The sequence below is a fragment of the Camelus bactrianus genome, chromosome 33, assembly GCF_048773025.1.
Source record: "Camelus bactrianus isolate YW-2024 breed Bactrian camel chromosome 33, ASM4877302v1, whole genome shotgun sequence".
NCBI lineage: Eukaryota > Metazoa > Chordata > Mammalia > Artiodactyla > Camelidae > Camelus > Camelus bactrianus.
Window position 1 is genome coordinate 2746280 of NC_133571.1, and position 72089 is coordinate 2818368.

Here is a 72089-nt window from a genome sequence, read left to right on the forward strand (position 1 = left end):
GTACAGTTAAATGCAGCTATAATCAGGCAAAGCTGGTGTCTTTGAATGTACATTTTTAATGTTTACATTGCTGTAATTTTATCTTAATTTGTATATTAATATACAGATACACATTTATCCAAATTTCAATAATAATATGTAATAAATTATCCTAACTATATAATGATATATTGTATACATATACTGCACATTTTTGTCATGTATCAATCCACTATTTTATGCTCAATCCTCACATTCTATGTTCTAAGTATCCGCATACCTACTCTCTTCCAGTCATCAATTAAAAACTTTTTACCTATATGTGCTATTCCATTGGACTCCCCAAGGTGGAATATATTTGATCTTATCATCACCTTGACATTGTGATAAATGTTGTACACATTTTTACTTGGTAAACGAGGTAAAATAAATTTCTTTTAACAAAATGAAGGTTTCATAACAGTTACTCTTTCAAAAGTTATCAACTAGGAATATTCAAGTGTAAAAATCCCTTTACCTATCCACTGGTGTATGTCAGAAAATGTTTTCTTTAAATGGTGCCTGAAGCATTGGATAACAAATAAACTTTTAAGCAAAACAAGAAGCTTCGAAGCAAAAGCAGGGTAATGAGGTATCCACAGACAGTGTGAAAAGCTCCAGCAGCTTCCTGGGGAGCTTGTGGGATACGCAAATTCTTAGGTCTGAGCATTCACTCCAGGCTCTGCGTGTGCTTAGAATGATGTAAGAAGGGCTTATGCTCTCACCACTGGTTGACCTTAAGACTCTGCACAGGTAGGAGAGGAAGGCTAAGGCAGAGATGAGGGTATGCCTCAACGGCCACATAGAGCACCTCTGCAAGACTGTGGGTGCTTGCTGATTCCAGGCCTTTCAAGAAAGGAGAATAATTTGCAAAACTAATGGCTGAACAATTCTCAAATTTACTAAAAATTATTAGTCTACACATCCAAGAAGTTCAGTGAACTCCACATATGCCAAACTCAAATTTCTGTATGAAATAGTGAAGAAACAGTCTTGACTGAAACTAGAGAGTAGCGACTCATCATACATAAGGGATGCTCAATAAGATGAACAGGTGGTTTCTCATCAGCAGTGGTGGAGACCCAAGGCAGAGAGATAACATATTCAAAGTGCTGAAAGGAATGGGCTGCCAACGAGAAGTAATTTGCCAAATTATGTAACTTGGTAAATGGTAAGAATCAAAATACTGTCTGCATTCAGAGTTCTTTCTAAGAATCCACTTTAAAGAAACTGAAACTGGAATTTTTGGCTGATCATTTCCTTTGCAGTGCAGAAACATTGATGCAGTCCCATTTTTTAATTTTTAATTTGTTTCCCTTGCCTAAGCAAAAGAGTTCACCGCCTATGTTTACTTCTAGAAGTTGTATGGTTTCAGGTCTTACATTTCAGTTTTTGATCCATTTTTAATTTATTTTTCTTAACGGAGTGAGAAAATCCAATTTGGTTCTTTTGCATGTAGCTGTCCAGTTTTCTCAAAGTTCCCAGCACCATTGATTGAAAGGCTATTCTTTCCTCATTGTATGTTCTTGCCTACTTTGTTGTAGATTTATTGCCCACGAAAGTCTGTACCTAATTCTGGGCTTTGGGTCCTGTTCTATTGATCTCTGCATTGGTGTTTGTGCCAGTGCCATACTGTTTTGTTAACTATAGCTTTGTGATTTAGTTTGAAATCAGAGTGCATGATACCGTCATATTTTTTCTTCTTTCTCAAGACTGTTTTGGCTATTGAGGGTCTTTTGTTTCCATATAAATTTTAGAATTATTTGTTCTGAATATTGCTCTTGGTAATTTGATAGATATTACACTAAATCTGTAGGTATTCTTGCATATGATGGTCATTTAAAAATATTAATTCTTACAGTCCATGAATATGGTATATCTCTTCATCTGTTTCCATCATCTTCAGTTTCTTTAATCAGTTACTTACCGTTTTCCAAGGAGAGATTTTTCACCTCTTATTTATATTTACTAGACATTGAGAAAATAAATCCTCCCACTTGTAAGTAGTTAAACCACATTAATTTGGACTCTAAAGATGGATTCCAATTTACTAGAAATATGCGGAATACTTGTGTTAAACAATTGTTTTAACACAATTTAAGTCGTGTCTGGCAACGTCAGGTACTTAACTCTGTGTTCGTTATTTGTCAGTTCCATTAAGTCACGAACCACGTGTTTCTCCCTTGTTGACTGCTGTATCCTGACCTTGCCCTTACCCTAGAAACAATAAATATTTGGTGAACAAATAAAGTATAGTTGCTGGGCTAATTAATCTCACTTTTACATATACACTGATGTATGCGTTGTATATATGTGATACATAGTAAAATATATGCTAATTAAGTGTAGGTGTCAAAAATTGTGAAGTGTTTACCCAATTTGCAAGTGAACAGCTCAGCCTGCTACAGTGTCATGGACACTGGTAGAAAATAGGGGAATGCTGGATCAGAGAATAAAGACAGAGTATTACCGACAACAGAGTGTCTGCACATGTGCCAATTCCCGATGCCACGGTTCCATTCGAATAACAGGAACAGAGCCAGGTGACACTTAAACACACAGTGCGATACACTCTAAGAAAAGAACCCCAAATTTGGGGAACCTGAATCTTTTGAAAAGGAGGTAAACATGCCTGCCACTTTGTTTGTAGAGAGAGTCGATCTGTGTTTTCCATAGCTAATATATATGTGTGTGTGTGTGTGTGTGTGTTTGTGTGTGTGTGTGTGTGTGTATAATATATATATATGTGTTTGTGAGTGTGTATGTATTATATGTATAATATATATTTATCTATCTATCTTTATCACTTTAAAGATTTAAAGAGCTTGAGTTTTCTTATTCCATCATCTGATTTGTTTTTTTGGTAAGAATTGCGAGGCACACATTGAGTCTTTGAATCCACTCAAGTTAAAAATTAGTGTGCAACTAAATAGACATTAGATTTAATCTTCCATGTTTCCTAGTTAGCGTTCTTTACAGTGTACAGTCTACATCTGACTATTCCATACAGATGAGTAAAATACTGACTAGGAAGGGCTGAGACTAGAGCACACTTTTGAATTCGAGTTTGTATTCTCTTTAAAAGAAACCATAAATTAGAACATTTGCCCCTGCTGTAAGTGTTTTTTGACTAAGAAGTTCTTAATATTGATATATTATTTGCCTTTTTGTGAAATAGTATCTTGAAAGATATCATATTACACACCTGGATTTTCCTAAAAATTTGTAGCTCGAGAAATTTGTAAGATAACTGGGTCATATGTTAAGATTTTGAAAAACATACTCAAACATATGTCCTAATTAAAGAATGTGATACATTTACTTTTAAAGGCTAAAACAGTATTTCCCAGGACTCTTAAATTCCCATATTCTAATACCAAGGGAAAATAAAATCTGAACTTAGAGTCTTGTTTGTACTGAGAGGGTCTTCCAAACAGAAAGGCAGTCTTGATGCAATGCAGTAAGCCACAGTAACAGTGGGGCATTGCAGGAGAAAAATCTGCAGATGTAAGCCTTCACCACAATGTATTACAACTTTATGCTGGAGTATTACCTGTACAGATATACGGTTTGTTTAACTATGTTTTCCAAGAGTAGATCACATTAAAATGTTATATAATCCTGATTTCCTGTTTTTGAAAACTTGTAGATTCTCAACTGGTTCCAAAATTTTAAGTATTTTTGTTTTGGTATGATTACTAATAGTTGAATATATATAGAAGCTATTCTTTTCCTTCTTCAAAAACAACTATAAAGCAAATACCTATAAAAATAGTATTATTAGCTAAAATATTTGAAATTACATACATATCTCTATTTCATGTTATTACTTAATGTTCGATTTTTTCTTTGAATTAGACACTAAATACTGATAAATGCCATTATTAGAAGATATTTTACTTTTAATTGACTATTGAAAATCAGTTGTTCTGTATGTTCTGTATAAAGAATTTGTTTTTTCCTGTTATAATGTTAAATAACTGATTGTAATAAATTTTCTTCATGCTTAAAAGGACAGTTAAATGCAGTCACATTCAGGCAAAGCTGGTGTTTTTGAATGTACATTTTTAATGTTTACATTGCTGTAATTTTATCTTAATTTGTATATTAATATACAGATACACATTTATCCAAATTTCAATAATAATATGTAATAAGTTATCCTAACTATATAATGGTATATTGTATACATACACTTAAATTTTTGTCATGTATCAATCCACTATTTTATGCTCAATCCTCACATTCTATGTTCTAAGTATCCGCATACCTACTCTCTTCCAGTCATCAATTAAAAACTTTTTACCTATATCTTGCTTTACAATTGGATTCCCCAAGGTGGAATATATTTGATCTTATCATCACCTTGACATTGTGATAAATGTTGTACACATTTTTACTTGGTAAACGAGGTAAAATAAATTTCTTTTAACAAAATGAAGGTTTCATAACAGTTACTCTTTCAAAATTTATCAACTAGGAATATTCAAGTGTAAAAATCCCTTTACCTATCCACTGGTGTATGTCAGAAATTGTTTTCTTTAAATGGTGCCTGATGCATTGGATAACAAATAAACTTTTAAGCAAAACAAGAAGCTTCGAAGCAAAAGCAGGGTAATGAGGTATCCACAGACAGTGTGAAAAGCTCCAGCAGCTTCCTGGGGAGCTTGTGGGATACGCAAATTCTTAGGTCTGAGCATTCACTCCAGGCTCTGCGTGTGCTTAGAATGATGTAAGAAGGGCTTATGCTCTCACCACTGGTTGACCTTAAGACTCTGCACAGGTAGGAGAGGAAGGCTAAGGCAGAGATGAGGGTATGCCTCAACGGCCACATAGAGCACCTCTGCAAGACTGTGGGTGCTTGCTGATTCCAGGTCTTTAAAGAAAGGAGAATAATTTGCAAAACTAATGGCTGAACAATTCTCAAATTTACTAAAAATTATTAGTCTACACATCCAAGAAGTTCAGTGAACTCCACATATGCCAAACTCAAATTTCTGCATGAAATAGTGAAGAAACAGTCTTGACTGAAACTAGAGAGTAGCGACTCATCATACATAAGGGATGCTCAATAAGATGAACAGGTGGTTTCTCATCAGCAGTGGTGGAGACCCAAGGCAGAGAGATAACATATTCAAAGTGCTGAAAGGAATGGGCTGCCAACGAGAAGTAATTTGCCAAATTATGTAACTTGGTAAATGGTAAGAATCAAAATACTATCTGCATTCAGAGTTCTTTCTAAGAATCCACTTTAAAGAAACTGAAACTAGAATTTTTGGCTGATCATTTCCTTTGCAGTGCAGAAACATTGATGCAGTCCCATTTTTTAATTTTTAATTTGTTTCCCTTGCCTAAGCAAAAGAGTTCACCGCCTATGTTTACTTCTAGAAGTTGTATGGTTTCAGGTCTTACATTTCAGTTTTTGATCCATTTTTAATTTATTTTTCTTAACGGAGTGAGAAAATCCAATTTGGTTCTTTTGCATGTAGCTGTCCAGTTTTCTCAAAGTTCCCAGCACCATTGATTGAAGAGGCTATTCTTTCCTCATTGTATGTTCTTGCCTACTTTGTTGTAGATTTATTGCCCACGAAAGTCTGTACCTAATTCTGGGCTTTGGGTCCTGTTCTATTGATCTCTGCATTGGTGTTTGTGCCAGTGCCATACTGTTTTGTTAACTATAGCTTTGTGATTTAGTTTGAAATCAGAGTGCATGATACCGTCATATTTTTTCTTCTTTCTCAAGACTGTTTTGGCTATTGAGGGTCTTTTGTTTCCATATAAATTTTAGAATTATTTGTTCTGAATATTGCTCTTGGTAATTTGATAGATATTACACTAAATCTGTAGGTATTCTTGCATATGATGGTCATTTAAAAATATTAATTCTTACAGTCCATGAATATGGTATATCTCTTCATCTGTTTCCATCATCTTCAGTTTCTTTAATCAGTTACTTACCGTTTTCCAAGGAGAGATTTTTCACCTCTTATTTATATTTACTAGACATTGAGAAAATAAATCCTCCCACTTGTAAGTAGTTAAACCACATTAATTTGGACTCTAAAGATGGATTCCAATTTACTAGAAATATGCGGAATACTTGTGTTAAACAATTGTTTTAACACAATTTAAGTCGTGTCTGGCAACGTCAGGTACTTAACTCTGTGTTCGTTATTTGTCAGTTCCATTAAGTCACGAACCACGTGTTTCTCCCTTGTTGACTGCTGTATCCTGACCTTGCCCTTACCCTAGAAACAATAAATATTTGGTGAACAAATAAAGTATAGTTGCTGGGCTAATTAATCTCACTTTTACATATACACTGATGTATGCGTTGTATATATGTGATACATAGTAAAATATATGCTAATTAAGTGTAGGTGTCAAAAATTGTGAAGTGTTTACCCAATTTGCAAGTGAACAGCTCAGCCTGCTACAGTGTCATGGACACTGGTAGAAAATAGGGGAATGCTGGATCAGAGAATAAAGACAGAGTATTACCGACAACAGAGTGTCTGCACATGTGCCAATTCCCGATGCCACGGTTCCATTCGAATAACAGGAACAGAGCCAGGTGACACTTAAACACACAGTGCGATACACTCTAAGAAAAGAACCCCAAATTTGGGGAACCTGAATCTTTTGAAAAGGAGGTAAACATGCCTGCCACTTTGTTTGTAGAGAGAGTCGATCTGTGTTTTCCATAGCTAATATATATGTGTGTGTGTGTGTGTGTGTGTTTGTGTGTGTGTGTGTGTGTGTATAATATATATATATGTGTTTGTGAGTGTGTATGTATTATATGTATAATATATATTTATCTATCTATCTTTATCACTTTAAAGATTTAAAGAGCTTGAGTTTTCTTATTCCATCATCTGATTTGTTTTTTTGGTAAGAATTGCGAGGCACACATTGAGTCTTTGAATCCACTCAAGTTAAAAATTAGTGTGCAACTAAATAGACATTAGATTTAATCTTCCATGTTTCCTAGTTAGCGTTCTTTACAGTGTACAGTCTACATCTGACTATTCCATACAGATGAGTAAAATACTGACTAGGAAGGGCTGAGACTAGAGCACACTTTTGAATTCGAGTTTGTATTCTCTTTAAAAGAAACCATAAATTAGAACATTTGCCCCTGCTGTAAGTGTTTTTTGACTAAGAAGTTCTTAATATTGATATATTATTTGCCTTTTTGTGAAATAGTATCTTGAAAGATATCATATTACACACCTGGATTTTTCTAAAAATTTGTAGCTCGAGAAATTTGTAAGATAACTGGGTCATATGTTAAGATTTTGAAAAACATACTCAAACATATGTCCTAATTAAAGAATGTGATACATTTACTTTTAAAGGCTAAAACAGTATTTCCCAGGACTCTTAAATTCCCATATTCTAATACCAAGGGAAAATAAAATCTGAACTTAGAGTCTTGTTTGTACTGAGAGGGTCTTCCAAACAGAAAGGCAGTCTTGATGCAATGCAGTAAGCCACAGTAACAGTGGGGCATTGCAGGAGAAAAATCTGCAGATGTAAGCCTTCACCACAATGTATTACAACTTTATGCTGGAGTATTACCTGTACAGATATACGGTTTGTTTAACTATGTTTTCCAAGAGTAGATCACATTAAAATGTTATATAATCCTGATTTCCTGTTTTTGAAAACTTGTAGATTCTCAACTGGTTCCAAAATTTTAAGTATTTTTGTTTTGGTATGATTACTAATAGTTGAATATATATAGAAGCTATTCTTTTCCTTCTTCAAAAACAACTATAAAGCAAATACCTATAAAAATAGTATTATTAGCTAAAATATTTGAAATTACATACATATCTCTATTTCATGTTATTACTTAATGTTCGATTTTTTCTTTGAATTAGACACTAAATACTGATAAATGCCATTATTAGAAGATATTTTACTTTTAATTGACTATTGAAAATCAGTTGTTCTGTATGTTCTGTATAAAGAATTTGTTTTTTCCTGTTATAATGTTAAATAACTGATTGTAATAAATTTTCTTCATGCTTAAAAGGACAGTTAAATGCAGTCACATTCAGGCAAAGCTGGTGTTTTTGAATGTACATTTTTAATGTTTACATTGCTGTAATTTTATCTTAATTTGTATATTAATATACAGATACACATTTATCCAAATTTCAATAATAATATGTAATAAGTTATCCTAACTATATAATGGTATATTGTATACATACACTTAAATTTTTGTCATGTATCAATCCACTATTTTATGCTCAATCCTCACATTCTATGTTCTAAGTATCCGCATACCTACTCTCTTCCAGTCATCAATTAAAAACTTTTTACCTATATCTTGCTTTACAATTGGATTCCCCAAGGTGGAATATATTTGATCTTATCATCACCTTGACATTGTGATAAATGTTGTACACATTTTTACTTGGTAAACGAGGTAAAATAAATTTCTTTTAACAAAATGAAGGTTTCATAACAGTTACTCTTTCAAAATTTATCAACTAGGAATATTCAAGTGTAAAAATCCCTTTACCTATCCACTGGTGTATGTCAGAAATTGTTTTCTTTAAATGGTGCCTGATGCATTGGATAACAAATAAACTTTTAAGCAAAACAAGAAGCTTCGAAGCAAAAGCAGGGTAATGAGGTATCCACAGACAGTGTGAAAAGCTCCAGCAGCTTCCTGGGGAGCTTGTGGGATACGCAAATTCTTAGGTCTGAGCATTCACTCCAGGCTCTGCGTGTGCTTAGAATGATGTAAGAAGGGCTTATGCTCTCACCACTGGTTGACCTTAAGACTCTGCACAGGTAGGAGAGGAAGGCTAAGGCAGAGATGAGGGTATGCCTCAACGGCCACATAGAGCACCTCTGCAAGACTGTGGGTGCTTGCTGATTCCAGGTCTTTAAAGAAAGGAGAATAATTTGCAAAACTAATGGCTGAACAATTCTCAAATTTACTAAAAATTATTAGTCTACACATCCAAGAAGTTCAGTGAACTCCACATATGCCAAACTCAAATTTCTGCATGAAATAGTGAAGAAACAGTCTTGACTGAAACTAGAGAGTAGCGACTCATCATACATAAGGGATGCTCAATAAGATGAACAGGTGGTTTCTCATCAGCAGTGGTGGAGACCCAAGGCAGAGAGATAACATATTCAAAGTGCTGAAAGGAATGGGCTGCCAACGAGAAGTAATTTGCCAAATTATGTAACTTGGTAAATGGTAAGAATCAAAATACTATCTGCATTCAGAGTTCTTTCTAAGAATCCACTTTAAAGAAACTGAAACTAGAATTTTTGGCTGATCATTTCCTTTGCAGTGCAGAAACATTGATGCAGTCCCATTTTTTAATTTTTAATTTGTTTCCCTTGCCTAAGCAAAAGAGTTCACCGCCTATGTTTACTTCTAGAAGTTGTATGGTTTCAGGTCTTACATTTCAGTTTTTGATCCATTTTTAATTTATTTTTCTTAACGGAGTGAGAAAATCCAATTTGGTTCTTTTGCATGTAGCTGTCCAGTTTTCTCAAAGTTCCCAGCACCATTGATTGAAGAGGCTATTCTTTCCTCATTGTATGTTCTTGCCTACTTTGTTGTAGATTTATTGCCCACGAAAGTCTGTACCTAATTCTGGGCTTTGGGTCCTGTTCTATTGATCTCTGCATTGGTGTTTGTGCCAGTGCCATACTGTTTTGTTAACTATAGCTTTGTGATTTAGTTTGAAATCAGAGTGCATGATACCGTCATATTTTTTCTTCTTTCTCAAGACTGTTTTGGCTATTAAGGGTCTTTTGTTTCCATATAAATTTTAGAATTATTTGTTCTGAATATTGCTCTTGGTAATTTGATAGATATTACACTAAATCTGTAGGTATTCTTGCATATGATGGTCATTTAAAAATATTAATTCTTACAGTCCGTGAATATGGTATATCTCTTCATCTGTTTCCATCATCTTCAGTTTCTTTAATCAGTTACTTACCGTTTTCCAAGGAGAGATTTTTCACCTCTTATTTATATTTACTAGACATTGAGAAAATAAATCCTCCCACTTGTAAGTAGTTAAACCACATTAATTTGGACTCTAAAGATGGATTACAATTTACTAGAAATATGCGGAATACTTGTGTTAAACAATTGTTTTAACACAATTTAAGTCGTGTCTGGCAACGTCAGGTACCTAACTCTCTGTTCGTTATTTGTCAGTTCCATTAAGTCACGAACCACGTGTTTCTCCCTTGTTGACTGCTGTATCCTGACCTTGCCCTTACCCTAGAAACAATAAATATTTGGTGAACAAATAAAGTATAGTTGCTGGGCTAATTAATCTCACTTTTACATATACACTGATGTATGTGTTTTATATATGTGATACATAGTAAAATATATGCTAATTAAGTGTAGGTGTCAAAAATTGTGAAGTGTTTACCCAATTTGCAAGTGAACAGCTCAGCCTGCTACAGTGTCATGGACACTGGTAGAAAATAGGGGAATGCTGGATCAGAGAATAAAGACAGAGTATTACCGACAACAGAGTGTCTGCACATGTGCCAATTCCCGATGCCACGGTTCCATTCGAATAACAGGAAAAGAGCCAGGTGACACTTAAACACACAGTGCGATACACTCTAAGAAAAGAACCCCAAATTTGGGGAACCTGAATCTTTTGAAAAGGAGGTAAACATGCCTGCCACTTTGTTTGTAGAGAGAGTCGATCTGTGTTTTCCATAGCTAATATATGTGTGTGTGTGTGTGTGTGTGTGTTTGTGTGTGTGTGTGTGTGTGTATAATATATATATATGTGTTTGTGAGTGTGTATGTATTATATGTATAATATATATTTATCTATCTATCTTTATCACTTTAAAGATTTAAAGAGCTTGAGTTTTCTTATTCCATCATCTGATTTGTTTTTTTGGTAAGAAGTGTGATGCACACATTGAGTCTTTGAATCCACTCAAGTTAAAAATTAGTGTGCAACTAATTGGACATTAGATTTAAGCTTCCCTGATTCCTAGTTAGCGTTCTTTACAGTGTACAGTCTACATCTGGCTATTCCATACAGATGAGTAAAATACTGACTAGGAAGGGCTGAGACTAGAGCACACATTTGAATTCGAGTTTGTATTCTCTTTAAAAGAAACCATAAATTAGAACATTTGCCCCTGCTGTAAGTGTTTTTTGACTAAGAAGTTCTTAATATTGATATATTATTTGTCTTTTTGTGAAATAGTATCTTGAAAGATATCATATTACACACCTGGATTTTCCTGAAAATTTGTAGCTCGAGAAATTTGTAAGATAACTGGGTCATATGTTAAGATTTTGAAAAACATACTCAAACATAAATCCTAATTAAAGAATGTGATACATTTACTTTTAAAGGCCAAAACAGTATTTCCCAGGAATCTTAAATTCCCATATTCTAATACCAAGGGAAAATAAAATCTGAACTTAGAGTCTTGTTTGTACTGAGAGGGTCTTCCAAACAGAAAGGCAGTCTTGATGCAATGCAGTAAGCCACAGTAACAGTGGGGCATTGCAGGAGAAAAATCTGCAGATGTAAGCCTTCACCACAATGTATTACAACTTTATGCTGGAGTATTTCCTGTACAGATATACGGTTTGTTTAACTATGTTTTCCAAGAGTAGATCACATTAAAATGTTATATAATCCAGATTTCCTGTTTTTGAAAACTTGTAGTTTCTCAACTGGTTCCAAAATTTTAAGTATTTTTTGTTTTGGTATGATTTCTATTAGTTGTATATGTATTGAAGCTATTCTTTTCCTTCTTCAAAAACAACTAAAAAGCAAATACCTATAAAAATAGTATTATTAGCTAAAATATTTGAAATTACATACATATCTCTATTTCATGTTATTACTTAATGTTCGATTTTTTCTTTGAATTAGACACAAAATACTGATAAATGCCATTATTAGAAGATATTTTACTTTTAATTGACTATTGAAAATCAGTTGTTCTGTATGTTCTGTATAAAGAATTTGTTTTTTCCTGTTATAATGTTAAATAACTGATTGTAATAAATTTTCTTCATGCTTAAAAGGACAGTTTAATGCAGTCACATTCAGGCAAACCTGGTGTTTTTGAATGTACATTTTTAATGTTTACATTGCTGTAAGTTTATCTTAATTTGTATATAAATATACAGATTCACATTTATCCATATTTCAATACTAATATATAATAAATTATCCTAACTATATAATGGTATATTGTATACATACACTGCAAATTTTTGTCAGGTATCAATCCACTATTTTATGCTCAATCCTCACATTCTATGTTCTAAGTATTCGCATACCTACTCTCTTACAGTCATCAATTAAAAACTTTTTACCTGTATCTTGCTTTTCCATTGGATTCCCCAAGGTGGAATATATTTGATCTTAACATCACCTTGATATTGTGATAAATGTTGTACACATTTTTACTTGGTAAACGAGGTAAAATAAATTTCTTTTAACAAAATGAAGGTTTCATAACGGTTACTCTTTCAAAAGTTATCAACTAGGAATATTCAAGTGTAAAATTCCCTTTACCTATCCACTGGTGTATGTCAGAAATTGTTTTCTTTAAATGGTGCCTGAAGCATTGGATAACAAATAAACTTTTAAGCAAAACAAGAAGCTTCGAAGGAAAAGCAGGGTAATGAGGTATCCACAGACAGTGTGAAAAGCTCCAGCAGCTTCCTGGGGAGCTTGTGGTATACGCAAATTCTTAGGTCTGAGCATTCACTCCAGGCTCTGCGTGTGATTAGAATGATGTAAGAAGGGCTTATGCTCTCACCACTGGTTGACCATAAGACTCTGCACAGGTAGCAGAGGAAGGCTAAGGCAGAGATGAGGGTATGCCTCAACGGCCACATAGAGCACCTCTGCAAGACTGTGGGTGCTCACTGATTCCAGGCCTTTAAAGAAAGGAGAATAATTTGAAAAATTAATGGCTGAACAATTCTCAAATTTACTAAAAATTATTAGCCTACACTTCCAAGAAGTTCAGTGAACTCCACATATGCAAAACTCAAATTTCTGCATGAAATAGTCAAGAAACAGTCTTGACTGAAACTAGAGGGTAGCGACTCATCATACATAAGGGATGCTCAATAAGATGAACAGGTGGTTTCTCATCAGCAGTGGTGGAGACCCAAGGCAGAGAGATAACATATTCAAAGTGCTGAAAGGAATGGGCTGCCAACGAGAAGTAATTTGCCAAATTATGTAACTTGGTAAATGGTAAGAATCAAAATACTGTCTGCATTCAGAGTTCTTTCTAAGAATCCACTTTAAAGAAACTGAAACTGGAATTTTTGGCTGATCTTTTCCTTTGCAGTGCAGAAACATTGATGCAGTCCCATTTTTTAATTTTTAATTTGTTTCCCTTGCCTAAGTAAACATATCTCAAAAATATTACTAAGAACAAACTAAAAGAGCACACCGCCTATGTTTACTTCTACAAATTGTATGGTTTCAGGTCTTACATTTCAGTTTTTGATCCATTTTTAATTTATTTTTCTTAACGGAGTGAGAAAATCCAATTTGGTTCTTTTGCATGTAGCTGTCCCGTTTTCTCAAAGTTCCCAGCACCATTGATTGAAGAGGCTATTCTTTCCTCATTGTATATTCTTGCCTACTTTGTTGTAGATTTATTGCCCACGAAAGTCTGTACCTATTTCTGGGCTTTGGGTCCTGTTCTATTGATCTCTGCATTGGTGTTTGTGCCAGTGCCATACTGTTTTGTTAACTATAGCTTTGTGATTTAGTTTGAAATCAGAGTGCATGATACCGTCATATTTTTTCTTCTTTCTCAAGACTGTTTTGGCTATTGAGGGTCTTTTGTTTCCATATAAATTTTAGAATTATTTGTTCTGAATATTGCTCTTGGTAATTTGATAGATATTACACTAAATCTGCAGGTATTCTTGCATATGAAGGTTATTTAAAAATATTAATTCTTACAGTCCATGAATATGGTATAACTCTTCATCTCTTTCCATCATCTTCAGTTTCTTTAATCAGTTACTTACCGTTTTCCAAGGAGAGATTTTTCACCTCTTATTTATATTTACTAGACATTGAGAAAATAAATCCTCCCACTTGTAAGTAGTTAAACCACATTAATTTGGACTCTAAAGATGGATTCCAATTTACTAGAAATATGAGGAATAGTTGTGTTAAACAATTGTTTTAACACAATTTAAGTTGTGTCTGGCAACGTCAGGTACTTAACTCTGTGTTCGTTATTTGTCAGTTCCATTAAGTCACGAACCACGTGTTTCTCCCTTGTTGACTGCTGTCTCCTGACCTTGCCCTTACCCTAGAAACAATAAATATTTGGTGAACAAATAAAGTATAATTGCTGGGCTAATTAATCTCAGTTTTACATATACACTGATGTATGTGTTGTATATATGTGATACATAGTAAAATATATGCTAAATAAAGTGTAGGTGTCAAAAATTGTGAAGTGTTTACCCAATTTGCAAGTGAACAGCTTAGCCTGCTACAGTGTCATGGACACTGGTAGAAAATAGGGGAATGCTGGATCAGAGAAGAAAGACAGAGTATTACCGACAACAGAGTGTCTGCACATGTGCCATTTCCCCAAGCCTCGGTTCCCTTCGAGTAACAGGAACAGAGCCAGGTGATACTTAAACACACAGTGAGATACACTCTAAGAAAAGAACCCCAAATTTGGGGAATCTAAATCTTTTGAAAAGGAGGTAAACATGCCTGCCATTTGTTTGTAGAGAGAGTCGATCTGTGTTTTCCATAGCTAATATATCTGTGTGTGTGTGTGTGTGTGTGTGTGTGATATAATATATAAATATGTGTTTGTGAGTGTGTACGTATTATATGTATAATATATATATATATATATATATATATATATATATATATATATCTTTATCACTTTAAAGTTTTAAAGAGCTTGAGTTTTCTTATTCCATCATGTGATTTGTTTTTTTGGTAAGAAGAGTGAGGCACACATTGAGTCTTTGAATCCACTCAAGTTAAAAATTAGTGTGCAAATAATTGGACATTAGATTTAAGCTTCCCTGATTCCTAGTTAGCGTTTTTACAGTGTACAGTCTACACCTGACTATTCCATACAGATGAGTAAAATACTGACTAGGAAGGGCTGAGACTAGAGCACACTTTTGAATTCGAGTTTCTATTCTCTTTAAAAGAAACCATAAATTAGACCATTTGCCCCTGCTGTAAGTGTTTTTTGACTAAGAAGTTCTTAATATTGATATATTATTTGTCTTTTTGTGAAATAGTATCTTGAAAGACATCATATTACACACCTGGATTTTCCTGAAAATTTGTAGCTCGAGAAATTTGTAAGATAACTGGGTCATATGTTAAGATTTTGAAAAACATACTCAAACATAGATCCTAATTAAAGAATGTGATACATTTACTTTTAAAGGCTAAAACAGTATTTCCCAGGACTCTTAAATTCCCATATTCTTATACCAAGGGAAATAAAATCTGAACTTAGAGTCTTGTATGTACTGAGAGTGTCTTCCAAACAGAAAGGCAGTCTTGATGCAATGCAGTAAGCCACAGTAACAGTGGGGCATTGCAGGAGAAAAATCTGCAGATGTAAGCCTTCACCACAATGTATTACAACTTTATGCTGGAGTATTTCCTGTACAGATATACGGTTTGTTTAACTATGTTTTCCAAGAGTAGATCACATTAAAATGTTATATAATCCTGATTTCCTGTTTTTGAAAACTTGTAGTTTCTCAACTGGTTCCAAAATTTTAAGTATTTTTTTGTTTTGGTATGATTTCTATTAGTTGAATATGTATAGAAGCTATTCTTTTCCTTCTTCAAAAACAACTAAAAAGCAAATACCTGTAAAAATAGTATTATTAGCTAAAATATTTGAAATTACATACATAACTCTATTTCATGTTGTTACTTAATGTTCGATTTTTTCTTTGAATTAGACACAATATACTGATAAATGCCATTATTAGAAGATATTTTACTTTTAATTGACTATTGAAAATCAGTTGTTCTGTATGTTCTGTATAAAGAATTTGTTTTTTCCTGTTATAATGTTAAATAACTGATTGTAATAAATTTTCTTCACGCTTAAAAGGACAGTTAAATGCAGTCACATTCAGGCAAAGCTAGTGTTTTTGAATGTACATTTTTAATGTTTACATTGCTGTAATTTTATCTTAATTTGTATATTAATATACAGATACACATTTATCCAAATTTCTATAATAATATGTAATAAATTATCCTAACTATATAATGATATATTGTATACATACACTGCACATTTTTGTCATGTATCAATCCACTATTTTATGCTCAATCCTCACATTCTATGTTCTAAGTATTCGCATACCTACTCTCTTACAGTCATCAATTAAAAACTTTTTACCTATATCTTGCTTTTCCATTGGATTCCCCAAGGTGGAATATATTTGATCTTATCATCACCTTGACATTGTGATAAATGTTGTACACATTTTTACTTGGTAAACGAGGTAAAATAAATTACTTTTAACAAAATGAAGGTTTCATAACGGTTACTCTTTCAAAAGTTATCAACTAGGAATATTCAAGTGTAAAATTCCCGTTACCTATCCACTGGTGTATGTCAGAAATTGTTTTCTTTAAATGGTGCCTGAAGCATTGGATAACAAATAAACTTTTAAGCAAAACAAGAAGCTTCGAAGGAAAAGCAGGGTAATGAAGTATCCACAGACAGTGTGAAAAGCTCCAGCAGCTTCCTGGGGAGCTTGTGGTATACGCAAATTCTTAGGTCTGAGCATTCACTCCAGGCTCTGCGTGTGATTAGAATGATGTAAGAAGGGCTTATGCTCTCACCACTGGTTGACCGTAAGACTCTGCACAGGTAGCAGAGGAAGGCTAAGGCAGAGATGAGGGTATGCCTCAACGGCAACATAGAGCACCTCTGCAAGACTGTGGGTGCTCACTGATTCCAGGCCTTTAAAGAAAGGAGAATAATTTGAAAAACTAATGGCTGAACAATTCTCAAATTTACTAAAAATTATTAGTCTAAACTTCCAACAAGTTCAGTGAACTCCACATAAGCCAAACTCAAATTTCTGCATGAAATAGTCAAGAAACAGTCTTGACTGAAACTAGAGGGTAGCGACTCATCATACATAAGGGATGGTCAATAAGATGAACAGGTGGTTTCTCATCAGCAGTGGTGGAGACCCAAGGCAGAGAGATAACATATTCAAAGTGCTGAAAGGAATGGGCTGCCAACGAGAAGTAATTTGCCAAATTATGTAACTTGGTAAATGGTAAGAATCAAAATACTGTCTGCATTCAGAGTTCTTTCTAAGAATCCACTTTAAAGAAACTGAAACTGTAATTTTTGGCTGATCTTTTCCTTTGCAGTGCAGAAACATTGATGCAGTCCCATTTTTTAATTTTTAATTTGTTTCCCTTGCCTAAGTAAACATATCTCAAAAATATTACTAAGAACAAACTAAAAGAGCACACCGCCTATGTTTACTTCTACAAGTTGTATGGTTTCAGGTCTTACATTTCAGTTTTTGATCCATTTTTAATTTATTTTTCTTAACGGAGTGAGAAAATCCAATTTGGTTCTTTTGCATGTAGCTGTCCCGTTTTCTCAAAGCTCCCAGCACCATTGATTGAAGAGGCTATTCTTTCCTCATTGTATATTCTTGCCTACTTTGTTGTAGATTTATTGCCCACGAAAGTCTGTACCTATTTCTGGGCTTTGGGTCCTGTTCTATTGATCTCTGCATTGGTGTTTGTGCCAGTGCCATACTGTTTTGTTAACTATAGCTTTGTGATTTAGTTTGAAATCAGAGTGCATGATACCGTCATATTTTTTCTTCTTTCTCAAGACTGTTTTGGCTATTGAGGGTCTTTTGTTTCCATATAAATTTTAGAATTATTTGTTCTGAATATTGCTCTTGGTAATTTGATAGATATTACACTAAATCTGCAGGTATTCTTGCATATGAAGGTCATTTAAAAATATTAATTCTTACAGTCCATGAATATGGTATAACTCTTCATCTGTTTCCATCATCTTCAGTTTCTTTAATCAGTTACTTACCGTTTTCCAAGGAGAGATTTTTCACCTCTTATTTATATTTACTAGACATTGAGAAAATAAATCCTCCCACTTGTAAGTAGTTAAACCACATTAAATTGGACTCTAAAGATGGATTCCAATTTACTAGAAATATGAGGAATAGTTGTGTTAAACAATTGTTTTAACACAATTTAAGTCGTGTCTTTCAACGTCAGGTACTTAACTCTGTGTTCGTTATTTGTCAGTTCCATTAAGTCACGGACCATATGTTTCTCCCTTGTTGACTGCTGTATCCTGACCTTGCCCTTACCCTAGAAACTATAAATATTTGGTGAACAAATAAAGTATAGTTGCTGGGCTAATTAATCTCAGTTTTACATATACACTGATATATGTGTTGTATATATGTGATACATAGTAAAATATATGCTAAATAAAGTGTAGGTGTCAAAAATTGTGAAGTGTTTACCCAATTTGCAAGTGAACAGCTTAGCCTGCTACAGTGTCATGGACACTGGTAGAAAATAGGGGAATGCTGGATCAGAGAAGAAAGACAGAGTATTACCGACAACAGAGTGTCTGCACATGTGCCATTTCCCCAAGCCTCGGTTCCCTTCGAGTAACAGGAACAGAGCCAGGTGATACTTAAACACACAGTGAGATACACTCTAAGAAAAGAACCCCAAATTTGGGGAACCTAAATCTTTTGAAAAGGAGGTAAACATGCCTGCCACTTTGTTTGTAGAGAGAGTCGATCTGTGTTTTCCATAGCTAATATATCTCTGTGTGTGTGTGTGTGTGTGTGTGTGTGTGTATAATATATATATATATGTGTTTGTGAGTGTGTATGTATTATATGTATAATATATATATATATATATATATCTTTATCAATTTAAAGTTTTAAAGAGCTTGAGTTTTCTTATTCCATCATGTGATTTTTATTTTTGGTAAGAAGAGTGAGGCACACATTGGGTCTTTGAATCCACTCAAGTTAAAAATTAGTGTGCAACTAATTGGACATTAGATTTAAGCTTCCCTGATTCCTAGTTAGCGTTCTTTACAGTGTAGAGTCTACATCTGACTATTCCATACAGATGAGTAAAATACTGACTAGGAAGGGCTGAGACTAGAGCACACTTTTGAATTCGAGTTTGTATTCTCTTTAAAAGAAACCATAAATTAGACCATTTGCCCCTGCTGTAAGTGTTCTTTGACTAAGAAGTTCTTAATATTGATATATTATTTGTCACTTTGTGAAATAGTATCTTGAAAGACATCATATTACACACCTGGATTTTCCTGAAAATTTGTAGCTCGAGAAATTTGTAAGATAACTGGGTCATATGTTAAGATTTTGAAAAACATACTCAAACATAGATCCTAATTAAAGAATGTGATACATTTACTTTTAAAGGCTAAAACAGTATTTCCCAGGACTCTTAAATTCCCATATTCTTATACCAAGGGAAATAAAATATGAACTTAGAGTCTTGTTTGTACTGAGAGTGTCTTCCAAACAGAAAGGCAGTCTTGATGCAATGCACTAAGCCACAGTAACAGTGGGGCATTGCAGGAGAAAAATCTGCAGATGTAAGCCTTCACCACAATGTATTACAACTTTATGCTGGAGTATTTCCTGTACAGATATACGGTTTGTTTAACTATGTTTTCCAAGTGTAGATCACATTAAAATGTTATATAATCCTGATTTCCTGTTTTTGAAAACTTGTAGTTTCTCAACTGGTTACAAAATTTTAAGTATTTTTGTTTTGGTATGATTTCTATTAGCTGAATATGTATAGAAGCTATTCTTTTCCTTCTTCAAAAACAACTAAAAAGCAAATAGCTGTAAAAATAGTACTATTAGCTAAAATATTTGAAATTACATACATATCTCTATTTCATGTTATTACTTAATTTTCGATTTTTTCTTTGAATTAGACACAAAATACTGATAAATGCCATTATTAGAAGATATTTTACTTTTAATTGACTATTGAAAATCAGTTCTTCTGTATGTTCTGTATAAAGAATTTGTTTCTTCCTGTTATAATGATAAATAACTGATTGTAATAAATTTTCTTCATGCTTAAAAAGACAGTTAAGTGCAGTCACAATCATAAGTGGAATACAGCATTCTTTATTTCTTAAGGCAAATCTGGTGTTTTTGAATGTACATTTTTAATGTTTACATTGCTGTAATTTTATCTTAATTTGTATATTAATATACAGATACACATTTATTCAAATTTCAATAATAATATGTAATAAATTATCCTAACTATATAATGATATTTTGTATACATACACTGCACATTTTTGTCATGTATCAATCCACTATTTTTTGCTCAATCCTCACATTCTATGTTCAAAGTATCCGCATACCTACTCTCTTCCAGTCATCAGTTAAAAACTTTTTACCTATATCTTGCTTTTCCATTGGATTCCCCAAGGTGGAATTTATTTGATCTTATCATCACCTTGACATTGTGGTAAATGTTGTACACATTTTTACTTGGTAAATGAGGTAAAATAAATTTCTTTTAACAAAATGAAGGTTTCATAACAGTTACTCTTTCAAAAGTTATCAAGTAGGAATATTCAAGTGTAAAAATCCCTTTACATATCCACTGGTGTATGTCAGAAATTGTTTTCTTTAAATGGTGCCTGAAGCATTGGATAACAAATAAACTTTTAAGCAAAACAAGAAGCTTCGAAGCAAAAGCAGGGTAATGAGGTATCCACAGACAGTGTGAAAAGCTCCAGCAGCTTCCTGGGGAGCTTGTGGGATACGCAAATTCTTAGGTCTGAGCATTCACTCCAGGCTCTGCGTGTGCTTAGAATGATGTAAGAAGGGCTTATGCTCTCACCACTGGTTGACCTTAAGACTCTGAACAGGTAGGAGAGGAAGGCTAAGGCAGAGATGAGGGTATGCCTCAACGGCCACATAGAGCACTTCTGCAAGACTGTTTGTGCTCACTGATTCCAGGCCTTTAAAGAAAGGAGAATAATTTGAAAAACTAATGGCTGAACAATTCTCAAATTTACTAAAAAGTATTAGTCTACACATCCAAGAATTTCAGTGAACTCCACATATGCCAAAATCAAATTTCTGCATGAAATAGTCAAGAAACAGTCTTGACTGAAACTAAAGGGTAGCGACTCATCATACAAAAGGGATGCTCAATAAGATGAACAGGTGGTTTCTCATCAGCAGTGGTGGAGACCCAAGGCAGAGAGATAACATATTCAAAGTGCTGAAAGGAATGGTCTGCCAACGAGTAGTAATTTGCCAAATTATGTAACTTGGTAAATGTTAAGAATCAAAATACTGTCTGCATTCAGAGTTCTTTCTAAGAATCCACTTTAAAGAAACTGAAACTGGAATTTTTGGCTGATCATTTCCTTTGCAGTGCAGAAACATTGATGCAGTCCCATTTTTTAATTTTTAATTTGTTTCCCTTGCCTAAGTAAACATATCTCAAAAATATTACTAAGAACAAACTAAAAGAGCTCACCGCCTATGTTTACTTCTAGAAGTTGTATGGTTACAGGTCTTACATTTCAGTTTTTGATCCATTTTTAATTTATTTTTCTTAACGGAGTGAGAAAATCCAATTTGGTTCTTTTGCATGTAGCTGTCCAGTTTTCTCAAAGTTCCCAGCACCATTGATTGAAGAGGCTATTCGTTCCTCATTGTATATTTTTGCCTACTTTGTTGTAGATTTATTGCCCACGAAAGTCTGTACCTATTTCTGGGCTTTGGGTACTGTTCTATTGATCTCTGCATTGGTGTTTGTGCCAGTGCCATACTGTTTTGTTAACTATAGCTTTGTGATTTAGTTTGAAATCAGAGTGCATGATACCGTCATATTTTTTCTTCTTTCTCAAGACTGTTTTGGCTATTGAGGGTCTTTTGTTTCCATATAAATTTTAGAATTATTTGTTCTGAATATTGCTCTTGGTAATTTGATAGATATTACACTAAATCTGTAGGTATTCTTGCATATGATGGTCATTTAAAAATATTAATTCTTCCAGTCCATGAATATGGTATATCTCTTCATCTGTTTCCATCATCTTCAGTTTCTTTAATCAGTTACTTACCGTTTTCCAAGGAGAGATTTTTCACCTCTTATTTATATTTACTAGACATTGAGAAAATAAATCCTCCCACTTGTAAGTAGTTAAACCACATTAATTTGGACTCTAAAGATGGATTCAAATTTACTAGAAATATGCGGAATAGTTGTGTTAAACAATTGTTTTAACATAATTTAAGTCGTGTCTGGCAACGTCAGGTACTTAACTCTGTGTTCGTTATTTGTCAGTTCGATTAAGTCACGAACCACGTGTTTCTCCCTTGTTGACTGCTGTATCCTGACCTTGCCCTTACCCTAGAAACAATAAATATTTGGTGAACAAATAAAGTATAGTTGCTGGGCTAATTAAACTCACTTTTACATATACACTGATGTATGTGTTGTATATATGTGATACATAGTAAAATATATGCTAAATAAAGTGTAGGTGTCAAAAATTGTGAAGTGTTTACCCAATTTGCAAGTGAACAGCTTAGCCTGCTACAGTGTCATGGACACTGGTAGAAAATAGGGGAATGCTGGATCAGAGAAGAAAGACAGACTCTTACCGACAACAGGGTGTCTGCACATGTGCCATTTCCCCAAGCCTCGGTTCCCTTCGAGTAACAGGAACATAGCCAGGTGATACTTAAACACACAGTGAGATACACTCTAAGAAAAGAACCCCAAATTTGGGGAACCTGAATCTTTTGAAAAGGAGGTAAACATGCCTGCCACTTTGTTTGTAGAGAGAGTCGATCTGTGTTTTCCATAGCTAATATATCTGTGTGTGTGTGTGTGTGTGTGTGTGTGTGTGTGTGTGTGTGTATAATATATATATGTGTTTGTGAGTGTGTATGTATTATATGTATAATATATATATATATATCTATCTATCTTTATCACTTTAAAGTTTTAAAGAGCTTGAGTTTTTTATTCCATCATCTGATTTGTTTTTTTGGTAAGAAGAGTGAGGCACACATTGAGTCTTTGAATCCACTCAAGTTAAAAATTAGTGTGCAACTAATTGGACATTAGATTTAAGCTTCCCTGATTCCTAGTTAGCATTCTTTACAGTGTACAGTCTACATCTGACTATTCCATACAGATGAGTAAAATACTGACTAGGAAGGGCTGAGAGTAAAGCACACTTTTGAATTCGAGTTTGTATTCTCTTTAGAAGAAACCATAAGTTAGACCATTTGCCCCTGCTGTAAGTGTTTTTTGACTAAGAAGTTCTTAATATTGATATATTATTTGTCTTTTTGTGAAATAGTATCTTGAAAGACATCATATTACACACCTGGATTTTCCTGAAAATTTGTAGCTCGAGAAATTTGTAAGATAACTGGGTCATATGTTAAGATTTTGAAAAACATACTCAAACATAGATCCTAATCAAAGAATGTGATACATTTACTTTTAAAGGCTAAAACAGTATTTCCCAGGACTCTTAAATTCCCATATTCTAATACCAAAGGAAAATAAAATCTGAACTTAGAGTCTTGTTTGTACTGAGAGGGCTTTCCAAACAGAAAGGCAGTCTTGATGCAATGCAGTAAGCCACAGTAACAGTGGGGCATTGCAGGAGAATGATCTGCAGATGTAAGCCTTCACCACAATGTATTACAACTTTATGCTGGAGTATTTCCTGTACAGATATACGGATGTTTAACTATGATTTCCAAAGTAGATCACATTGAAATGTTATATAATCCTGATTTCCTGTTTTTGAAAACTTGTAGTTTCTCAACTGGTTCCAAAATTTTAAGTATTTTTTGTTTTGGTGTGATTTCTATTAGTTGACTATGTATAGAAGCTATTGTTTTCCTTCTTCAAAAACAACTATAAAGCAAATACCTATAAAAATAGTATTATTAGCTAAAATATTTGAAATTACATACATATCTCTATTTCACTTTATTACTTAATGTTCGATTTTTTCTTTGAATTAGACACAAAATACTGATAAATGACAATATTAGAAGATATTTCACTTTTAATTGACTATTGAAAATCAGTTGTTTTGTATGTTCTGTATAAGAATTTGTTTTTTCCTCTTATAATGTTAATAACTGATTGTAATAAATTTTCTTCATGCTTAAAAGGACAGTTAAATGCAGTCACAATCAGGCAAAGCTGGTGTTTTGGAATGTACATTTTTAATGTTTACATTGCTGTAATTTTATCTTAATTTGTATATTAATATACAGATACACATTTATCCAAATTTCTATAATAATATGTAATAAATTATCCTAACTATATAATGATATATTGTATACATACACTGCACATTTTTGTCATGTATCAATCCACTATTTTATGCTCAATCCTCATATTCTATGTTCTAAGTATCCGCATACCTACTCTCTTCCAGTCATCAATTAAAAACTTTTCACCTATATCTTGCTTTTCCATTAGATTCCCCAAGGTGGAATATATTTGATCTTATCATCACCTTGACATTGTGATAAATGTTGTACACATTTTTACTTGGTAAACGAGGTAAAATAAATTTCTTTTAACAAAATGAAGGTTTCATAACAGTTACTCTTTCAAAAGTTATCAACTAGGAATATTCAAGTGTAAAATTCCCTTTATCTATACACTGGTGTATGTCAGAAATTGTTTTCTTTAAATGGTGCCTGAAGCATTGGAAAACAAATAAACTTTTAAGCAAAACAAGAAGCTTCGAAAGAAAAGCAGGGTAATGAGGTATCCACAGACAGTGTGAAAAGCTCCAGCAGCTTCCTGGGGAGCTTGTGGGATATGCAAATTCTAAGGTCTGAGCATTCAATCCAGGCTCTGCGTGTGCTTAGAATGATGTAAGAAGGGCTTATGCTCTCACCACTGGTTGACCATAAGACTCTGCACAGGTAGGAGAGGAAGGCTAAGGCAGAGATGAGGGTATGCCTCAACGGCCACATAGAGTACCTCTGCAAGATTGTGGGTGCTTACTGATTCCAGGCCTTTCAAGAAAGGAGAATAATTTGCAAAACTAATGGCTGAACAATTCTCAAATTTACTAAAAATTATTACTCTACACATCCAAGAAATTCAGTGAACTCCACATATGCCAAACCCAAATTTCTGCGTGAAATAGTCAAGAAACAGTCTTGACTGAAACTTGAGATTAGCGACTCATCATACATAAGGGATGCTCAATAAGATGAACAGGTGGTTTCTCATCAGCAGTGGTGGAGACCCAAGGCAGAGAGATAACATATTCATAGTGCTGAAAGGATTGGGCTGCCAACGAGAAGTAATTTGCCAAATTATGTAACTTGGTAAATGGTAAGAATCAAAATACTGTCTGCATTCAGTGTTCTTTCTAAGAATCCACTTTAAAGAAACTGAAACTGGAATTTTTGGCTGATCATTTCCTTTGCAGTGCAGAAACATTGATGCAGTCCCATTTTTTAATTTTTAATTTGTTTCCCTTGCCTAAGTAAACATATCTCAAAAATATTACTAAGAACAAACTAAAAGAGCTCACCGCCTATGTTTACTTCTAGAAGTTGTATGGTTTCAGGTCTTACATTTCAGTTTTTGATCCATTTTTAATTTATTTTTCTTAACGGAGTGAGAAAATCCAATTTGGTTCTTTTGCATGTAGCTGTCCAGTTTTCTCAAAGTTCCCAGCACCATTGATTGAAGAGGCTATTCTTTCCTCATTGTATATTCTTGCCTACTTTGTTGTAGATTTATTGCCCACGAAAGTCTGTACCTATTTCTGGGCTTTGGGTACTGTTCTATTGATCTCTGCATTGGTGTTTGTGCCAGTGCCATACTGTTTTGTTAACTATAGCTTTGTGATTTAGTTTGAAATCAGAGTGCATGATACCGTCATATTTTTTCTTCTTTCTCAAGACTGTTTTGGCTATTGAGGGTCTTTTGTTTCCATATAAATTTTAGAATTATTTGTTCTGAATATTGCTCTTGGTAATTTGATAGATATTACACTAAATCTGCAGGTATTCTTGCATATGATGGTCATTTAAAATATTAATTCTTACAGTCCATGAATATGGTATAACTCTTCATCTGTTTCCATCATCTTCAGTTTCTTTAATCAGTTACTTACCGTTTTCCAAGGAGAGATTTTTCACCTCTTATTTATATTTACTAGACATTAAGAAAATAAATCCTCCCACTCAAACATAGATCCTAATTAAAGAATGTGATACATTTACTTTTAAAGGCTAAAACAGTATTTCCCAGGACTCTTAAATTCCCATATTCTAATACCAAGGGAAATAAAATGTGAACTTAGGGTCTTGTTTGTACTGAGAGGGTCTTCCAAACAGAAAGGCAGTCTTGATGCAATGCAGTAAGCCACAGTAACAGTGGGGCATTGCAGGAGAAAAATCTGCAGATGTAAGCGTTCACCACAATGTATTACAACTTTATGCTGGAGTATTTCCTGTACAGATATACGGTTTGTTTAACTATGTTTTCCAAGTGTAGATCATATTAAAATGTTATATAATCCTGATTTCCTGTTTTTGAAAACTTGTAGTTTCTCAACTGGTCCAAAATTTTAAGTATTTTTTTGTTTTGGTATGATTTCTATTAGTTGAATATGTATAGAAGCTATTCTTTTCCTTCTTCAAAAACAACTAAAAAGCAAATACCTGTAAAAATAGTATTATTAGCTAAAATATTTGAAATTACATACATATCTCTATTTCATGTTATTACTTAATGTTTGATTTTTTCCTTGAATTAGACACAAAATACTGATAAATGCCATTATTAGAAGATATTTTACTTTTAATTGACTATTGAAAATCAGTTGTTCTGTGTGTTCTGTATAAAGAATTTATTTTTTCCTGTTATAATGATAAATAACTGATTGTAATAAATTTTCTTCATGCTTAAAAGGACAGTTAAATGCAGTCACAATCAGGCAAAGCTGGTGTCTTTGAATGTATATTTTTAATGTTTACATTGCTGTAATTTTATCTTAATTTGTATATTAATATACAGATACACATTTATCCAAATTTCAAAAATAATATGTAATAAATTATCCTAATTATATAATGATATATTGTATACATATACTGCACATTTTTGTCATGTATCAATCCACTATTTTATGCTCAATCCTCACATTCTATGTTCTAAGTATCCGCATACCTACTCTCTTCCAGTCATCAATTAAAAACTTTTTACCTATATCTTGCTTTTCCATTGGATTCCCCAAGTTGGAATATATTTGATCTTATCATCACCTTGACATTGTGATAAATGTTGTACACATTTTTACTTGGTAAACGAGGTAAAATAAATTTTTTTTAACAAAATGAATGTTTCATAACAGATACTCTTTCAAAAGTTATCAACTAGGAATATTCAAGTGTAAAAATTCCTTTACCTATACACTGGTGTATGTCAGAAATTGTTTTCTTTAAATGGTGCCTGAAGCATTGGATAACAAATACACTTTTAAGCAAAACAAGAAGCTTCGAAGGAAAAGCAGGGTAATGAGGTATCCACAGACAGTGTGAAAAGCTCCAGCAGCTTCCTGGGGAGCTTGTGGGATATGCAAATTCTTAGGTCTGAGCATTCACTCCAGGCTCTGCGTGTGCTTAGAATGATGTAAGAAGGGCTTATGCTCTCACCACTGGTTGACCTTAAGACTCTGCACAGGTAGGAGAGGAAGGCTAAGGCAGAGATGAGGGTATGCCTCAACGGCCACATAGAGCACCTCTGCAAGATTGTGGGTGCTTACTGATTCCAGGCCTTTCAAGAAAGGAGAATAATTTGAAAAAATAATGGGTGAACAATTCTCAAATTTACTAAAAAGTGTTAGTCTACACATCCAAGAAGTTCAGTGAACTCCACATATGCAAAACTCAAATTTCTGCATGAAATAGTCAAGAAACAGTCTTGACTGAAACTAGAGAGTAGCGACTCATCATACATAAGGGATGCTCAATAAGATGAACAGGTGGTTTCTCATCAGCAGTGGTGGAGACCCAAGGCAGAGAGATAAAATATTCAAAGTGCTGAAAGGAATGGGCTGCCAACGAGAAGTAACTTGCCAAATTATGTAACTTGGTAAATGGTAAGAATCAAAATACTGTCTGCATTCAGAGTTCTTTCTAAGAATCCACTTTAAAGAAACTGAAACTGGAATTTTTGGCTGATCATTTCCTTTGCAGTGCAGAAACATTGATGCAGTCCCATTTTTTAATTTTTAATTTGTTTCCCTTGCCTAAGTAAACATATCTCAAAAATATTACTAAGAACAAACTAAAAGAGCTCACCGCCTATGTTTACTTCTAGAAGTTGTACGGTTTCAGGTCTTACATTTCAGTTTCTGATCCATTTTTAATTTATTTTTCTTAACGGAGTGAGAAAATCCAATTTGGTTCTTTTGCATGTAGCTGTCCAGTTTTCTCAAAGTTCCCAGCACCACTGATTGAAGAGGCTATTCTTTCCTCATTGTATATTCTTGCCTACTTTGTTGTAGATTTATTGCCCACGAAAGTCTGTACCTATTTCTGGGCTTTGGGTACTGTTCTATTGATCTCTGCATTGGTGTTTGTGCCAGTGCCATACTGTTTTGTTAACTATAGCTTTGTGATTTAGTTTGAAATCAGAGTGCATGATACCGTCATATTTTTTCTTCTTTCTCAAGACTGTTTTGGCTATTGAGGGTCTTTTGTTTCCATATAAATTTTAGAATTATTTGTTCTGAATAATGCTCTTGGTAATTTGATAGATATTACACTAAATCTGTAGGTATTCTTGCATATGATGGTCATTTAAAAATATTAATTCTTCCAGTCCATGAATATGGTATATCTCTTCATCTGTTTCCATCATCTTCAGTTTCTTTAATCAGTTACTTACCGTTTTCCAAGGAGAGATTTTTCACCTCTTATTTATATTTACTAGACATTGAGAAAATAAATCCTCCCACTTGTAAGTAGTTAAACCACATTAATTTGGACTCTAAAGATTGATTCCAATTTACTAGAAGTATGCGGAATTGTTGTGTTAAAAAATTGTTTTAACACAATTTAAGTCGTGTCTGGCAACGTCAGGTACTTAACTCTGTGTTCGTTATTTGTCAGTTCCATTAAGTCACGAACCACGTGTTTCTCCCTTGTTGACTGCTGTATCCTGACCTTGCCCTTACCCTAGAAACAATAAAATATTTGGTGAACAAATAAAGTATAGTTGCTGGGCTAATTAATCTCACTTTTACATATACACTGATGTATGTGTTGTATATATGTGATACATAGTAAATTATATGCTAAATAAAGTGTAGGTGTCAAAAATTGTGAAGTGTTTACCCAATTTGCAAGTGAACAGCTTAGCCTGCTACAGTGTCATGGACACTGGTAGAAAATAGGGGAATGCTGGATCAGAGAAGAAAGACAGAGTATTACCGACAACAGAGTGTCTGCACATGTTCCATTTCCCGAAGCCTCGGTTCCCTTCGAGTAACAGGAACAGAGACAGGTGACACTTAAACACACAGTGAGATACACACTAAGAAAAGAACCCCAAATTTGGGGAACCTGAATCTTATGAAAAGGAGGTAAACATGCCTGCCACTTTGTTTGTAGAGAGAGTCGATCTGTGTTTTCCATAGCTAATATATCTGTGTGTGTGTGTGTGTGTGTGTGTGTGTGTGTATAATATATATATATGTGTTTGTGAGTGTGTATGTATTATATGTATAATATATATATATCTATCTATCTTTATCATTAAAATTTTTTAAAGTGCTTGAGTTTTATTATTCCATCATCTGATTTGTTTTTTTGGTAAGCAGAGTGAGGCACACATTGAATCTTTGAATCCACTCAAGTTAAAAATTAGTGTGCAACTAATTTGACATTAGAATTAAGCTTCCCTGATTCCTAATTAGCGTTCTTTACAGTGTACAGTCTACATCTGACTATTCCATACAGATGAGTAAAATACTGACTAGGAAGGGCTGAGAGTAGAGCACACTTTTGAATTTGAGTTTGTATTCTCTTTAGAAGAAACCATAAGTTAGACCATTTGCCCCTGCTGTAAGTTTTTTTTGACTAAGAATTACTTAATATTGATATATTATTTGTCTTTTTGTGAAATAGTATCTTGAAAGACATCATATTACACACCTGGATTTTCCTTAAAATTTGTAGCTCGAGAAATTTGTAAGATAACTGGGTCATATGTTAAGATTTTGAAAAACATACTCAAACATAGATCCTAATTAAAGAATGTGATACATTTACTTTTAAAGGCTAAAACAGTATTTCCCAGGACTCTTAAATTCCCATATTCTAATACCAAGGGAAAACAAAATCTGAAATTAGAGTCTTATTTGTACTGAGAGGGTCTTCCAAACAGAAAGGCAGACTTGATGCAATGCAGTAAGCCACAGTAACAGTGGGGCATTGCAGGAGAAAAATCTGCAGATGTAAGCCTTCACCACAATGTATTACAACTTTATGCTGGAGTATTTCCTGTACAGATATACGGTTGGTTCAACTATGTTTTCCAAGAGTAGATCACATTAAAATGTTATATAATCCTGATTTCCTGTTTTTGAAAACTTGTAGTTTCTCAACTGGTTCCAAAATTTTAAGTATTTTTTGTTTTGGTATGACTTCTATTAGTTGAATATGTATAGAATCTATTCTTTTCCTTCTTCAAAAACAACTAAAAAGCAAATACCTGTAAAAATAGTATTATTAGATAAATTTTTGAAATTACATACATATCTCTATTTCATGTTGTTACTTAATGTTCGATTTTTTCTTTGAATTAGACACAAAATACTGATAAATGCCATTATTAGAAGATATTTTACCTTTAATTGACTATTGAAAATCAGTTCTTCTGTATGTTATGTATAAAGAATTTGTTTTTTCCTGTTATAATGATAAATAACTGATTGTAATAAATTTTCTTCATGCTTAAAAGGACAGTGAAGTGCAGTCACAATCATAAGTGGAATACAGCATTCTTTATTTCTTAAGGCAAAGCTGGTGTTTTGAATGTACATTTTTAATGTTTACATTGCTGTAATTTTATCTTAATTTGTATATTAATATACAGATACACATTTATCCAAATTTCAATAATATGTAATAAATTATCATAAATATATAATGATATATTGTATACATACACTGCACATTTTTGTCATGTATCAATCCACTATTTTATGCTCAATCCTCACATTCTATGTTCAAAGTATCCGCATACCTACTCTCTTCCAGTCATCAGTTAAAAACTTTTTACCTATATCTTGTTTTTCCATTGGATTCCCCAAGGTGGAATATATTTGATCTTATCATCACCTTGACATTGTGATAAATGTTGTACACATTTTTACTTGGTAAACGAGGTAAAATAAATTTCTTTTAACAAAATGAAGGTTTCCTAACAGTTACTCTTTCAAAAGTTATCAAGTAGGAATATTCAAGTGTAAAAATCCCTTTACCTATCCACTGGTGTATGTCAGAAATTGTTTTCTTTAAATGGTGCCTGAAGCATTGGATAACAAATAAACTTTTAAGCAAAACAAGAAGCTTCGAAGGAAAAGCAGGGTAATGAGGTATCCACAGACAGTGTGAAAAGCTCCAGCAGCTTCCTGGGGAGCTTGTGGGATACGCAAATTCTTAGGTCTGAGCATTCACCCCAGGCTTTGTGTGTGCTTAGAATGATGTAAGAAGGGCTTATGCTCTCACCACTGGTTGACCTTAAGACTCTGCACAGGTAGGAGAGGAAGGCTAAGGCAGAGATGAGGGTATGCCTCAACGGCCACATAGAGCACCTCTGCAAGACTGTGGGTGCTTACTGATTCCAGGCCTTTCAAGAAAGGAGAATAATTTGAAAAACTAATGGCTGAACAATTCTCAAATTTACAAAAAGTATTAGTCTACACATCCAAGGAGTTCAGTGAACTCCACATATGCCAAACTCAAATTTCTGCATGAAATAGTCAAGAAACAGTCTTGACTGAAACTAGAGGGTAGCGACACATCATACATAAGGGATGCTCAATAAGATGAACAGGTGGTTTCTCATCAGCCGTGGTGGAGACCCAAGGCAGAGAGATAACATATTCAAAGTGCTGAAAGGAATAGGCTGCCAACGAGAAGTAATTTGCCAAATTATGTAACTTGGTAAATGGTAAGAATCAAAATAATGTCTGCATTCAGAGTTCTTTCTAAGAATCCACTTTAAAGAAACTGAAACTGGAAATTTTGACTGATCATTTCCTTTGCAGTGCAGAAACATTGATGCAGTCCCATTTTTTAATTTTTAATTTGTTTCCCTTGCCTAAGTAAACATATCTCAAAAATATTACTAAGAACAAACTAAAAGAGCACACCGCCTATGTTTACTTCTACAAGTTGTACGGTTTCAGGTCTTACATTTCAGTTTATGATTCATTTTTAATTTATTTTTCTTAACGGAGTGAGAAAATCCAATTTGGTTCTATTGCATGTAGCTGTCCAGTTTTCTCAAAGCTCCCAGCACCATTGATTGAAGAGGCTATTCTTTCCTCATTGTATATTCTTGCCTACTTTGTTGTAGATTTATTGCCCACGAAAGTCTGTACCTATTTCTGGGCTTTGGGTACTGTTCTATTGATCTCTGCATTGGTGTTTGTGCCAGTGCCATACTGTTTTGTTAACTATACCTTTGTGATTTAGTTTGAAATCCGAGTGCATGATACCGTCATATTTTTTCTTCTTTCTCAAGACTGTTTTGGCTATTGAGGGTCTTTTGTTTCCATATAAATTTTAGAATTATTTGTGCTGAATATTGCTCTTGGTAATTTGATAGATATTACACTAAATCTGTAGGTATTCTTGCATATGATGGTCATTTAAAAATATTAATTCTTCCAGTCCATGAATATGGTATATCTCTTCATCTGTTTCCATCATGTTCAGTTTCTTTAATCAGTTACTTACCGTTTTCCAAGGAGAGATTTTTCACCTCTTATTTATATTTACTAGACATTGAGAAAATAAATCCTCCCACTTGTAAGTAGTTAAACCACATTAATTTGGACTCTAAAGATGGATTCCAATTTACTAGAAGTATGCGGAATTGTTGTGTTAAACAATTGTTTTAAGACAATTTAAGTCGTGTCTGGCAACGTCAGGTACTTAACTCTGTGTTCGTTATTTGTCAGTTCCATTAAGTCACGAACCACGTGTTTCTCCCTTGTTGACTGCTGTATCCTGACCTTGCCCTTACCCTAGAAACAATAAAATATTTGGTGAACAAATAAAGTATAGTTGCTGGGCTAATTAATCTTACTTTTACATATACACTGATGTATGTGTTGTATATATGTGATACATAGTAAATTATATGCTAAATAAAGTGTAGGTGTCAAAAATTGTGAAGTGTTTACCCAATTTGCAAGTGAACAGCTTAGCCTGCTACAGTGTCATGGACACTGGTAGAAAATAGGGGAATGCTGGATCAGAGAAGAAAGACAGAGTATTACCGACAACAGTGTCTGCACATGTGCCATTTCCCCAAGCCTCGGTTCCCTTCGAGTAACAGGAACAGAGCCAGGTGACACTTAAACACACAGTGAGATACACTCTAAGAAAAGAACCCCAAATTTGGGGAACCTGAATCTTTTGAAAAGGAGGTAAACATGCCTGCCACTTTGTTTGTAGAGAGAGTCGATCTGTGTTTTCCATAGCTAATATATGTGCGTGTGGGTGTGTGTATGTGTGTGTATGTAATATATATATATGTGTTTGTGAGTGTGTATGTATTATATGTATAATATATATAAATCTATCTATCTTTATCACTTTAAAGTTTTAAAGAGCTTGAGTTTTCTTATTCCATCATCTGATTTGTTTTTTTGTTAAGAAGAGTGAGGCACACATTGAGTCTTTGAATCCACTCAAGTTAAAAATTAGTGTGCAACTAATTGGACATTAGATTTAAGCTTCCCTGATTCCTAGTTAGCGTTCTTTACAGTGTACATTATACCTCTGACTATTCCATACAGATGAGTAAAATACTGACTAGGAAGGGCTGAGACTAGAGCACACTTTTGAATTCGAGTTTGTATTCTCTTTAAAAGAAACCATAAATTAGAACATTTGCCCCTGCTGTAAGTGTTTTTTGACTAAGAAGTTCTTAATATTGATATATAATTTGTCTATTTGTGAAATAGTATCATGAAAGACATCATATTACACACCTGGATTTTCCTGAAAATTTGTAGCTCGAGAAATTTGTAAGATAACTGGGTCATATGTTACGATTTTGAAATACATACTCAAACATAGATCCTAATTAAAGAATGTGATACATTTACTTTTAAAGGCTAAAACAGTATTTCCCAGGACTCTTAAATTCCCATATTCTAATACCAAGGGAAAATAAAATCTGAACTTAGAGTCTTGTTTGTACTGAGAGGGTCTTCCAAACAGAAAGGCAGTCTTGATGCAATGCAGTAAGCCACAGTAACAGTGGGGCATTGCAGGAGAAAAATCTGCAGATGTAAGCCTTCACCACAATGTATTACAACTTTATGCTGGAGTATTTCCTGTACAGATATACGGTTTGTTTAACTATGTTTTCCAAGAGTGGATCACATTAAAATGTTATATAATCCTGATTTCCTGTTTTTGAAAACTTGTAGTTTCTCAACTGGTTCCAAAATTTTAAGTAATTTTTGTTTTGGTATGGTTTCTATTAGTTGAATATGTATAGAAGCTATTATTTTCCTTCTTCAAAAACAACTAAAAATCATATACCTGTAAAAATAGTATTATTAGCTAAAATATTTGAAATTACTTACATATCTCTATTTCATGTTATTACTTAATGTTCGATTTTTTCTTTGAATTAGACACAAAATACTGATAAATGCCATTATTAGAAGATATTTTACTTTTAATTGAGTATTGAAAATCAGTTGTTCTGTATGTTCTGTATAAAGAATTTGTTTTTTCCTGTTATAATGATAAATAACTGATTGTAATAAATTTTCTTCATGCTTAAAAGGACAGTGAAGTGCAGTCACTATCATAAGTGGAATACAGCATTCTTTATTACTTAAGGCAAAGCTGGTGTTTTTGAATGTACATTTTTAATGTTTACATTGCTGTAATTTTATCTTAATTTGTATATTAATATACAGATACACATTTATCCAAATTTCAATAATAATATGTAATAAATTATCCTAACTATATAATGATATATTGTATACATACACTGCACATTTTTGTCATGTATCAATCCACTATTTTATGCTCAATCCTCATATTCTATGTTCTAAGTATCCGCATACCTACTCTCTTCCAGTCATCAATTAAAAACTTTTCACCTATATCTTGCTTTTCCATTAGATTCCCCAAGGTGGAATATATTTGATCTTATCATCACCTTGACATTGTGATAAATGTTGTACACATTTTTTCTTGGTAAACGAGGTAAAATAAATTTCTTTTAACAAAATGAAGGTTTCATAACAGTTACTCTTTCAAAAGTTATCAACTAGGAATATTCAAGGGTAAAAATCCCTTTATCTATACACTGGTGTATGTCAGAAATTGTTTTCTTTAAATGGTGCCTGAAGCATTGGAAAACAAATAAACTTTTAAGAAAAACAAGAAGCTTCGAAGGAAAAGCAGGGTAATGAGGTATCCACAGTCAGTGTGGAAAGCTCCAGCAGCTTCCTGGGAACTTGTGGGATACGCAAATTCTTAGGTCTCAGCATTCACTCCAGGCTCTGTGTGTGCTTAGAATGATGTAAGAAGGCTTATGCTCTCACCACTGGTTGACCTTAAGACTCTGCACAGGTAGGAGAGGAAGGCTAAGGCAGAGATGAGGGTATGCCTCAACGGCCACATAGAGCACCTCTGCAAGACTGTGGGTGCTTACTGATTCCAGGCCTTTCAAGAAAGGAGAATAATTTGCAAAACTAATGGCTGAACAATTATCAAATTTACTAAAAATTATTAGTCTACACATCCAAGAATTTCAGTGAACTCCACATATACAAAACTCAAATTTCTGCATGAAATAGTCAAGAAACAGTCTTCACTGAAACTAGAGGGTAGCGACACATCATACATAAGGGATGCTCAATAAGATGAACAGGTGGTTTCTCATCAGCAGTGGTGGAGATCCAAGGCAGAGAGATAACATATTCAAAGTGCTGAAAGGAATGGGCTGCCAACGAGAAGCAATTTGCCAAATTATGTAACTTGGTAAATGGTAAGAATCAAAATACTGTCTGCATTAAGAGTTCTTTCTAAGAATCCACTTTAAAGAAACTGAAACTGGAATTTTTGGCTGATCATTTCCTTTGCAGTGCAGAAACATTGATGCAGTCCCATTTTTTAATTTTTAATTTGTTTCCCTTGCCTAAGCAAAAGAGTTCACCACCTATGTTTACTTCTAGAAGTTGTATGGTTTCAAGTCTTACATTTCAGTTTTTGATCCATTTTTAATTTATTTTTCTTAACGGAGTGAGAAAATCCAATTTGGTTCTTTTCCATGTAGCTGTCCAGTTTTCTCAAAGTTCCCAGCACCATTGATTGAAGAGGCTATTCTTTCCTCATTGTATATTCTTGCCTACTTTGTTGTAGATTTATTGCCAATGAAAGTCTGTACCTATTTCTGGGCTTTGGGTCCTGTTCTATTGATCTCTGCATTGGTGTTTGTGCCAGTGCCATACTGTTTTGTTAACTATAGCTTTGTGATTTAGTTTGAAATCAGAGTGCATGATACCGTCATATTTTTTCTTCTTTCTCAAGACTGTTTTGGCTAATTGAGGGTCTTTTGTTTCCATATAAATTTTAGAATTATTAGTTCTGAATATTGCTCTTGGTAATTTGATAGATATTACACTAAGTCTGTAGGTATTCTTGCATATGATGGTCATTTAAAAATATTAATTCTTACAGTCCATGAATATGGTATAGCTCTTCATCTGTTTCCATCATCTTCAGTTTCTTTAATCAGTTACTTACCGTTTTCCAAGGAGAGATTTTTCACCTCTTATTTATACTTACTAGACATTGAGAAAATAAATCCTCCCACTTGTAAGTAGTTAAACCACATTAATTTGGACTCTAAAGATGGATTCCAATTTACTAGAAATATGCGGAATAGTTGTGTTAAACAATTGTTTTAACACAATTTATGTCGTGTCTGGCAACGTCATATACCTAACTCTGTGTTCGTTATTTGTCAGTTCCATTAAGTCACGAACCACGTGTTTCTCCCTTGTTGACTGCTGTATCCTGACCTTGCCCTTACCCTAGAAACAATAAATATTTGGTGAACAAATAAAGTATAGTTGCTGGGCTAATTAAACTCACTTTTACATATACACTGATGTATGTGTTGTATATATGTGATACATAGTAAAATATATGCTAAATAAAGTGTAGGTGTCAAAAATTGTGAAGTGTTTACCCAATTTGCAAGTGAACAGCTCAGCCTGCTACAGTGTCATGGACACTGGTAGAAAATAGGGGAATGCTGGATCAGAGAAGAAAGACAGAGTATTACCGACAACAGAGTGTCTGCACATGTGCCATTTCCCCAAGCCTCGGTTCCCTTCGAGTAACAGGAACAGAGCCAGGTGACACTTAAACACACAGTGAGATACACTCTAAGAAAAGAACCCCAAATTTGGGGAACCTGAATCTTTTGGAAAAGAGGTAAACATGCCTGCCACTTTGTTTGTAGAGAGAGTCGATCTGTGTTTTCCATAGCTAATATATCTTTTGTGTGTGTGTTTGTGTGTGTGTGTGTATATAATATATATATATATGTGTTTGTGAGTGTGTATGTATTATATGTATATATATATATATATTTATATATCTTTATCACTTTAAAGTTTTAAAGAGCTTGAGTTTTCTTATTCCATCATCTGATTTGTTTTCTTGGTAAGAAGAGTGAGGCACACATTGAGTCTTTGAATCCACTCAAGTTAAAAATTAGTGTGCAACTAATTTGACATTAGATTTAAGCTTCCCTGATTCCTAGTTAGAGTTCTTTACAGTGTACATTCTACCTCTGACTATTCCATACAGATGAGTAAAATACTGACTAGGAAGGGCTGAGACTAGAGCACACTTTTGAATTCGAGTTTGTATTCTCTTTAAAAGAAACCATAAATTAGAACATTTGCCCCTGCTGTAAGTGTTTTTTGACTAAGAAGTTCTTAATATTGATATATTATTTGTCTATTTGTGAAATAGTATCTTGAAAGACATCATATTACACACCTGGATTTTCCTGAAAATTTGTAGCTCGAGAAATTTGTAAGATAACTGGGTCATATGTTAAGATTTTGAAATACATACTCAAACATAGATCCTAATTAAAGAATGTGATACATTTACTTTTAAAGGCTAAAACAGTATTTCCCAGGACTCTTAAATTCCCATATTCTAATACCAAGGGAAAATAAAATCTGAACGTAGAGTCTTGTTTGTACTGAGAGGGTCTTCCAAAAAGAAAGGCAGTCTTGATGCAATGCAGTAATCCACAGTAACAGTGGGGCATTGCAGGAGAAAAATCTGCAGATATAAGCCTTCATCACAGTGTATTACAAATTTATGCTGGAGTATTTCCTGTACAGATATACGGTTGGTTTAACTATGTTTTCCAAGAGTAGATCACATTAAAATGTTATATAATCCTGATTTCCTGTTTTTGAAAACTTGTAGTTTCTCAACTGGTTCCAAAATTTTAAGTATTTTTTGTTTTGGTATGATTTCTATTAGTTGAATATGTATAGAAGCTATTCTTTTCCTTCTTCAAAAACAAATAAAAAGCAAATACCTGTAAAAATAGTATTATTAGCTAAAATATTTGAAATTACATACATATCTCTATTTCATGTTATTACTTAATGTTCGATTTTTTCTTTGAATTAGACACAAAATACTGATAAATGCCATTATTAGAAGATATTTTACTTTTAATTGAGTATTGAAAATCAGTTGTTCTGTATGTTCTGTATAAAGAATTTGTTTTTTCCTGTTATAATGATAAATAACTGATTGTAATAAATTTTCTTCATGCTTAAAAGGACAGTGAAGTGCAGTCACTATCATAAGTGGAATACAGCATTCTTTATTACTTAAGGCAAAGCTGGTGTTTTTGAATGTACATTTTTAATGTTTACATTGCTGTAATTTTATCTTAATTTGTATATTAATATACAGATACACATTTATCCAAATTTCAATAATAATATGTAATAAATTATCCTAACTATATAATGATATATTGTATACATACACTGCACATTTTTGTCATGTATCAATCCACTATTTTATGCTCAATCCTCATATTCTATGTTCTAAGTATCCGCATACCTACTCTCTTCCAGTCATCAATTAAAAACTTTTCACCTATATCTTGCTTTTCCATTAGATTCCCCAAGGTGGAATATATTTGATCTTATCATCACCTTGACATTGTGATAAATGTTGTACACATTTTTTCTTGGTAAACGAGGTAAAATAAATTTCTTTTAACAAAATGAAGGTTTCATAACAGTTACTCTTTCAAAAGTTATCAACTAGGAATATTCAAGGGTAAAAATCCCTTTATCTATACACTGGTGTATGTCAGAAATTGTTTTCTTTAAATGGTGCCTGAAGCATTGGAAAACAAATAAACTTTTAAGAAAAACAAGAAGCTTCGAAGGAAAAGCAGGGTAATGAGGTATCCACAGTCAGTGTGGAAAGCTCCAGCAGCTTCCTGGGAACTTGTGGGATACGCAAATTCTTAGGTCTCAGCATTCACTCCAGGCTCTGTGTGTGCTTAGAATGATGTAAGAAGGCTTATGCTCTCACCACTGGTTGACCTTAAGACTCTGCACAGGTAGGAGAGGAAGGCTAAGGCAGAGATGAGGGTATGCCTCAACGGCCACATAGAGCACCTCTGCAAGACTGTGGGTGCTTACTGATTCCAGGCCTTTCAAGAAAGGAGAATAATTTGCAAAACTAATGGCTGAACAATTATCAAATTTACTAAAAATTATTAGTCTACACATCCAAGAATTTCAGTGAACTCCACATATACAAAACTCAAATTTCTGCATGAAATAGTCAAGAAACAGTCTTCACTGAAACTAGAGGGTAGCGACACATCATACATAAGGGATGCTCAATAAGATGAACAGGTGGTTTCTCATCAGCAGTGGTGGAGATCCAAGGCAGAGAGATAACATATTCAAAGTGCTGAAAGGAATGGGCTGCCAACGAGAAGCAATTTGCCAAATTATGTAACTTGGTAAATGGTAAGAATCAAAATACTGTCTGCATTAAGAGTTCTTTCTAAGAATCCACTTTAAAGAAACTGAAACTGGAATTTTTGGCTGATCATTTCCTTTGCAGTGCAGAAACATTGATGCAGTCCCATTTTTTAATTTTTAATTTGTTTCCCTTGCCTAAGCAAAAGAGTTCACCACCTATGTTTACTTCTAGAAGTTGTATGGTTTCAAGTCTTACATTTCAGTTTTTGATCCATTTTTAATTTATTTTTCTTAACGGAGTGAGAAAATCCAATTTGGTTCTTTTCCATGTAGCTGTCCAGTTTTCTCAAAGTTCCCAGCACCATTGATTGAAGAGGCTATTCTTTCCTCATTGTATATTCTTGCCTACTTTGTTGTAGATTTATTGCCAATGAAAGTCTGTACCTATTTCTGGGCTTTGGGTCCTGTTCTATTGATCTCTGCATTGGTGTTTGTGCCAGTGCCATACTGTTTTGTTAACTATAGCTTTGTGATTTAGTTTGAAATCAGAGTGCATGATACCGTCATATTTTTTCTTCTTTCTCAAGACTGTTTTGGCTAATTGAGGGTCTTTTGTTTCCATATAAATTTTAGAATTATTAGTTCTGAATATTGCTCTTGGTAATTTGATAGATATTACACTAAGTCTGTAGGTATTCTTGCATATGATGGTCATTTAAAAATATTAATTCTTACAGTCCATGAATATGGTATAGCTCTTCATCTGTTTCCATCATCTTCAGTTTCTTTAATCAGTTACTTACCGTTTTCCAAGGAGAGATTTTTCACCTCTTATTTATACTTACTAGACATTGAGAAAATAAATCCTCCCACTTGTAAGTAGTTAAACCACATTAATTTGGACTCTAAAGATGGATTCCAATTTACTAGAAATATGCGGAATAGTTGTGTTAAACAATTGTTTTAACACAATTTATGTCGTGTCTGGCAACGTCATATACCTAACTCTGTGTTCGTTATTTGTCAGTTCCATTAAGTCACGAACCACGTGTTTCTCCCTTGTTGACTGCTGTATCCTGACCTTGCCCTTACCCTAGAAACAATAAATATTTGGTGAACAAATAAAGTATAGTTGCTGGGCTAATTAAACTCACTTTTACATATACACTGATGTATGTGTTGTATATATGTGATACATAGTAAAATATATGCTAAATAAAGTGTAGGTGTCAAAAATTGTGAAGTGTTTACCCAATTTGCAAGTGAACAGCTCAGCCTGCTACAGTGTCATGGACACTGGTAGAAAATAGGGGAATGCTGGATCAGAGAAGAAAGACAGAGTATTACCGACAACAGAGTGTCTGCACATGTGCCATTTCCCCAAGCCTCGGTTCCCTTCGAGTAACAGGAACAGAGCCAGGTGACACTTAAACACACAGTGAGATACACTCTAAGAAAAGAACCCCAAATTTGGGGAACCTGAATCTTTTGGAAAAGAGGTAAACATGCCTGCCACTTTGTTTGTAGAGAGAGTCGATCTGTGTTTTCCATAGCTAATATATCTTTTGTGTGTGTGTTTGTGTGTGTGTGTGTATATAATATATATATATATGTGTTTGTGAGTGTGTATGTATTATATGTATATATATATATATATTTATATATCTTTATCACTTTAAAGTTTTAAAGAGCTTGAGTTTTCTTATTCCATCATCTGATTTGTTTTCTTGGTAAGAAGAGTGAGGCACACATTGAGTCTTTGAATCCACTCAAGTTAAAAATTAGTGTGCAACTAATTTGACATTAGATTTAAGCTTCCCTGATTCCTAGTTAGAGTTCTTTACAGTGTACATTCTACCTCTGACTATTCCATACAGATGAGTAAAATACTGACTAGGAAGGGCTGAGACTAGAGCACACTTTTGAATTCGAGTTTGTATTCTCTTTAAAAGAAACCATAAATTAGAACATTTGCCCCTGCTGTAAGTGTTTTTTGACTAAGAAGTTCTTAATATTGATATATTATTTGTCTATTTGTGAAATAGTATCTTGAAAGACATCATATTACACACCTGGATTTTCCTGAAAATTTGTAGCTCGAGAAATTTGTAAGATAACTGGGTCATATGTTAAGATTTTGAAATACATACTCAAACATAGATCCTAATTAAAGAATGTGATACATTTACTTTTAAAGGCTAAAACAGTATTTCCCAGGACTCTTAAATTCCCATATTCTAATACCAAGGGAAAATAAAATCTGAACGTAGAGTCTTGTTTGTACTGAGAGGGTCTTCCAAAAAGAAAGGCAGTCTTGATGCAATGCAGTAATCCACAGTAACAGTGGGGCATTGCAGGAGAAAAATCTGCAGATATAAGCCTTCATCACAGTGTATTACAAATTTATGCTGGAGTATTTCCTGTACAGATATACGGTTGGTTTAACTATATTTTCCAAGAGTAGATCACATTAAAATGTTATATAATCCTGATTTCCTGTTTTTGAAAACTTGTAGTTTCTCAACTGGTTCCAAAATTTTAAGTATTTTTTGTTTTGGTATGATTTCTATTAGTTGAATATGTATAGAAGCTATTCTTTTCCTTCTTCAAAAACAAATAAAAAGCAAATACCTGTAAAAATAGTATTATTAGCTAAAATATTTGAAATTACATACATATCTCTATTTCATGTTATTAATTAATGTTCGATTTTTTCTTTGAATTAGACACAAAATACTGATAAATGCCATTATTAGAAGATATTTTACTTTTAATTGACTATTGAAAATCAGTTGTTCTGTATGTTCTGTATAAAGAATTTGTTTTTTTCTGTTATAATGATAAATAAATGATTGTAATAAATTTTCTTCATGCTTTAAAGGACAGTTAAGTGCAGTCACAATCATAAGTGGAATACAACATTCTTTATTTCTTAAGGCAATGCTGGTGTTTTTGAATGTACATTTTTAATGTTTACATTGTTGTAATTTTATCTTAATTTATATATTAATATACAGATACACATTTATCCAAATTTCTATAATTATATGTAATAAAAAATCCTAACTATATAATGATATATTTTATACATACACTGCACATTTTTGTCATGTATCAATCCACTATTTTATGCTCAATCCTCACATTCTATGTTCTAAATATCCGCATACCTACTCTCTTCCAGTCATCAATTAAAAATTTTTACCTATATCTTGCTTTTCCATTGGATTCCCCAAGGTGGAATATATTTGATTTATCATCACCTTGACATTGTGAAAAATGTTGTACACATTTTTACTTGGTAAACTAGGTAAAATAAATTTCTTTTAACAAAATGAAGATTTCCTAACAATTACTCTTTCAAAAGTTATCAACTAGGAATATTCAAGTGTAAAAATCCCTTTACCTATCCACTGGTGTATGTCAGAAATTGTTTTCTTTAACTGGTGCCTGAAGCATTGGATAACAAATAAACTTTTAAGCAAAACAAGAAGCTTCGAAGTAAAAGCAGGGTAATGAAGTATCCACAGACAGTGTGAAAAGCTCCAGCAGCTTCCTGGGGACCTTGTGTGATACGCAAATTCTTAGGTCTGAGCATTCACTCCAGGCTCTGCGTGTGCTTAGAATGATGTAAGAAGGGCTTATGCTCTCACCACTGGTTGACCTTAAGACTCTGCACAGGTAGGAGAGGAAGGCTAAGGCAGAGATGAGGGTATGCCTCAACGGCCACATAGAGCACCTCTGCAAGACTGTGGGTGCTTGCTGATTCCAGGCCTTTCAAGAAAGGAGAATAATTTGCAAAACTAATGGCTGAACAATTCTCAACTTTACTAAAAAGTATTAGTCTACACATCCAAGTAGTTCAGTGAACTCCACATATGCCAAACTCAAATTTCTTCATGAAATAGTCAAGAAACAGTCTTGACTGAAACTAGAGAGTAACGACTCATCATACATAAGGGATGCTCAATAAGATGAACAGGTGGTTTCTCATCAGCAGTGGTGGAGACCCAAGGCAGAGAGATAACATATTCAAAGTGCTGAAAGGAATGGGCTGCCAACGAGAAGTAATTTGCCAAATTATGTAACTTGGTAAATGGTAAGAATCAAAATACTGTCTGCATTCAGAGTTCTTTCTAAGAATCCACTTTAAAGAAACTGAAACTGTAATTTTCGGCTGATCATTTCCTTTGCAGTGCAGAAACATTGATGCAGTCCCATTTTTTAATTTTTAATTTGTTTCCCTTGCCTAAGTAAACATATCTCAAAATTATTACTAAGAACAAACTAAAAGAGCTCACCGCCTATGTTTACTTCTAGAAGTTGTATGGTTTCAGGTCTTACATTTCAGTTTTTGATCCATTTTTAATTTATTTTTCTTAACGGAGTGAGAAAATCCAATTTGGTTCTTTTGCATGTAGCTGTCCAGTTTTCTCAATGTTCCCAGCACCATTCATTGAAGAGGCTATTCTTCCCTCATTGTATATTCTTGCCTACTTTGTTGTAGATTTATTGCCCACGAAAGTCTGTACCAATTTCTGGGCTTTGGGTACTGTTCTATTGTTTTCTGCATTGCTCTTTGTGCCAGTGCCATACTGTTTGGGTAACTATAGCTTTGTGATTTAGTTTGAAATCAGAGTGCATAATACCGTCATATTTTTTCTTCTTTCTCAAGACTGTTTTGGCTATTGAGGGTCTTTTTTTTCCATATAAATTTTAGAATTATTTGTTCTGAATATTGCTCTTGGTAATTTGATAGATATTACACTAAATCTGTAGGTATTCTTGCATATGATGGTCATTTAAAAATATTAATTCTAACAGTCCATGAATATGGTATATCTCTTCATCTGTTTCCATCATCTTCAGTTTCTTTAATCAGTTACTTACCGTTTTCCAAGGAGAGATTTTTCACCTCTTATTTATATTTACTAGACATTGAGAAAATAAATTCTCCCACTTGTAAGTAGTTAAACCGCATTAATTTGGACTCTAAAGATGGATTCAAATTTACTAGAAATATGCGGAATAGTTGTGTTAAACAATTGTTTTAACACAATTTAAGTCGTGTCTGGCAACGTCAGGTACTTAAATCTGTGTTCGTTATTTGTCAGTTCCATTAAGTCAAGAAACACGTGTTTCTCCCTTGTTGACTGCTGTATCCTGACCTTGCCCTTACCCTAGAAACAATAAAATATTTGGTGAACAAATACAGTATTGTTGCTGGGCTAATTAACCTCACTTTTACATATACACTGATGTATGTGTTGTATATATGTGATACATAGTAAAATATATGCTAAATAAAGTGTAGGTGTCAAAAATTCTGAAGTGTTTACCCAATTTGCAAGTGAACAGCTTAGCCTGCTACAGTGTCATGGACACTGGTAGAAAATAGGGGAATGCTGGATCAGAGAAGAAAGACAGAGTATTACCGACAACAGAGTGTCTGCACATGTGCCATTTCCCCAGGACTCGATTCCCTTCGAGGAACAGGAACAGAGCCAGGTGACACTTAAACACACAGTGAGATACACTCTAAGAAAAGTACCCCAAATTTGGGGGACTTGAATCTTTTGAAAAGTAGGTAAACATGCCTGCCACTTTGTTTCTAGAGAGAGTCAATCTGTGTTTTCCATAGCTAATATATCTGTGTGTGTGTGTGTGTGTGTGTGTGTGTGTGTATAATATATATATATGTGTTTGTGAGTGTGTATGTATTAAATGTATAATATATATATATCTATCTATCTTTATCACTTTAAAGTTTTAAAGAGCTTGAGTTTTCTTATCCATCATCTGATATGTTTTTTTGGTAAGAAGAGTGAGGCACACATTGAGTCTTTGAATCCACTCAAGTTAAAAATTAGTGTGCAACTAATTGGACATTAGATTTAAGCTTCCCTGATTCCTAGTTAGCGTTCTTTACAGTGTACAGTCTACATCTGACTATTCCATACAGATGAGTAAAATACTGACTAGGAAGGGCTGAGAGTAAAGCACACTTTTGAATTCGAGTTTGTATTCTCTTTAGAAGAAACCATAAATTAGACCATTTGCCCCTGCTGTAAGTGTTTTTTGAATAAGAAGTTCTTAATATTGATATATTATTTGTCTTTTTGTGAAATAGTATCTTGAAAGACATCATATTACACACATCGATTTTCCTGAAAATTTGTAGCTCGAGAAATTTGTAAGATAACTGGGTCATATGTTAAGATTTTGAAAAACATACTCAAACATAGATCCTAATTAAAGAATGTGATACATTTACTTTTAAAGGCTAAAACAGTATTTCCCAGGACTCCTAAATCCCATATTCTAATACCAAGGGAAAATAAAATCTGAACTTAGAGTCTTGTTTGTACTGAGAGTGTCTTCCAAACAGAAAGGCAGTCTTGATGCAATGCAGTAAGCCACAGTAACAGTGGGGCATTGCAGGAGAAAAATCTGCAGATGTAAGCCTTCACCACAATGTATTACAAATTTATGCTGGAGTATTTCCTGTACAGATATACGGTTTGTTTAAGTATGATTTCCAAGAGTTGATCACATTAAAATGTTATATAATCCTGATTTCCTGTTTTTGAAAGCTTGTAGTTTCTCAACTGGTTCCAAAATTTTAAGTAATTTTTTTGTTTTGGTATGATTTCTATTAGTTGAATATGTATAGAAGCTATTCTTTTCCTTCTTCAAAAACAACTAAAAAGCAAATACCTGTAAAAATAATATTATTAGCTAAAATATTTGAAATTACATACATATCTCTATTTCACGTTATTACTTAATGTTCGATTTTTTCTTTGAATTAGACACAAAATACTGATAAATGCCATTATTAGAAGATATTTTAATTTTAATTGACTATTGAAAATCAGTTGTTCTGTATGTTCTGTATAAAGAATTTGTTTTTTCCTGTTATAATGTTAAATAACTGATTGTAATAAATTTTTTTCATGCTTAAAAGGACAGTTAAATGCAGTCACAATCAGGCAAAGCTGGTGTTTTGGAATGTACATTTTTAATGTTTACATTGCTGTAATTTTATCTTAATTTGTATATTAATATACAGATACACATTTATCCAAATTTCAATAATAATATGTAATAAATTATCCTAAATATATAATGATATATTGTATACATACACTGCATATTTTTGTCATGTATCAATCCAATATTTTATGCTCAATCCTCACATTCTATGTTCTAAGAATCCGCATACCTACTCCCTTCCAGTCATCAATTAAAAACTTTTTACCTATATCTTACTTTTCCATTGGATTCCCCAAGGTGGAATATATTTGATCTTATCATCACCTTGACATTGTGATAAATGTTGTACACATTTTTACTTGGTAAACGAGGTAAAATAAATTTCTTTTAACAAAATGAAGGTTTCCTAACAGTTACTCTTTCAAAAGTTATCAACTAGGAATATTCAAGTGTAAAAATCCCTTTACCTATCCACTGGTGTATGTCAGAAATTGTTTTCTTTAAATGGTTCCTGAAGCATTGGATAACAAATAAACTTTTAAGCAAAACAAGAAGCTTCGAAGGAAAAGCAGGGTAATGAGGTATCCACAGACAGTGTGATAAGCTCCAGCAGCTTCCTGGGGAGCTTGTGGGATACGCAAATTCTTAGGTCTGAGCATTCACTCCAGGCTCTGCGTGTGCTTAGAATGATGTAAGAAGGGCTTATGCTCTCACCACTGGTTGACCATAAGACTCTGCACAGGTAGGAGAGGAAGGCTAAGGCAGAGATGAGGGTATGCCTCAACGGCCACATAGAGCACCTCTGCAAGAGAGTGGGTGCTTCCTGATTCCAGGCCTTTAAAGAAAGGAGAATAATTTGCAAAACTAATGGCTGAACAATTCTCAAATTTACTAAAAAGTATTAGTCTACACATCCAAGAAGTTCAGTGAACTCCACATATGCCAAACTTAAATTTCTGCATGAAATAGTCAAGAAACAGTCATGACTGAAACTAGAGAGTAGCGACTCATCATACATAAGGGATGCTCAATAAGATGAACAGGTGGTTTCTCATCAGCAGTGGTGGAGACCCAAGGCAAAGGGATAACATATTCAAAGTGCTGAAAGGAATGGGCTGCCAACGAGAAGTAATTTGCCAAATTATGTAACTTGGTAAATGGTAAGAATCAAAATACTATCTGCATTCAGAGTTCTTTCTAAGAATCCACTTTAAAGAAACTGAAACTGTAATTTTCGGCTGATCATTTCCTTTGCAGTGCAGAAACATTGATGCAGTCCCATTTTTTAATTTTTAATTTGTTTCCCTTGCCTAAGTAAACATATCTCAAAATTATTACTAAGAACAAACTAAAAGAGCTCACCGCCTATGTTTACTTCTAGAAGTTGTATGGTTTCAGGTCTTACATTTCAGTTTTTGATCCATTTTTAATTTATTTTTCTTAACGGAGTGAGAAAATCCTATTTGGTTCTTTGCATGTAGCTGTCCAGTTTTCTCAAAGTTCCCAGCACCATTGATTGAAGAGGCTATTCTTCCCTCATTGTATATTCTTGCCTACTTTGTTGTAGATTTATTGCCCACGAAAGTCTGTACCTATTTCTGGGCTTTGGGTAGTGTTCTATTGATCTCTGCATTGGTGTTTTTGTCAGTGCCATACTGTTTTGGTAACTATAGCTTTGTGATTTAGTTTGAAATCAGAGTGCATGATACCGTCATATTTTTTCTTCTTTCTCAAGACTGTTTTGGCTATTGAGGGTCTTTTGTTTCCATATAAATTTTAGAATTATTTTTTCTGAATATTGCTCTTGGTAATTTGATAGATATTACACTAAATCTGCAGGTATTCTTGCATATGATGGACATTTAAAAATATTAATTCTTACAGTCCATGAATATGGTATATCTCTTCATCTGTTTCCATCATCTTCAGTTTCTTTAATCAGTTACTTACCGTTTTCCAAGGAGAGATTTTTCACCTCTTATTTATATTTACTAGACATTGAGAAAATAAATCCTCCCACTTGTAAGTAGTTAAACCACATTAATTTGGACTCTAAAGATGGATTCCAATTTACTAGAAATATGCGGAATAGTTGTGTTAAACAATTGTTTTAACACAATTTAAGTCGTGTCTGGCAACGTCAGGTACTTAACTCTGTGTTCGTTATTTGTCAGTTCCATTGAGTCACGAACCATGTGTTTCTCCCTTGTTGACTGCTGTATCCTGACCTTGCCCTTACCCTAGAAACAATAAAATATTTGGTGAACAAATAAAGTATAGTTGCTGGGCTAATTAATCTAACTTTTACATATACACAGATGTATGTGTTGTATATATGAGATACATAGTAAATTATATGCTAAATAAAGTGTAGGTGTCAAAAATTGTGAAGTGTTTACCCAATTTGCAAGTGAAAAGCTTAGCCTGCTACAGTGTACTGGACACTGGTAGAAAATAGGGGAATGCTGGATCAGAGAAGAAAGACAGAGTATTGCCGACAACAGAGTGTCTGCACATGTGCCATTTCCTCAAGCCTCGGTTCCCTTCGAGAAACAAGAACAGAGCCAGGTGACACTTAAACACACAGTGAGATACACTCTAAGAAAAGAACCCCAAATTTGGGGAACCTGAATCTTTTGAAAAGGAGGTAAACATGCCTGCCACTTTGTTTGTAGAGAGAGTCGATCTGTGTTTTCCATAGCTAATATATCTGTGTGTGTATGTGTGTGTGTGTGTGTGTATAATATATATATATGTGTTTGTGAGTGTGTATGTATTATATGTATAATATATATATATCTATCTATCTTTATCACTTTAAAGTTTTAAAGAGCTTGACTTTTCTTATCCATCATCTGATTTGTTTTTATGGTAAGAAGTGTGATGCACACATTGAGTCTTTGAATCCACTCAAGTTAAAAATTAGTGTGCAACTAATTGGACATTAGATTTAAGCTTCCCTGATTCCTAGTTAGCGTTCTTTACAGTGTACAGTTTACATCTGGCTATTCCATACAGATGAGTAAAATACTGAATAGGAAGGGCTGAGACTAGAGCACACTTTTGAATTCGAGTTTGTATTCTCTTTAAAAGAAACAATAAATTAGAACATTTGCCCCTGCTGTAAGTGTTTTTTGACTAAGAAGTTCTTAATATTGATATATTATTTGTCTTTTGGTGAAATAGTATCTTGAAAGACCTCATATTACACACCTGGATTTTCCTGAAAATTTGTAGCTCGAGAAATTTGTAAGATAACTGGGTCATATGTTAAGATTTTGAAAAACATACTCAAACATAGATCCTAATTAAAGAATGTGATACATTTATTTTAATGGCTAAAACAGTATTTCCCAGGACTCTTAAATTCCCATATTCTAATACCAAGGGAAAATAAAATCTGAACTTAGAGTCTTGTTTGTTCTGAGAGGGTCTTCCAAACAGAAAGGCAGTCTTGATGCAATGCAGTAAGCCACAGTAACAGTGGGGCATTGCAGGAGAAAAATCTGCAGATGAAAGCCTTCACCACAATGTATTACAACTTTATGCTGGAGTATTTCCTGTACAGATATACGGTTTGTTTAACTATGTTTTCCAAGTGTAGATCACATTAAAATGTTATATAATCCTGATTTCCTGTTTTTGAAAACTTGTAGTTTCTCAACTGGTTCCAAAATTTTAAGTAATTTTTGTTTTGGTATGATTTCTATTAGTTGAATATGTGTAGAAGCTATTCTTTTCCTTCTTCAAAAACAACTAAAAAGCAAATACCTATAAAAATAATATTATTAGCTAAAATATTTGAAATTACATACATAACTCTATTTCATGTGATTACTTAATGTGCGATTTTTTCTTTGAATTAGACACAAAATACTGATAAATGCCATTATTAGAAGATATTTTACTTTTAATTGACTATTGAAAATCAGTTGTTCTGTATGTTCTGTATAAAGAATTTGTTTTTTCCTGTTATAATGTTAAATAACTGATAGTAATAAATTTTCTTCATGCTTAAAAGGACAGTTAAATGCAGTCACAATCAGGCAAAGCTGGTGTTTTGAATGTACATTTTTAATGTTTACATTGCTGTAATTTTATCTTAATTTGTATATTAATATACAGATACACATTTATCCAAATTTCAATAAAAATATGTAATAAATTATCCTAAATATATAATGATATATTGTATACATACACTGCACATTTTTGTCATGTATCAATCCACTATTTTATGCTCAATCCTCACATTCTATGTTCTAAGTATTCGCATTCCTACTCTCTTCCAGTCATCAATAAAAACTTTTTACCTATATCTTGCTTTTCCATTGGATTCCCCAAGGTGGAATATATTTGATCTTATCATCACCTTGACATTGTGATAAATGTTGTACACATTTTTACTTGGTAAACGATGTAAAATAATTCCTTTTAACAAAATGAAGGTTTCATAACAGTTACTCTTTCAAAAGTTATCAACTAGGAATATTCAAGTGTAAAAATCCCTTTACCTATCCACTGGTGTATGTCAGAAATTGTTTTCTTTAAATGGTGACTGAAGCATTGGATAACAAATAAACTTTTAAGCAAAACAAGAAGCTTCGAAGGAAAAGCAGGGTAATGAGGTAACCACAGACAGTGTGAAAAGCTCCAGCAGCTTCCTGGGGAGCTTGTGGGATACGCAAATTCTTAGGTCTGAGCATTCACTCCAGGCTCTGCGTGTGCTTAGAATGATGTAAGAAGGGCTTATGCTCTCACCACTGGTTGACCTTAAGACTCTGCACAGGTAGGAGAGGAAGGCTAAGGCAGAGATGAGGGTATGCCTCAACGGCCACATAGAGCACCTCTGCAAGACTGTGGGTGCTTGCTGATTCCAGGCCTTTCAAGAAAGGAGAATAATTTGCAAAACTAATGGCTGAACAATTCTCAAATTTACTAAAAAGTATTAGTCTACACATCCAAGAAGTTCAGTGAACTCCACATATGCCAAACTCAAATTTCTGCATGAAATAGTCATGAAACAGTCTTGACTGAAACTAGAGAGTAGCGACTCATCATACATAAGGGATGCTCAATAAGATGAACAGGTGGTTTCTCATCAGCAGTGGTGGAGACCCAAGGCAGAGATATAACATATTCAAAGTGCTGAAAGGAATGGGCTGCCAACGAGAAGTAATTTGCCAAATTATGTAACTTGGTAAATGGTAAGAATCAAAATACTGTCTGCATTCAGAGTTCTTTCTAAGAATCCACTTTAAAGAAACTGAAACTGGAATTTTTGGCTGATCATTTCCTTTGCAGTGCAGAAACATTGATGCAGTACCATTTTTTAATTTTTAATTTGTTTCCCTTGCCTAAGTAAACATATCTCAAAAATATTACTAAGAACAAACTAAAAGAGCTCATCGCCTATATTTACTTCTAGAAGTTGTATGGTTTCAGGTCTTACATTTCAGTTTTTGATCCATTTTTAATTTATTTTTCTTAACGGAGTGAAAAAATCCAATTTGGTTCTTTTGCATGTAGCTGTCCAGTTTTCTCAAAGTTCCCAGAACCATTGATTGAAGAGGCTATTCTTTCCTCATTGTGTATTCTTGCCTACTTTTTTGTAGATTTATTGCCCACGAAAGTCTGTACCTATTTCTGGGCTTTGGGTCCTGTTCTATTGATCTCTGCATTGGTGTTTGTGCCAGTGCCATACTGTTTTGTTAACTATAGCTTTGTGATTTAGTTTGAAATCAGAGTGCATGATACCGTCATATTTTTTCTTCTTTCTCAAGACTGTTTTGGCTATTGAGGGTCTTTTGTTTCCATATAAATTTTAGAATTATTTGTTCTGAATATTACTCTTGGTAATTTGATAGATATTACACTAAATCTGTAGGTATTCTTGCATATGATGGTCATTTAAAAATATTAATTCTTACAGTCCATGAATATGGTATAGCTCTTCATCTGTTTCCATCATCTTCAGTTTCTTTAATCAGTTACTTACCGTTTTCCAAGGAGAGATTTTTCACCTCTTATTTATATTTACTAGACATTGAGAAAATAAATCCTCCCACTTGTAAGTAGTTAAACCACATTAATTTGGACTCTAAAGATGGATTCCAATTTACTAGAAATATGCGGAATAGTTGTGTTAAACAATTGTTTTAACACAATTTAAGTCGTGTCTGGCAACGTCAGGTACCTAACTCTGTGTTCGTTATTTGTCAGTTCCATTAAGCCACGAACCACGTGTTTCTCCCTTGTTGACAGCTGTATCCTGACCTTGCCCTTACCCTAGAAACAATAAATATTTGGTGAACAAATAAAGTATAGTTGCTGGGCAAATTAATCTCACTTTTACATATACACTGATGTATGTGTTGTATATATGTGATACATAGTAAAATATATGCTAAATAAAGTGTAGGTGTCAAAAATTGTGAAGTGTTTACCCAATTTGCAAGTGAACAGCTCAGCCTGCTACAGTGTCATGGACACTGGTAAAAAATAGGGGAATGCTGGATCAGAGAAGAAAGACAGAGTATTACCGACAACAGAGTGTCTGCACATGTGCCATTTCCCCAAGCCTCGGTTCCATTCGAATAACAGGAACAGAGCCAGGTGACACTTAAACACACAGTGCGATACACTCTAAGAAAAGAACCCGAAATTTGGGGAACCTGAATCTTTTGAAAAGGAGGTAAACATGCCTGCCACTTTGTTTGTAGAGAGAGTCGATCTGTGTTTTCCATAGCTAATATATATGTGTGTGTGTGTGTGTGTGTGTGTGTGTGTGTATAATATATATATATGTGTTTGTGAGTGTGTATGTATTATATGTGTAATATATATTTATCTATCTATCTTTATCACTTTAAAGTTTTAAAGAGCTTGAATTTTCTTATTCCATCAACTGATTTGTTATTATGGTAAGAAGTGTGAGGCACACATTGAGTCTTTGAATCCACTCAAGTTAAAAATTAGTGTGCAACTAATTGGACATTAGATTTAATCTTCCCTGATTCCTAGTAAGCGTTCTTTACAGTGTACAGTCTACATCTGACTATTCCATACAGATGAGTAAAATACTGACTAGGAAGGGCTGAGAGTAAAGCACACTTTTGAATTCGAGTTTGTATTCTCTTTAAAAGAAACCATAAATTAGACCATTTACCCCTGCTGTAAGTGTTTTTTGACTAAGAAGTTCTTAATATTGATATATTATTTGTCTTTTTGTGAAATAGTATCTTGAAAGACATCATAATACACACCTGGATTTTCTTGAAAATTTGTAGCTCGAGAAATTTGTAAGATAACTGGGTCATATGTTAATATTTTGAAAAACATACTCAAACATAGATCCTAATTAAAGAATGTGATACATTTACTTTTAAAGGCTAAAACAGTATTTCCCAGGACTCTTAAATTCCCATATTCTAATAACAAGGGAAATAAAATGTGAACTTAGGGTCTTGTTTGTACTGAGAGGGTCTTCCAAACAGAAAGGCAGTCTTGATGCAATGCAGTAAGCCACAGTAACAGTGGGGCATTGCAGGAGAAAAATCTGCAGATGTAAGCCTTCACCACAATGTATTACAACTTTATGCTGGAGTATTTCCTGTACAGATATACGGTTTGTTTAACTATGTTTTCCAAGTGTAGATCATATTAAAATGTTATATAATCCTGATTTCCTGTTTTTGAAAACTTGTAGTTTCTCAACTGGTCCAAAATTTTAAGTATTTTTTTGTTTTGGTATGATTTCTATTAGTTGAATATGTATAGAAGCTATTCTTTTCCTTCTTCAAAAACAACTAAAAAGCAAATACCTATAAAAATAGTATTATTAGCTAAAATATTTGAAATTACATACATATATCTATTTCATGTTATTACTTAATGTTCGATTTTTTCTTTGAATTAGACACAAAATACTGATAAATGCCAATATTAGAAGATATTTTACTTTTAATTGACTATTGAAAATCAGTTGTTCTGTGTGTTCTGTATAAAGAATTTATTTTTTCCTGTTATAATGTTAAATAACTGATTGTAATAAATTTTCTTCATGCTTAAAAGGACAGTTAAATGCAGTCACAATCAGGCAAATCTGGTGTCTTTGAATGTACATTTTTAATGTTTACATTGCTGTAATTTTATCTTAATTTGTATCTTAATATACAGATACACATTTATCCAAATTTCAATAATAATATGTAATAAATTATCCTAACTATATAATGATATATTGTATACATATACTGCACAATTTTGTCATGTATCAATCCACTATTTTATGCTCAATCCTCACATTCTATATTCTAAGTATCCGCATACCTACTCTCTTCCAGTCATCAATTAAAAACTTTTTACCTATATCTTGCTTTTCCATTGGATTCCCCAAGGTGGAATATATTTGATCTTATCATCACCTTGACATTGTGATAAATGTTGTACATATTTTTACATGGTAAACTAGGTAAAATAAATTTCTTTTAACAAAATGAAGGTTTCATAACAGATACTCTTTCAAAAGTTATCAACTAGGAATATTCAAGTGTAAAAATCCCTTTACCTATCCACTGGTGTATGTCAGAAATTGTTTTCTTTAAATGGTGCCTGAAGCATTGGATAACAAATAAACTTTTAAGCAAAACAAGAAGCTTCGAAGGAAAAGCAGGGTAATGAGGTATCCACAGACAGTGTGAAAAGCTCCAGCAGCTTCCTGGGGAGCTTGTGGGATACGCAAATTCTTAGGTCTGAGCATTCACTCCAGGCTCTGCGTGTGCTTAGAATGATGTAAGAAGGGCTTATGCTCTCACCACTGGTTGACCTTAAGACTCTGCACAGGTAGGAGAGGAAGGCTAAGGCAGAGATGAGGGTATGCCTCAACGGCCACATAGAGCACCTCTGCAAGACTGTGGGTGCTTGCTGATTCCAGGCCTTTCAAGAAAGGAGAATAATTTGCAAAACTAATGGCTGAACAATTCTCAAATTTACTAAAAATTATTAGTCTACACATCCAAGAAGTTCAGTGAACTCCACATATGCCAAACTCAAATTTCTGCATGAAATAGTCAAGAAACAGTCTTGACTGAAACTAGAGAGTAGCGACTCATCATACATAAGGGATGCTCAATAAGATGAACAGGTGGTTTCTCATCAGCAGTGGTGGAGACCCAAGGCAGAGAGATAACATATTCAAAGTGCTGAAAGGAATGGGCTGCCAACGAGAAGTAATTTGCCAAATTATGTAACTTGGTAAATGGTAAGAATCAAAATACTGTCTGCATTCAGAGTTCTTTCTAAGAATCCACTTTAAAGAAACTGAAACTGGAATTTTTGGCTGATCATTTCCTTTGCAGTGCAGAAACATTGATGCAGTCCCATTTTTTAATTTTTAATTTGTTTCCCTTGCCTAAGCAAAAGAGTTCACCGCCTATGTTTACTTCTAGAAGTTGTATGGTTTCAGGTCTTACATTTCAGTTTTTGATCCATTTTTAATTTATTTTTCTTAACGGAGTGAGAAAATCCAATTTGGTTCTTTTGCATGTAGCTGTCCAGTTTTCTCAAAGTTCCCAGCACCATTGATTGAAGAGGCTATTCTTTCCTCATTGTATATTCTTGCCTACTTTGTTGTAGATTTATTGCCCACGAAAGTCTGTACCTATTTCTGGGCTTTGGGTCCTGTTCTATTGATCTCTGCATTGGTGTTTGTGCCAGTGCCATACTGTTTTGGTAACTATAGCTTTGTGATTTAGTTTGAAATCAGAGTGCATGACACCGTCATATTTTTTCTTCTTTCTCAAGACTGTTTTGGCTATTGAGGGTCTTTTGTTTCCATATAAATTTTAGAATTATTTGTTCTGAATATTGCTCTTGGTAATTTGATAGATATTACACTAAATCTGTAGGTATTCTTGCATATGATGGTCATTTAAAAATATTAATTCTTACAGTCCATGAATATGGTATATCTCTTCATCTGTTTCCATCATCTTCAGTTTCTTTAATCAGTTACTTCCCGTTTTCCAAGGAGAGATTTTTCACCTCTTATTTATATTTACTAGACATTGAGGAAATAAATCCTCCCACTTGTAAGTAGTTAAACCACATTAATTTGGACTCTAAAGATGGATTCCAATTTACTAGAAATATGCGGAATAGTTGTGTTAAACAATTGTTTTAACACAATTTAAGTCGTGTCTGGCAACGTCAGGTACCTAACTCTGTGTTCGTTATTTGTCAGTTCCATTAAGTCACGAACCACGTGTTTCTCCCTTGTTGACTGCTGTATCCTGACCTTGCCCTTACCCTAGAAACAATAAATATTTGGTGAACAAATAAAGTATAGTTGCTGGGCTAATTAATCTCACTTTTACATATACACTGATGTATGTGTTGTATATATGTGATACATAGTAAAATATATGCTAAATAAAGTGTAGGTGTCAAAAATTGTGAAGTGTTTACCCAATTTGCAAGTGAACAGCTCAGCCTGCTACAGTGTCATGGACACTGGTAGAAAATAGGGGAATGCTGGATCAGAGAAGAAAGACAGAGTATTACCGACAACAGAGTGTCTGCACATGTGCCATTTCCCCAGGCCTCGGTTCCCTTCGAGTAACAGGAACAGAGCCAGGTGACACTTAAACACACAGTGAGATACACTCTAAGGAAAGAACCCCAAATTTGGGGAACCTAAATCTTTGAAAAGGAGGTAAACATGCCTGCCACTTTTTTTGTACATAGAGTCGATCTGTGTTTTCCATAGCTAATATATCTGTGTGTGTGTGTGTGTGTGTGTGTGTGTATAATATATATATATGTGTTTGTAAGTGTGTATGTATTATATGTATAATATATATCTATCTATCTTTATCACTTTAAAGTTTTAAAGAGCTTCAGTTTTCTTATTCCATCATCTGATTTGTTTTTTTGGTAAGAAGTGTGAGGCACACATTGAGTCTTTGAATCCACACAAGTTAAAAATTAGTGTGCAACTAATTGGACATTAGATTTAAGCTTCCCTGATTCCTAGTTAGCGTTCTTTACAGTGTACAGTCTACATCTGACTATTCCATACAGATGAGTAAAATACTGACTAGGAAGGGCTGAGACTAGAGCACAATTTTCAATTCGAGTTTGTATTCTCTTTAAAAGAAACCATAAATTAGTCCATTTGCCCCTGCTGTAAGTGTTTTTTGACTAAGAAGTTCTTAATATTGATATATTATTTGTCTTTCTGTGAAATAGTATCTTGAAAGACATCATATTACACACCTGGATTTTCCTGAAAATTTGAAGCTCGAGAAATTTGTAAGATAACTGGGTCATATGTTAAGATTTTGAAAAACATACTCAAACATAGATCCTAATTAAAGAATGTGATACATTTACTTTTAAAGGCTAAAACAGTATTTCCCAGGACTCTTAAATTCCCATATTCTAATACCAAGGGAAAATGAAATGTGAACTTAGAGTCTTGTTTGTACTGAGAGGGTCTTCCAAACAGAAAGGCAGTCTTGATGCAATGCAGTAAGCCACAGTAACAGTGGGGCATTGCAGGAGAAAAATCTGCAGATGTAAGCCTTCACCACAATGTATTACAACGTTATGCTGGAGTATTTCCTGTACAGATATACGGTTTGTTTAACTATGTTTTCCAAGAGTAGATCACATTAAAATGTTATATAATCCTGATTTCCTGTTTTTGAAAACTTGTAGTTTCTCAACTGGTTCCAAAATTTTAAGTATTTTTTTGGTTTGGTATGATTTCTATTAGTTTAATATGTATAGAAGCTATTCTTTTCCTTCTTCAAAAACAACTAAAAAGCAAATACCTGTAAAAATAATATTATTAGCTAAAATATTTGAAAATACATACATATCTCTATTTCACGTTATTACTTAATGTTCGATTTTTTCTTTGAATTAGACACAAAATACTGATAAATGCCATTATTAGAAGATATTTTACTTTTAATTGAGTATTGAAAATCAGTTGTTCTGTATGTTCTGTATAAAGAATTTGTTTTTCCTGTTGTAATGTTAAATAATTGATTGTAATAAATTTTCTTCATGCTTAAAAGGACAGTTAAATGCAGTCACAATCAGGCAAAGCTGGTGTTTTTGAATGTACAATTTTAATGTTTACATTGCTGTAATTTTATCTTAATTTGTATATTAATATACAGATACACATTTATCCAAATTTCAAAAATAATATGTAATAAATTATCCTAACTGTATAATGGTATATTGTATACATACACTGCACATTTTTATCATGTATCAATCCACTATTTTATGCTCAATCCTCACATTCTATGTTCTAATTATCCGCATACCTACTCTATTCCAGTCATCAATTAAAAACCTTTTACCTATATCTTGCTTTACAATTGAATTCCCAAGGTGGAATATATTTGATCTTATCATCACCTTGACATTGTGATAAAAGTTGTACACATTTTTACTTGGTAAATGAGGTAAAATATATTTCTTTTAACAAAATGAAGGTTTCATAACAGTTACTTTTTCAAAAGTTATCAACTAGGAATATTCAAGTGTAAAAATCCCTTTACCTATACTCTGGTGTATGTCAGAAATTGTTTTCTTTAAATGGTGCCTGAAGCATTGGATAACAAATAAAATTTTAAGCAAAACAAGAAGCTTCGAAGGAAAAGCAGGGTAATGAGGTATCCACAGACATTGTAAAAAGCTCCAGCAGTTTCCTGGGGAGCTTGAGGGATACGCAAATTCTTAGGTCTGAGCATTCACTCCAGGCTCTGCGTGTGCTTAGAATGATGTAAGAAGGGCTTATGCTCTCACCACTGGTTGACCTTAAGACTCTGCACAGGTAGGAGAGGAAGGCTAAGGCAGAGATGAGGGTATGCCTCAACGGCCACATAGAGCACCTCTGCAAGACTTTGGGTGCTTGCTGATTCCAGGCCTTTCAAGAAAGGAGAATAATTTGCAAAACTAATGGCTGAACAATTCTCAAATTTACTAAAAATTATTAGTCTACACATCCAAGAAGTTCAGTGAACTCCACATATGCCAAACTCAAATTTCTGCATGAAAGAGTGAAGAAACAGTCTTGACTGAAACTAGAGAGTAGCGACTCATCATACATAAGGGATGCTCAATAAGATGAACAGGTGGTTTCTCATCAGCAGTGGTGGAGACCCAAGGCAGAGAGATATCATATTCAAAGTGATGAAAGGAATGGGCTGCCAACGAGAAGTAATTTGCCAAATTATGTAACTTGGTAAATGGTAAGAATCAAAATACTGTCTGCATTCAGAGTTCTTTCTAAGAATCCACTTTAAAGAAACTGAAACTGGAATTTTTGGCTGATCATTTCCTTTGCAATGCAGAAACATTGATGCAGTCCCATTTTTTAATTTTTAATTTGTTTCCCTTGCCTAAGCAAAAGAGTTCACCGCCTATGTTTACTTCTAGAAGTTGTATGGTTTCAGGTCTTACATTTCAGTTTTTGATCCATTTTTAATTTATTTTTCTTAACGGAGTGAGAAAATCCAATTTGGTTCTTTTGCATGTAGCTGTCCAGTTTTCTCAAAGTTCCCAGCACCATTGATTGAAGAGGCTATTCTTTCCTCATTGTATATTCTTGCCTACTTTGTTGTAGATTTATTGCCCACGAAAGTCTGTACCTATTTCTGGGCTTTGGGTCCTGTTCTATTGATTTCTGCATTGGTGTTTGTGCCAGTGCCATAATGTTTTGTTAACTATAGCTTTGTGATTTAGTTTGAAATCAGAGTGCATGATACCGTCATATTTTTTCTTCTTTCTCAAGACTGTTTTGGCTATTGAGGGTCTTTTGTTTCCATATAAATTTTAGAATTATTTGTTCTGAATATTGCTCTTGGTAATTTGATAGATATTACACAAAATCTGTAGGTATTCTTGCATATGATGGTCATTTAAAAATATTAATTCTTACAGTCCATGAATATGGTATATCTCTTCATCTGTTTCCATCATCTTTAGTTTCTTTAATCAGTTACTTACCGTTTTCCAAGGAGAGATTTTTCACCTCTTATTTATATTTACTAGACATTGAGAAAATAAATCCTCCCACTTGTAAGTAGTTAAACCACATTAATTTGGACTCTAAAGATGGATTCCAATTTACTAGAAATATGCGGAATAGTTGTGTTAAACAATTGTTTTAACACAATTTAAGTCGTGTCTGGCAACGTCATGTACCTAACTCTGTGTTCGTTATTTGTCAGTTCCATTAAGTCACGAACCACGTGTTTCTCCCTTGTTTACTGCTGTATCCTGACCTTGCCCTTACCCTAGAAACAATAAATATTTGGTGAACAAGTAAAGTATAGTTGCTGGGCTAATTAATCTCACTTTTACATATACACTGATGTATGAGTTGTATATATGTGATACATAGAAAATATATGCTAAATAAAGTGTAGGTGTCTAAAATTGTGAAGTGTTTACCCAATTTGCAAGTGAACAGCTCAGCCTGCTACAGTGTCATGGACACTGGTAGGAAATAGGGGAATGCTGGATCAGAGAAGAATGACAGAGTATTACCGACAACAGAGTGTCTGCACATGTGGCATTTCCCCAAGCCACGTTTCCATTCGTATAACAGGAACAGAGCCAGGTGACACTTAAACACACAGTGAGATACACTCTAAGGAAAGAACCCCAAATTTGGGGAACCTAAATCTTTGAAAAGGAGGTAAACATGCCTGCCAATTTTTTTGTACAGAGAGTCGATCTGTGTTTTCCATAGCTAATATATCTGTGTGTGTGTGTGTGTGTGTGTGTGTGTGTGTGTGTATAATATATATATATGTGTTTGTAAGTGTGTATGTAATATATGTATAATATATATCTATCTATCTTTATCACTTTTAAGTTTTAAAGAGCTTGAGTTTTCTTATTCCATCATCTGATTTGTTTTTTTGGTAAGAAGTGTGAGGCACACATTGAGTCTTTGAATCCACACAAGTTAAAAATTAGTGTGCAACTAATTGGACATTAGATTTAAGCTTCCCTGATTCCTAGTTAGCGTTCTTTACAGTGTACAGTCTACATCTGACTATTCCATACAGATGAGTAAAATACTGACTAAGAAGGGCTGAGACTAGAGCACACTTTTGAATTCGAGTTTGTATTCTCTTTAAAAGAAACCATAAATTAGATCATTTGCCCCTGCTGTAAGTGTTTTTTGACTAAGAAGTTTTTAATATTGATATATTATTTGTCTTTTTGTGAAATAGTATCTTGAAAGACATCATATTACACACCTGGATTTTCCTGAAAATTTGTAGCTCGAGAAATTTGTAAGATAACTGGGTCATATGTTAAGATTTTGAAAAACATACTCAAACATAGATCCTAATTAAAGAATGTGATACATTTACTTTAAAAATCTAAAACAGTATTTCCCAGGACTCTTAAATTCCCATATTCTAATACCAAGGGAAAATAAAATGTGAACTTAGAGTCTTGTTTGTACTGAGAGGGTCTTCCAAACAGAAAGGCAGTCTTGATGCAATGCAGTAAGCCACAGTAACAGTGGGGCATTGCAGGAGAAAAATCTGCAGATGTAAGCCTTCAACACAATGTATTACAACTTTATGCTGGAGTATTTCCTGTACAGATATACGGTTTGTTTAACTATGTTTTCCAAGAGTAGATCACATTAAAATATTATATAATCCTGATTTCCTGTTTTTGAAAACTTGAAGTTTCTCAACTGGTTCCAAAATTTTAAGTATTTTTTTGGTTTGGTATGATTTCTATTAGTTAAATATGTATAGAAGCTATTCTTTTCCTTCTTCAAAAACAACTAAAAAGCAAATACCTATAAAAATAGTATTATTAGCTAAAATATTTGAAATTACATACATATCTCTATTTCATGTTATTACTTAATGTTCGATTTTTTCTTTGAATTAGACACAAAATACTGATAAATGCCATTATAAGAAGATATTTTACTTTTAATTGAGTATTGAAAATCAGTTGTTCTGTATGTTCTGTATAAAGAATTTGTTTTTCCTGTTGTAATGTTAAATAATTGATTGTAATAAATTTTCTTCATGCTAAAAAGGACAGTTAAATGCAGTCACAATCAGGCAAAGCTGGTGTTTTTGAATGTACAATTTTAATGTTTACATTGCTGTAATTTTATCTTAATTTGTATATTAATATACAGATACACATTTATCCAAATTTCAATAATAATATGTAATAAATTATCCTAACTATATAATGGTATATTGTATACATACACTGCACATTTTTGTCATGTATCAATCCACTATTTTATGCTCAACCCTCACATTCTATGTTCTAATTATCCGCATACCTACTCTATTCCAGTCATCAATTAAAAACCTTTTACCTATATCTTTCTTTACAATTGGATTCCCAAGGTGGAATATATTTGATCTTATCATAACCTTGACATTGTGATAAAAGTTGTACACATTTTTACTTGGTAAAAGAGGTAAAATATATTTCTTTTAACACAATGAAGGTTTCATAACAGTTACTCTTTCAAAAGTTATCAACTAGGAATATTCAAGTGTAAAAATCCCTTTACCTATCCACTGGTGTATGTCAGAAATTGTTTTCTTTAAATGGTGCCTGAAGCATTGGATAACAAATAAACTTTTAAGCAAAACAAGAAGCTTCGAAGGAAAAGCAGGGTAATGAGGTATCCACAGACAGTGTGAAAAGCTCCAGCAGCTTCCTGGGGAGCTTGTGGGATACGCAAATTCTTAGGTCTGAGCATTCACTCCAGGCTCTGCGTGTGCTTAGAATGATGTAAGAAGGGCTTATGCTCTCACCACTGGTTGACCTTAAGACTCTGCACAGGTAGGAGAGGAAGGCTAAGGCAGAGATGAGGGTATGCCTCAACGGCCACATAGAGCACCTCTGCAAGACTGTGGGTGCTTGCTGATTCCAGGCCTTTCAAGAAAGGAGAATAATTTGCAAAACTAATGGCTGAACAATTCTCAAATTTACTAAAAATTATTAGTCTACACATCCAAGAAGTTCAGTGAACTCCACATATGCCAAACTCAAATTTCTGCGTGAAATAGTGAAGAAACAGTCTTCACTGAAACTAGAGAGTAGCGACTCATCATACATAAGGGATGCTCAATAAGATGAACAGGTGTTTTCTCATCAGCAGTGGTGGAGACCCAAGGCAGAGAGATAACATATTCAAAGTGCTGAAAGGAATGGGCTGCCAACGAGTAGTAATTGGCCAAATTATGTAACATTGTAAATGGTAAGAATCAAAATACTGTCTGCATTCAGAGTTCTTTCTAAGAATCCACTTTAAAGAAACTGAAACTGGAATTTTTGGCTGATCATTTCCTTTGCAGTGCAGAAACATTATGCAGTCTCATTTTTTAGTTTTTAATTTGTTTCCCTTGCCTAAGTAAACATATCTGAAAAATATTACTAAGAACAAACTAAAATAGCTCACCGCCTATGTTTACTTCTAGAAGTTGTATGGTTTCAGGTCTTACATTTCAGTTTTTGATCCATTTTTAATTTATTTTTCTTAACGGAGTGAGAAAATCCAATTTGGTTCTTTTGCATGTAGCTGTCCAGTTTTCTCAAAGTTCCCAGCACCATTGATTGAAGAGGCTATTCTTTCCTCATTGTATATTCTTGCCTACTTTGTTGTAGATTTATTGCCCACGAAAGTCTGTACCTATTTCTGGGCTTTGGGTACTGTTCTATTGATCTCTGCATTGGTGTTTGTGCCAGTGCCGTACTGTTTTGTTAACTATAGCTTTGTGATTTAGTTTGAAATCAGAGTGCATGATACCGTCATATTTTTTCTTCTTTCTCAAGACTGTTTTGGCTATTGAGGGTCTTTTGTTTCCATATAAATTTTAGAATTATTTGTTCTGAATATTGCTCTTGGTAATTTGATAGATATTACACTACATCTGCAGGTATTCTTCCATATGATGGTCATTTAAAAATATTAATTCTTACAGTCCATGAATATGGTATAACTCTTCATCTGTTTCCATCATCTTCAGTTTCTTTAATCAGTTACTTACCGTTTTCCAAGGAGAGATTTTTCACCTCTTATTTATATTTACTAGACATTGAGAAAATATATCCTCCCACTTGTAAGTAGTTAAACCACATTAATTTGGACTCTAAAGATGGATTCCAATTTACTAGAAATATGCGGAATAGTTGTGTTAAACAATTGTTTTAACACAATTTAAGTCGTGTCTGGCAACGTCAGGTACTTAACTCTGTGTTCGTTGTTTGTCAGTTCCATTAAGTCACGAACCACGTGTTTCTCCCTTGTTGACTGCTGTATCCTGACCTTGCCCTTAACCTAGAAACAATAAATAATTGGTGAACAAATAAAGTATAGTTGCTGGGCTAATTAATCTCACTTTTACATATACACTGATGTATGTGTTGTATATATGTGATACATAGTAAAATATATGCTAAATAAAGTGTAGGTGTCAAAAATTGTGAAGTTTCTACAAAATTTGCAAGTGAACAGCTTAGCCTGCTACAGTGTCATGGACACTGGTAGAAAATAGGGGAATGCTGGATCAGAGACGACCGACAGACTATTACCGACAACACAGTGTCTGCACATGTGCCATTTCCCCAAGCCTCGGTTCCCTTCGAGTAACAGGAACAGAGCCAGGTGACACTTAAACAGACAGTGAGATACACTCTAAGAAAAGAACCCCAAATTTGGGGAACCTAAATCTTTGAAAAGGAGGTAAACATGCCTGCCACTTTGTTTGTACAGAGAGTCGATCTGTGTTTTCCATAGCTAATATATATGTTTGTGTGTGTGTGTGTGTGTGTGTGTGTGTGTGTGTATAATATATATATATGTGTTTGTGAGTGTGTATGTATTATATGTATAATATATATATATATCTATCTATGTTTATCACTTTAAAGTTTTAAAGAGCTTGAGTTTTCTTATTCCATCATCTGATTTGCTTTTTTGGTAAGAAGTGTGAGGCACACATTGAGTCTTGGAATCCACACAAGTTAAAAATTAGTGTGCAACTAATTGGACATTAGATTTAAGTTTCCCTGATTCCTAGTTAGCGTTCTTTACAGTGTACAGTCTACATCTGACTATTCCATACCGATGAGTAAAATACTTACTTGGAAGGGCTGAGACTAGAGCACACTTTTGAATTCGAGTTTGTATTCTCTTTAAAAGAAACCATAAATTAGACCAGTTGCCCCTGCTGTAAGTGTTTTTTGACTAAGAAGTTCTTAATATTGATATATTATTTGTCATTTTGTGAAATAGTATCTTGAAAGACATCATATTAAACACCTGGATTTTAGTCAAGAAATAGTCAAGAAACAGTCTTGATTGAAACTAGAGAGTAGCGACTCATCATACATAAGGGATGCTCAATAAGATGAACAGGTGTTTTCTCATCAGCAGTGGTGGAGACCCAAGGCAGAGAGATAACATATTCAAAGTGCTGAAAGGAATGGGCTGCCAACGAGAAGTAATTTGCCAAATTATGTAACTTCGTAAATGGTAAGAATCAAAATACTGTCTGCATTCAGAGTTCTTTCTAAGAATCCACTTTAAAGAAACTGAAACTGGAATTTTTGGCTGATCATTTCCTTTGCAGTGCAGAAACATTGATGCATTCCCATTTTTAATTTTTAATTTGTTTCCCTTGCCTAAGCAAAAGAGTTCACCGCCTATGTTTACTTCTAGAAGTTGTATGGTTTCAGGTCTTACATTTCAGTTTTTGATCCATTTTTAATTTATTTTTCTTAACGGAGTGAGAAAATCCAATTTGGTTCTTTTGCATGTAGCTGTCCAGTTTTCTCAAAGTTCCCAGCACCATTGATTGAAGAGGCTATTCTTTCCTCATTGTATATTCTTGCCTACTTTGTTGTAGATTTATTGCCCACGAAAGTCTGTACCTATTTCTGGGCTTTGGGTACTGTTCTATTGATCTCTGCATTGGTGTTTGTGCCAGTGCCGTACTGTTTTGTTAACTATAGCTTTGTGATTTCGTTTGAAATCAGAGTGCATGATACCGTCATATTTTTTCTTCTTTCTCAAGACTGTTTTGGCTATTGAGGGTCTTTTGTTTCCATATAAATTTTAGAATTATTTGTTCTGAATATTGCTCTTGGTAATTTGATAGATATTACACTACATCTGCAGGTATTCTTCCATATGATGGTCATTTAAAAATATTAATTCTTACAGTCCATGAATATGGTATAACTCTTCATCTGTTTCCATCATCTTCAGTTTCTTTAATCAGTTACTTACCGTTTTCCAAGGAGAGATTTTTCACCTCTTATTTATATTTACTAGACATTGAGAAAATATATCCTCCCACTTGTAAGTAGTTAAACCACATTAATTTGGACTCTAAAGATGGATTCCAATTTACTAGAAATATGCGGAATAGTTGTGTTAAACAATTGTTTTAACACAATTTAAGTCGTGTCTGGCAACGTCAGGTACTTAACTCTGTGTTCGTTGTTTGTCAGTTCCATTAAGTCATGAACCACGTGTTTCTCCCTTGTTGACTGCTGTATCCTGACCTTGCCCTTAACCTAGAAACAATAAATAATTGGTGAACAAATAAAGTATAGTTGCTGGGCTAATTAATCTCACTTTTACATATACACTGATGTATGTGTTGTATATATGTGATACATAGTAAAATATATGCTAAATAAAGTGTAGGTGTCAAAAATTGTGAAGTTTTTACAAAATTTGCAAGTGAACAGCTTAGCCTGCTACAGTGTCATGGACACTGGTAGAAAATAGGGGAATGCTGGATCAGAGACGACCGACAGACTATTACCGACAACACAGTGTCTGCACATGTGCCATTTCCCCAAGCCTCGGTTCCCTTCGAGTAACAGGAACAGAGCCAGGTGACACTTAAACAGACAGTGAGATACACTCTAAGAAAAGAACCCCAAATTTGGGGAACCTAAATCTTTGAAAAGGAGGTAAACATGCCTGCCACTTTGTTTGTACAGAGAGTCGATCTGTGTTTTCCATAGCTAATATATATGTTTGTGTGTGTGTGTGTGTGTGTGTGTGTGTGTGTGTATAATATATATATATGTGTTTGTGAGTGTGTATGTATTATATGTATAATATATATATATATCTATCTATGTTTATCACTTTAAAGTTTTAAAGAGCTTGAGTTTTCTTATTCCATCAACTGATTTGCTTTTTTGGTAAGAAGTGTGAGGCACACATTGAGTCTTGGAATCCACACAAGTTAAAAATTAGTGTGCAACTAATTGGATATTAGATTTAAGTTTCCCTGATTCCTAGTTAGCGTTCTTTACAGTGTACAGTCTACATCTGACTATTCCATACCGATGAGTAAAATACTTACTTGGAAGGGCTGAGACTAGAGCACACTTTTGAATTCGAGTTTGTATTCTCTTTAAAAGAAACCATAAATTAGACCAGTTGCCCCTGCTGTAAGTGTTTTTTGACTAAGAAGTTCTTAATATTGATATATTATTTGTCATTTTGTGAAATAGTATCTTGAAAGACATCATATTAAACACCTGGATTTTAGTCAAGAAATAGTCAAGAAACAGTCTTGATTGAAACTAGAGAGTAGCGACTCATCATACATAAGGGATGCTCAATAAGATGAACAGGTGTTTTCTCATCAGCAGTGGTGGAGACCCAAGGCAGAGAGATAACATATTCAAAGTGCTGAAAGGAATGGGCTGCCAACGAGAAGTAATTTGCCAAATTATGTAACTTCGTAAATGGTAAGAATCAAAATACTGTCTGCATTCAGAGTTCTTTCTAAGAATCCACTTTAAAGAAACTGAAACTGGAATTTTTGGCTGATCATTTCCTTTGCAGTGCAGAAACATTGATGCATTCCCATTTTTAATTTTTAATTTGTTTCCCTTGCCTAAGCAAAAGAGTTCACCGCCTATGTTTACTTCTAGAAGTTGTATGGTTTCAGGTCTTACATTTCAGTTTTTGATCCATTTTTAATTTATTTTTCTTAACGGAGTGAGAAAATCCAATTTGGTTCTTTTGCATGTAGCTGTCCAGTTTTCTCAAAGTTCCCAGCACCATTGATTGAAGAGGCTATTCTTTCCTCATTGTATATTCTTGCCTACTTTGTTGTAGATTTATTGCCCACGAAAGTCTGTACCTATTTCTGGGCTTTGGGTACTGTTCTATTGATCTCTGCATTGGTGTTTGTGCCAGTGCCGTACTGTTTTGTTAACTATAGCTTTGTGATTTAGTTTGAAATCAGAGTGCGTGATACCGTCATATTTTTTCTTCTTTCTCAAGACTGTTTTGGCTATTGAGGGTCTTTTGTTTCCATATAAATTTTAGAATTATTTGTTCTGAATATTGCTCTTGGTAATTTGATAGATATTACACTAAGTCTGTAGGTATTCTTGCATATGATGGTCATGTAAAAATATTAATTCTTACAGTCGATGAATATGGTATAACTCTTCATCTGTTTCCATCATCTTCAGTTTCTTTAATCAGTTACTTACCGTTTTCCAAGGAGAGATTTTTCACCTCTTATTTATATTTACTAGACATTGAGAAAGTAAATCCTCCCACTTGTAAGTAGTTAAACCACATTAATTTGGACTCTAAAGATGGATTCCAATTTACTAGAAATATGCGGAATAGTTGTGTTAAACAATTGTTTTAACACAATTTAAATCGTGTCTGGCAACGTCAGGTACTTAACTCTGTGTTCGTTGTTTGTCAGTTCCATTAAGTCACGAACCACGTGTTTCTCCCTTGTTGACTGCTGTATCCTGACCTTGCCCTTACCCTAGAAACAATAAATATTTGGTGAACAAATAAAGTATAGTTGCTGGGCTAATTAATCTCACTTTTACATATACACTGATGTATGTTTTGTATATATGTGATACATAGTAAATTATATGCTAAATAAAGTGTAGGTGTCAAAAATTGTGAAGTGTTTACCCAATTTGCAAGTGAACAGCTTAGCCTGCTACAGTGTCATGGACACTGGTAGAAAATAGGGGAATGCTGGATCAGAGAAGAAAGACAGAGTATTACCGACAACAGAGTGTCTGAACATGTGCCATTTCGCCAAGCATCGGTACCCTTCGAGTAACAGGAACAGAGCCAGGTGAAACTTAAACACACAGTGATATACACACTAAGAAAAGAACCCCAAATTTGGGGAACCTAAATCTTTTGAAAAGGAGGTAAACATGCCTGCCACTTTGTTTGTAGAGAGAGTCGATCTGTGTTTTCCATAGCTAACATATCTGTGTGTGTGTGTGTGTGTGTGTATATATAATATATATATATATGTGTTTGTGAGTGTGTATTATATGTATAATATACATATATATATATATATATATATATATCTTTATCAATTTAAAGTTTTAAAGTGCTTGAGTTTTCTTATTCCATCATCTGATTTGTTTTTTTGGTAAGAAGAGTGAGGCACACATTGAGTCTTTGAATCCACTCAAGTTAAAAATTAGTGTGCAACTAATTGGACATTAGATTTAAGCTTCCCTGATACTTAGTTAGCGTTCTTTACTGTTTATAGTCTACATCTGACTATTCCATACAGATGAATACAATACTGATTAGGAAGGGCTGAGAGTAAAGCACACTTTTGAATTCGAGTTTGTATTCTCTTTAAAAGAAACCATAAATTAGACCATTTGCCCCTGCTGTAAGTGTTTTTTGACTAAGAAGTTCTTAATATTGATATATTATTTGTCTTTTGGTGAAATAGTATCTTGAAAGACATCATATTACACACCTGGATTTTCCTGAAAATTTGTAGCTCGAGAAATTTGTAAGATAACTGGGTCATATGTTAAGATTTTGAAAAACATACTCAAACATAGATCCTAATTAAAGAATGTGATACATTTACTTTTAAAGGCTAAAACAGTATTTCCCAGGACTCTTAAATTCCCATATTCTAATACCAAGGGAAAATAAAATGTGAACTAAGAGTCTTGTTTGTTCTGAGAGGGTCTTCCAAACAGAAAGGCAGTCTTGATGCAATGCAGTAAGCCACAGTAACAGTGGGGCATTGCAGGAGAAAAATCTGCAGATGTAAGCCTTCACCACAATGTATTACAACTTTATGCTGGAGTATTTCCTGTACAGATATACGGTTTGTTTAACTATGTTTTCCAAGAGTAGATCACATTAAAATGTTATATAATCCTGATTTCCTGTTTTTGAAAACTTGTAGTTTCACAACTGGTTCCAAAATTTTAAGTAATTTTTTTGTTTTGGTATGATTTCTATTAGTTGAATATGTATAGAAGCTATTCTTTTCCTTCTTCAAAAACAACTAAAAAGCAAATACCTATAAAAATAGTATTATTAGCTAAAATATTTGAAATTACATACATATCTCTATTTCATGTTATTACTTAATGTTCGATTTTTTCTTTGAATTAGACACTAAATACTGATAAATTCCATTATTAGAAGATATTTTACTTTTAATTGACTATTGAAAATCAGTTGTTCTGTGTGTTCTGTATAAAGAATTTGTTTTTTCCTGTTATAATGTTAAATAACTGATTGTAATAAATTT